This window comes from Prionailurus viverrinus, chromosome D3 (assembly GCF_022837055.1).
Source record: "Prionailurus viverrinus isolate Anna chromosome D3, UM_Priviv_1.0, whole genome shotgun sequence".
In the NCBI taxonomy this organism is placed as follows: Eukaryota; Metazoa; Chordata; class Mammalia; order Carnivora; family Felidae; genus Prionailurus; species Prionailurus viverrinus.
In genome coordinates this window covers 85,456,357-85,528,445 of record NC_062572.1, presented here as the reverse complement: position 1 = coordinate 85,528,445, position 72,089 = coordinate 85,456,357, and the positions used below count along the sequence as shown (strand labels likewise).

At 36.6% G+C, this 72,089-nt stretch overlaps 2 pseudogenes; both read right to left on the bottom strand.

Annotated features, from left to right (window-relative positions):
* Nucleotides 1-1,843: 1,843 nt before the first annotated feature.
* Nucleotides 1,844-3,645, bottom strand: LOC125148690 (eukaryotic initiation factor 4A-I-like; annotated as a pseudogene).
* Nucleotides 3,646-17,294: 13,649 nt separating this feature from the next.
* On the bottom strand, nucleotides 17,295-59,428 carry LOC125148689 (glyceraldehyde-3-phosphate dehydrogenase-like; annotated as a pseudogene).
* Between the last annotated feature and the right edge of the window lie 12,661 nt (nucleotides 59,429-72,089).

Sequence of the window (72,089 nt, the reverse complement as noted above, 5' to 3'; positions counted from 1 at the left end):
TACATTAAAAATGAAAAGAAAGGACAGTGTATGTATGAGATTTTAGAACATTCCAAATTTTTTACCTTATAGCTATTGAGCTGTATTCATAATTATTCTACCTTATTAAATTATACACAATTATCTACGCACATCAAACCATTTAGTCAATTGTCAATTTCAGCCCTGTTTTTAGCTCTCAGTTTTCTTGACTAGTAAAAACAAAACAAAACAAAACAAAAAAAAACGTTGCTTTAGGTACTAGCAAAGTACATTATTTATTAAAATAAAATTATTTGAGCCAGATATTTCTCTGACTCTTCTCAGGGTTTTGTGTCTCCTTTTTTAATGATCATCTTTACACACTTGAACATATCATGTCTACAGTCCTTCCTGAGGTGTCATTTTTAGTCTAGATTCTTAGGATATGATGATACTTGACTGCATTGTCTTATAATGAGCAACCAGAAATAGATTTCTACTCCGTATCGGTAGCCCTTGCCAACCAATCAGAATGAAAAGGCAGAGCCGTGTTAGAATTAGTGACCCTACACTTTGGGTGAGCCATTCCTACACACTTTTTATGAAATTATCATTATTCTTATTCTGTCCTCATGCATTCAGTGGGGTATCTCAATGTACAATGCAGAAAGTTCAGTGAGTTTAATTAATAATCAAAAGTGTCTCTTTTAATAGTATTAAAAAATATAAAAAGTTAATTCACTAACTTAATAAACAAATACACTCAACTATGCCATGGCATTTCATGCCATTCTGTCTGAAAAGTTTTCTTCCTAAGCAATTCTACATTTGTTATTACAGTTTGAAGAAAATATACTGGTAAAATAATGTTTCAACTGTAAACATAATATGTATTTTTAGAAATTCTATTGGTTTTGGCACTTCCCTGAAGATTCACAGAGATCTTTTAGAAATTCAATATAATGTAACTATGAGGTAAGGATTAAGAATAATGTGGTATTTTCAAAATGACACATATGAAGGTATCTTAGTAATTGATAGTTATTTTGAAAACAAAAGTACAAGGGAAAAGTCAATTTATCCCCCAAAATAAAACTATATCATCATCAGGATGATTTTCCACAAACTAAATGGAAAAAAAAAAAAATAATGGACTCTGGAGTTATATCACTAAAATTTGAGTCTTGGATTTGCAGTCTTGAGCATTGAACCACCATGATCTGTTTCTTCATGTTTAAAAATATGAAGTAACAGTTATTGTACCTATTTTATAGTGCTGTTGTGAGTTCTCAACAAGTCACAGTGGAAAAATGTTCTTAGAAAGCTATCTCCTGCATACTTATGACCTCTTGTTACTATTATCCAAACTCAGTAATATACACATTTTTCAGTTTCCAGGTCATTTTATTCAGAATCTTGTGTTTGTTTCCTGAATTAATCTAGACTATACAAAACAATGTAAAAATGGCTACCATTTTCTCTCCCTGATGCCCATCATGGGGACAATAACCTGGGCCATTTAACTCAGGGGGTTCCCCAGATTCGGTCCAGTAAATGAGGCCAAGTGACACTCTAGCCCCTTGAATCATTTTCAGGTGCATTTAGCTGTAGTGAGGAAAGCCTAATGGGGTGTGGAGGTTAACTAGGCTATGGAGATAATTTGGGGAAAAGAGATGGTACCTGGGGCAAGAGCCTACCCAAACAAAAGAGTGTCTAAGATGTTTATGATTCCTTCTTGTGCCTCAAAAAGTGACATTTACTCAAAGAAAAAAATGACAGAACGTCCATCCCTTGGTTCCCTTTCCTCTCCACTCCTACTCCTTTTCAGCACCCCATCCCCCCAGACTGAACCCTGGGTATGACTATGTAGCAGGACACTCTCTCAGGTGAGGTCAGCAACACTGAGGGACATCTCCTCGATGGAGGTGTTGTAGAATTTCTCAAAGAGCCCTTTGTCTTCTTCTGTGACCATGTCAACACCCACATCCTTAGGGCCAAATCATCTACCATCACCTATTCTCTGGATATAGTTTTCCCTGTTGGTGGGAATGTCATAGATGGTGACTAAAGAAACCTGCTCTACATCAATGCCTCTGGCCAGCAGGTCAGTGGTAATCAATACTCTGCTAGAAACAGTGCAGAACTCCCTCATGATAACATCTCATTATCCTTTTGGCCCCTATCTCTGTGCATTGCAGTCACGGTCAAGTCTGTGGCTTGCATCTTTTCAGTGAACCAATCAACCTTCATTCAGGTGTTGAAGAATATGACTGCCTGTGTGAGGTCAGCATTTCATACAAGTCACATAGTGTGTCCAGAGTCCAATCTTCCCATTCCACACCGATGGAGAACTGGCAGATACTCTCCAGGGTCAACTCTTGCTTCTTGACCAGAATCCAAATGGGGATTGAATTTCTTGATCACCTCAAGCATGTCAGAAAGCGTTGCAGCTGACGGAAAAACCACCTGGGTGCTGCTGTCAAGCTTTTGGAATATGTCATAGACCTGGTCTTTGATTCCGTGGCTTAGCATTTCATCAGTTTTCCTCCAGTACAAACATCTTGAGGTATTTGGGAGACAGGTATCTCCGGTTAAGCGTATCAAACACAAGACATGGGGTACCCACGACAATATGGGAAGCTTTCATCTTCTGTATGTCAGCTTCTGTATGTCAGCTGGTATCTTGGTCCTCCAAGTATGGCAGAAGGCACCAATAGAATTTCCTAGTGCCATGGATACCTTCTGTATCAGCTGAGCCAACTCTAGTAGGTGTGGGGCCAAGGCCTCTGTAGCCTTTAGATATTATTTTCTCCTTACCACATCAACTTCATGATGCATGGACCTCTAGTTTTTCATTTAATTGAACAATCACGCTCAACTGCCTCATGCTAGGAACACCTTAACCCTGGATCAATCCATCCAGTTAGCTTTCCCATAGCAACTGCAAGACTGATGAAACCTATTAGACAAATAAATAAATACATACATACATACATACATACTACTTCTCAGATTTGGTCCCTTTCTCAGTTTCTTAACTCAAATTTAACTGAGTCCTCATTCGTGCCTGGAAATAATAAATTCTTTCCTTAATAATTGCCATTTTCCAATTCTCTCCTTTTTATTCATTTCTTTTTTGTTACCAATGGCCCTGCTACTCATCCATAATCTTAACCAGGTGAGCCTCATCTCTCCTTCACCAACCAAAAATAGAAAAAATCAGAAAGATCCAATTCAATGTGTTGCAGAATCGATATAAAAAAAAGTGGCTGTTTTCCCAGTCCCAGATTGGGCTTGAGTGGTCTCATCGTAACCACTGATACAAAGAATGGCTCGCTCCTGGATGGCAAAAGGTTTCTCAAAACCATAGGCAGAGATGCCATGGAGAAGGGACTCAGAGAAGCTCATGTCATCAAAACTGTTGATGATCTCATTCCAGTTACTGTCACTGATGCCTTCAAGCTCCATCCCTTCCAGGCCACTGTCTCTGGATCGGGAATCCTGACTCAAAGACGTGATCCTTAGAAACTTCAAACTCAGTAATATATTTGGATAGAATTTCGCATTTAAGCTATTCCAGAGGCAATTTTCATTGGTCTGGTCAGAAGTTAATATGGAAATAATGTACCGGTCACTTATTGATTTTGTATACAATTCACATACTCTTGCTCCTCTGTAATACATATATAAAAAGTTATTTCAAGTACATTTTATTTTTTAAGATCTCCTGACAAGTGTTTTGCAAAATATACCATAGATTGGGAAGAAACTTTTTATGAGCCTACAAATCTCTTCCATGTTGACAACATCCTTGTTTCCTGTCAAATATTTCTAAAGAGGCCCAGACTTATTTTCTTCTCACACATACAACTGTGCTATAATTGTCATATATATATATGATATTTAATTATACATATAGTCACTGATTGCAAATGAATACCAAAACTGTCAAATAATCTTACTCTTTTTATGGAACTTTTAGTCTTCTCTCAGAAAATACTTTTATTTTCTTTATTCCTAAACTTCTCATGCTGCATACAGATTTTCACCTGATTACCTTTCCTTATGCTTCCCTTAGAAAATCAAGACAATTAGGAGGGACCTAATTCATCCTTTCACATCAATTATATGCATCTGCAAACACTTGGGCACAGACATTCTGCCTTTTCTGTAGTTACAATTAAAGGTCTTGTTCTGTGTTTTGTTTGTTTGTTTTAATGTCTTCCTTCCTCTGGTAGGAATATGGATCGCATACTCTCTCAACTTTTCAAAGACATGTCTCCAGAAATTATATTCTAACTCTTTGTATTATTAATTTGGCACTCACTTCTAATTCTTCAAGGAAATGAAATATTATTCAAAACATTCCCTGCTTCTATCACCCCTCTTTACAAATTCTCATTCTACAAGAGGATTATGTTCTTCTAATGCATGCACTCATAGATCAGGATTTGTCATGTGACTTCCTTTGACTAATGGTATCACAGTGAGACTGACACATACTAACTTAACAAGAACATTAGAAGTATTACATGGTTTTCCTATTCTTGCTTTCCTCTAATATGAGGAAAGTTGTCACAGACTATGAGTCTGGAGTTCACTCTTGTCTTACAAGAGAGCAGACACAGAATTGAACACGAGAGAGGCTAATGTCAGGGAAGAGAGGAGAGCCCCAAACAGGGGTTTTGTCTCCGTATTAATTGAGCTCACAAGATATCACTCACATGGGGAACATGAAGAAAACAAGATCTTACACACGTGAACATGGAGAAAACAATCATTAACTTGTGTGTATAAGATGCAAAGGGTCTGGGAGGGCAAGTGGTGTTTGTGATCAAGGTACATTGGCTCCAGATGGAAAGTAATTTCCTGCAGGTGATATTACAAGTTACTCGTGGTTCATTATAATATCTCACTTGCTAACCTCAGGCACTTTGACCCCATGGTAGCACTTTTTGTCCGCAAGCTTTTATCTAACTCATTTATGTAAGGAGAACCTATTTCCCCACAGGGAGTGATGATCCAGGGAGGGGATGTTATTTCATGTTCTCAAATGTTTATTTACTTATTTTTGAGAGAGAGAGAAGAGGGGCAGAGAGAGAGAGGGAGGGAGAGAAACCCAAGTAGGCTTGGTGTTGTCAGAGCATAGACCAATGTTGGGCTCAAACTCATGAACCGTGAGATCATGACCGGAGCCAAAATCAGTAGTTGGATGCTTAACCTGCTGAGCCATCCAGACGTCCCCTGGAGAGGATGCTATTTCAGCCAGAGCTACACATGACCCGAACTAAACAAGAACCAAATTACACAAGCTGGCACTAATGACAAAATTTTTAAAAATATACGGTTTTAAGCTCCTGACACATTTCAGTCCTGGACAGTTTTGGATCTGGAGTCTGTCTGTAACTTCTGTTGTAAAATATAGTCACCACTTTCCTAAGGGATAGACACTCAAAAGTCAGATCAGCTGAACATATTCAGAAGTGATATCTTGACTTCACTTCAAAAATGGCTTTTCAGATTGAAAACTAGTAATCAATCTGCTAGTTTTTTTTGTGATACTAATCAGACTCTCTCCTTCTTGATCTTCTACCACTGAAATCACACGAGACAGATGCACATATGCTTGTACTGTCTGTGATGTCTTTAGAGCTCAGTATTGAAAGATAACAATTCTACATTGTTGCTTAGAAATTTACCCTAAACATGGATAAAGGAATACAGCCTTCCAACTCTGATACATTCAGGAAATCTTTTGTTAAAAACACGAGTCCTTCCTTCCTCCCTTCCTCCCTCCCTCCCTTCTTTCCATCTTTCCATCTTTCCTTACATAAGTAAAGACAAGGGAGTGTAAAGCATCCTGAGATGCTCTGGGAGTCACAGGCATTTCCAACATTTCAAAGTGGCTAGTTTCCTGTGTGTGTAAGAAGTACTGAGTAGGGATTTTTTCACGAAACCTCGCGGCATAGATTTCTTTGCTTTGTAAGTGGCGAAAAGTGTACACGAAGCATGCCATTATAGTTGTGCGTATCTATGAGGAGTATATTAATTACACCATGAATCCATATAAAACATGTCACTGCCTTCAGGAGCAGCTTTCATGGCTACCTCTCAATGCCTAGAAGACACGTGTCTTAATGGTGTTCATACCGTAAACTTAAGTCTGCAGCATGAGAGCAATAATTTTAATTGCACCTAAAATGGATTTAAACTATTGTACGAGGATAGCAGAGACACAGGACATTTGTGAGGTTTCGGGAATAGAAGTGTAGCATAGGGATAAAGTAACTGCCAAGCAGCGTCAGGATGTGCTAGGATGGCCCCTTAACACCAAGTCAGACAAGAACTCCGTCCACCCTTGAGTAACTTTTTAATTAACTATTAGGCATATTAATTAGGGTGAAGAATAAAATAGACTGAAGCCGTTATTGTGAAAATAAACCAAAATGAGCTTTTAAAGTTATGCAAAATATTAAGATAGAATACATTTTGCCCAGAGAAAGATTTATTTGTTTTTGACAATGTAAATAGAAGGGTATAATTGGAAATTAAGTTTATTATCATTTTTATGTCAGCATTTTTTTTCTGAACTTCGCACTGGGAACATTGATGAATAAGGCATTACAAATGGGTGTTCTTCATTTCAGAAATACATCACGTGTTAATGCATTATAGAAAGCTATTCCATAAAGTAATATGAACATCTGGTTTTGAGAAATTTTTTCAGCTAATATCAATCTTATTCTGTGTGAGCTGTTTTTTCTTGTTTTTGTCCTAATTTCCTTTTAAAGAAATATTGTCAAAACCCTTCAACATGTGAAAAGCTATTTTTATAAGAAGAAAAGTTGACTTCATGCAGGTGTGTCCAGTCCAACAGCCTTTTTGTGTTTTTGTTGGTTTTTTCCTACAAAATTCAGCATTCGCCTCTAATTTTAATTTTTTGTACCCACTCATGCAGGATTTCAGTGGTGAATCAGTTCCATGTGGCTTCTGTCCTCGTACATGTTACCTCACTCATATCTTATTTACACTTCACAGGACCCACTGGAACTAAGTTTAATTATTCCTTCACCTATTTTTTAGATGAGGAAACAGCATCTATGATCACAATGGTATAAACCTGTCACATTTAAATAGCTGACAGTCTTTCTCTCCTAAATCCCTTTACACTCTCATCAATACCAGGGATTTCCAGGGCAGTCATTTTATGATTTTATTCATTTTTATTTTTTAAAATTCTTTAAGTTTTTCATTTTGCTTCCAGTATAGTTAGCATTCAGTGTTATTTTAGTTTGACACGTACGGCACAGTGATTCAACAGATCCATACATTACTCAGCGCTCATCACGGTAAGTGTAGTCTTTAATCTCCATTGCCGATTATGCCCATCTCCCCACCTACCTCATTTTAAACTTACCCTTCTTCTTTATTATCTGTAACCGTTTAGTGTTTAAGTGCATATCAGTGAGTTCTTATAAACAAGTTCTTTAAAAAAATTAATGCATTCTTATTCCCATGGTAATCAACGTGGTCCGCACTTTCAGGATTGGATGGTTATCATAAAAACAACCTCCTCCTTAAACTCCTTAAACTATTTTTTAGTTCAGGCACTCAATCCAAGGATTGAAATCAGCTTTTTAGACCCTGAGCTGCTTGGCAATAATAGGTAAGAAGAAAATCGTGGCTTCTTCCTACCCCCCCCCACCTTTTTTTTTTTTTAATGTTTACTTTTATTTTTGAGACAGAGAGACAGAGCACGAGTGTGGGAGGGCTCTGAAACACGCTCCTGGCTCTGAGCTGTCAGCACAGAGCCCAACGCGAGGCTCTGACTCATGAACCATGAGATCATGACCCAAGCTGAAGTCAGAGGCTTAACTGACCGAAACACCCAGGCACCCCTTCCTTTTTTCTCTTTTATGGTTAAATCTTAAAAGGGTTTCCTCTCCCTGTGTTGTATGTAATTTGTATATGAGTTACATATTTCCTTATCTTCTGAACTTATTCCTGTTGGGAGTAACATCTTCTTAATTGATCTTTTACAATATATTGCTCTTTATTTCATTTCTTGGTTAAAATCTGAATGTATGTCTATTTCTGACCACGTGGTTGAATTTTTTTTTTTTTTAATGTTTACTTAGTTTTGAGAGAGAGACAGGCAGAACATGAGCAGGGGGAAGGGTAGAAAGAGAAGGTGACACAGACTCTGAAGCAGGCTCCAGGCTCGGAGCTATCAGTGCCAAGCCCGATGTGGGGCTTAAACTCACAAACCGTGAGATCATGAGCTGAGCCGAAGTCAGATGCTTAACCGACTGGGCCACCCAGGCGTCCCTCTGGCCACATACTTTAAAATGACCCATTCTTTCATAGTTCACTCAGGGGTTGTTACAACGGATGTTTCTGAGCCTCAGACAGACCTCCTCTAGTGTCTTGAGTCCTTATTCTCTCCCTATCACATCAACTGCATACTGGGTGAATTTCTATTTTTTATTTAATTGGGCAATCACACTCAACTGCCTCATTCCAGGAACACCTTAACCCTGGCTCAATCCATCCAGTTAGCTTTCCCACAGCAACTCCAGGACTGATGACGCCTACTGGACAAAAACAAAAACAAAAACAAAAAAAAAGAAACAAAAATAGTACTTCTCAGATTTGGTCCCTTTATCACTTTCTTACCTCAAATTTAACCGAGTCCTCATTAGTACCTGGAAATTGTTTCCTTTCCACTTCTCTGTCCTTTTTTGTTTTGTTTAGTTTTGTGATCAATGGCCCTGTTACTCATCCGTAATTGTACGTAGGTGACCCTAAACTAATTCACCAACCAAAAATAGAAAACATCAGAAAGAATTTCCCTCAAAGTCATGCCCAGGCCCCTAAAAAGTGATGCTAATGGACACCTTTGCTGTCGGACTCCAATGGACAAGAATCCCCTCTAGAATAAAGGAAATTCTTAGTTCCCAGCTTTAGATCCACGCTCCTTCCCTAATCCTTTAAAAAATCAGCTTTTCTTTTTTACTGAGCCCCTCCTACGAATACTAAGCGCAGCTAAAATAGTGTATCTTATAAACATACAGACAAAGGCACACGATCCTCCTTTCTCCTGACCTCATGGCACTTCCTACTATTGCCCCGTTTATCTCTACCCTCTAGATTAAGTCTTCATGAACCGGGGACTTCACTATGCTTCAATCATTCACTTTCTGAGTACAGTAAAACCTTGGTTTGCGAGCATAATTCATTCTGGAAACTGGCTTGCCATCCAAAGCACTAGTATATCAAAGCGAATTTCAAGAACCATTGGCTCAGTTCTGATCCTGTGATATTTGGTGTCACATACTATTCCTATTGCAAGACTTTGCTTGTTTATCAAGTTAAAATTTATTAAAAATGTTTGCTTGTCTTGTGAACACTCCCAGAACAAGTTACTCACAATCCAAGGTTTTACTGTATTTCTTTAAATCACTGACACCTTTGTGGTGCCTGGGTGGCTCAGTCAGTTAAGTGCCCGACTTCGGCTCAGGTCATGATATCACAGCTCATGTGTTCAAATCCTGTGTCTGCCTCTGTGCTGACAGTTCAGAGCCTGGAGCCTGTTTCGGATTCTGTGTCTCCCTCTCTCTGCCCCTACCTCACTCGTGTTCTGTCTCTCTCTCTCTGCCTCTCTCTGTCTCTCAAAAATAAACATCAAAAAATAAAAAAAAATAAAAACTGACACCTTTGTTCCCAGCAGTACTTTGTCACTAATGTCATTACTGATAATAGTCACTAATGACCCAGAACTTACACACTCCACAAAAATTAATTTAAAATGGGCCATAGACCCATATGTAGAATGCGAAACTCTAAAACTCCTAGAAGATAGCATTGGATAAATTCTCAATGACCTTGGGTTTGGTGATGACCTTTTTTTACAACAAAGGCATGATCCATTAAAAATAACTGGTAAGTTGGACTTCATTAAAATAAAAATTTCTGGTTTGCAAAGGATACAAAAGAATGAGAAGATACCACAGACTGGGGAAAAGTATCTGCAAAAGATATTGTTAAAAGGTTACTATCAAAAATATACAAAGAACTCTGAAAACTCAATAATAAGAAAGTGAAAACCAGATTAAAAAATGAGCATAAGTTCTGAAGAACTTCACCAAAGAAGATAAACAGATTACAAAAAAAAAAAAAAAAAAAAAAAAAAAAAAAAAAAAGGAAAAAAAAGAATGTAGAAAGATGCCCAAAAAGCAAATGTCATTAGGGATTTTATAAATTAAAGCAACAATGAGAAGCCAATACATGTTTGTTAGATAGGCCAAAATTCAAAACAATGGATCACCAAATGCCAGATGGGATGTTGAGTGACAAGAAAGCTGATTCTTTGAAAATGGGAATATAAACCAGTTCAGCCACTTTGAAAGGCAGTTTGTTCAATTTCTTACAAATCTGAACACAAGCCTCACCATATTATCTAGCAATTATGCTCCTTGGTCTTTACCCAAATTTGTTGAAAATCTTTCCATACAAAAGCCTACACATGGATGTTTACAGCAGCTTTACTCATAAATTGCCAACATTTGGAAGCAGCCAAGATGTTCCTCAATAGGTGAGTGGATAAACTGTGGTCCAGACAATAAAATATTCTTCAGTGCTAAAAAAAAAAGTATGAGCCATCAAGCCATGATAAGACATGGAACTTTGCACGCATATTAATAAGTGGAGGAAGCCAACCTAAACAGCTACATACTGTACAATTCCAACTCTATGATATTCTGGAGAGGGTAAATTATAGAGACAGTAAAAAGATCAGTGGTTGCCAGAGTTTACAGGGAAAGGAGAGATGAATGGGTGGAGTACAAAGAATATTTATATTAGTGAAATTATTCCGCGTGATATTATAATGGTGGATACGTGTCATTACATTATACGTTTTTCCAAACCTATAGAATGTACATAGGAAAAATGAACTGTAATGTAAACGGTGGACTTTGGATGATGATGTGTTAATATAGGCTCATCGAAGGGTGCCTGGGTGGCTCAGTCGATTAAGCATCTGACTTCAGCTCAGGTCATGAGCTCCACACTGGGCTCTGTGAAGCCAGCTCTGAGCCTGGAGCCTGCTTAAGATTCTGTGTCTACTCCTCTCTCTGGCCCTCCCCTGCACACTCTGTCTCTCTCAAGAGTAAATAAACATTACAAAAATTAAAATATATATATATATATATATATATATATATATATATATAAGCTCATCAACCGTAACAAATTTATCATTTTGGTGCTATAATTTGATAGGCCAGAAGGCCATGCATTTATGCGGGCATTGGAATAGGGGCACTTTATACTTTCCACTCAATTTTGCTGTGAACCTAAAACTGCTCTTAGAAAACAAAGTCTATTTAAAAAATATAGTATCCAAATTAAAAGAAAAAATCTAAGGATAACTTTAACAACACTTGTGCAAGACAGTTCTATGCTATGCACTACAAAATTCTACTGAGAGAAATCAAACATTATTTAAATAAACAGAAAGTTATATAATGTTAATGGTCCAGAGACTCAATACTGTTAAAATATAGACTTTCTGAAAATTGAGCTACAGTTTAAGCCTATTTGAACTTATGGCAGACATTTTATTTACAAATGCACAAGCAGATTGTATAATTTATATGTTATACAAAATAAACTAGACTAGCCAAAATAGTTTTGAAAAAGTGGAACAGGATTAGAGAACTTAACCCATCAAATTTCTATATTTATCCAAGTTCTACAGTAATTATGAAAGTGTGGTATTGATAAGGTAAAGAACATGCATATTTTCTAAACAATATAGTCTAAGAGAAGCAAACATTTCTGTACAGCACAAGATAGTCAATATTTTTCCTTTTGTAGCCACATAGAATTTCTTTTGCGTATTCTTTTGTTATTCTTGTTTTTTTTTTTTAACACTACCTTTAAAAGGGAAAAAACAAACGAAAAAACAAAAAAACATTCTTAACCTGTGGCTCACAAAAAAACAGTTTGCCAGGCCAGATTCGACCATGTGTTTCTAAACCTAATATAGAGTCCAGAAATAGGTACAGGCATGCGCGATCATTTGATTTCAGAAAAGTGTTAATGTAATTAATTTAAAAAAGTAGTTTTTTCTACAAATACTTTTTCATTCTCTAACGTAGAGTAAGCTTACTTCTATATTAAACTTTGGAATAACTCCAACAGTATCAGCGTTTTTGTTTTTTACTTGTATCTTCAACGGACTGTGTGTTTTACTTCATTTAGCGCTTCACTGCATTTTTTTTAAATCACATAATTGCATTTATTGTTAAGATAGCATTTTTCTTTTTTTTTCTTTTTTTTTTTTTTTTAATTTTTTTTTCAATGTTTATTTATTTTTGGGACAGAGAGAGACAGAGCATGAACGGGGGAGGGGCAGAGAGAGAGGGAGACACAGAATCGGAAACAGGTTCCAGGCTCTGAGCCATCAGCCCAGAGCCTGACGCGGGGCTCGAACTCCCGGACCGCGAGATCGTGACCTGGCTGAAGTCGGACGCTTAACTGACTGCGCCACCCAGGCGCCCCAAGATAGCATTTTTCATAGTTGAATGGAATTTATTCCTTCTACCCATGTAAAGAATAAATAAAATAATATTTTTTCACTTTTTGCAAAATCTTTAATGTTTTGAAATAAGAGGAAAGAGTTGTATGATAGCAGTAATTTCTTACGATTATCGTGACCATATTGAATTTTTATCTCCTATAAAATAATCACAGGTTTGAGTTGCAGACATTGTTATTACCTATAGATCTTACAATTAAAGGTACTGAACATGTGTCACATAATATAAAATACTACATACGTTCTAAAGAAATGTTGCACATTTGAGTGAGGAGTAATAATAATAATAACTTCCACTCAAATATATACTTATTAAGAAAAATAAAGGAAACTGTCACAAATTTGTAGTTAAACTTACTTTAAATCACAAATATATTGTCTATCCATTAATTGTAAAAGGTAGATATAATTTCTTTAAAAGCCCACGTAAAATTGTTTTGTAAATATTTTTCAGGCGACTATTTTGGATTTGGGAAATTCACTAACTTTTGTAATATTGTGATTTCTGTTATATTAGTTATTTTAAGATAACATGCTATCTCATGATTATTATAAATTTCCTTTATTCTTATGTGTCAAAGAAAATTTGTAAAAGACATATCACTAGAGTATTTTAATAAATATCAAATACATGTAGCATGTAAAACAGATAGTACAATAATTCAATGAAAAAACAACTTAATGTCGTGCAATTTTAATAACATCTTTTTAGACAACCTCACTTAAACCCATATGACAACTTTGCCTTTCTTAAAATTTCTTTTAATAAAAAGTAAAATTCAAATGTATGTGAAAATGTTTGTCTCAATACTTGGGCCTTGCCAAAAAATTGAAAATAGAAATGACTGAAATATCATTAATTAGAATGAATCTCCAGTTTTCCCAAACCGTGCCTCTAACGATAATGAGAGGGAGATTGTATACCAGCAGGAAGGTGATAATGAGCCGATGGCTACTTAGGGGTACAAATGAGATCAGGGTTCATGAGACACAAGTAATAAGTGATGACTAATTCTCCCTGCAAGCAACCAAGGAATATTCCAAGTCAAGTAGTTATGCAAACAGGAAAAAAATAAAGATCTGTACAGATGTTACTTATAAGGGCTGATGTTTCCCAATGTGTTTTTTACGTACACTCACTTCTGTTTGCCTATTATTCCCCAAATTTGACTGAAACACCTCTACAGTGATAAGCTGCTACTTTCCTTTCCTTTCTTATAATGTCAGCATTTTAAGCGAAAAAAAAAAGGCCATAGAAACATAGCAAGCAAAACATTCTATAATTTCATGAAGCCCATTGATAGGAATCAAGACAAGGTGAGGGATAAGATAGCATCTCTGTGTAGGACTAAATCTACCCTCCCTATAACATTTCCTGTGTGTGAATTTGTGTAACAGATTTCTCCGTGTATTTTCTCATCTAGGAAGTCAGAGTGATAATTGTATACAACTCAGGTTTGTGTGAGAATTATGAGTGCAAATGCATGGAAAATTCTCGGTAGTGTCATGCTCAAGAAAATATCTCCTATTTTGATTGTTATATTTACCATAAATAATATGCTTATTGATTTTGTTACTACTGTTTTGCTTTTGAAGTTAAACTATCAAGTAAGGCCAACATGATAGATAAAATAAGATCCAATAATATCATCGGTTTATTATAGTAAACTTCTTTAATAAATTCTATGGTCACAAAGGTTATGGTTTCCACCCTAACTGAGCCATTCTGGTGTACTTATTACAAGCAACACTAATTGAAGTATTTAAAACAATCACAAGAAATTTGTAATGGATGCTTCAGATGGAAGGATTCTCAGGGATATTTGTTCCCAAGCTATATGTTAAATATTTAGGATTTCAACGTCAATACTTCATCGAAAGAAGTTTGGGAGAAAAGAATATATGAAAAACTTACTCTGGACACTTATATGTGGGATAATATCACCTGGAGATTCTCCTAGTGTAAATGATCTTTTCCCACACTCTTTTATTTTTTTTACTGCTTCTATGTTTCTGGGATAAATGGAAATTTATTGTTGACACCAACAATTAACATCATGATGATATTGCCAGGAAGAAACTAATGTAGAAGCTTCATAGGAAAAAAAAAAATGATGCTGGCAATATATGGGCTGACAAGGTACAGAACTGTATGTGAAGTAACAGTTATAAAGAATTTAAATAGTAATACATAATGCATGGGGAAAGATTATGTAAATCTTATCATATTTGCTATTTCCCTATAAAGGTATTCAATATTTTTTATTTTTATTTTTTTACGTTTATTTATTTTTGATAGAGAGAGACAGAACACAAGTTGGGGAGGGGCAGAGAGAGAAAGGGAGACACAGAATCCGAAACAGGCTCCAGGCTCAGAGCTGTCAACACAGAGCCCCACGCAGGGCTCAAACCCACAAACCGCGAGATCATGACCTGAGCCTAAGTTGGACGCTTAACTGACTGAGCCACCCAGGCGCCCCAAAAGTATTCAATATCTTATTTGATTATTCCAATTTATAAATTAGGCGTGGTTCAAATAAAAATGAGTTTAACTTTGGGAAGATAGTCACTTGCATGGTACAATGTAAGAAAATGTGGTTGCCAAAAGAAAAATGTCGAGCAGCCATATCAGTCAAGCGACAGTTAACATGGATTTATCTCTCACATTTTGATTCTGCATGTTTTCTATTGATGTATTTAGTATTCATGCAGAAACCTTGAAAAATGATTCATTTTTGCTGATGGATGTAGGGGGTGGAACTGCATCATTGCACAGAAAATGCATTAACTGATATGATAACACAGTCGTAAATGTAATAGGATTCATTACTACCAAGGAGTAGCACTGTGATGCCTATAAACTTTTCCCCTGATTTTATAATGTGTACCAAATAGAAATTCCACCAAGATTTTAAGCCTATAGGGATTTACGTTATAGTCAGTAAATAAACTGAAATTAATCATCTTAAATGCAGAGAATTAGTTTTGTTCTACTGAATATATTTTTTGTATGATTAAGATGGGAAACAAAGAAAAGTGTATGTATATATAAACACATACATCTATTAACTGCCTATAGCCAAACACCCATATGATATTTTGTTTGGCTCACAATTGTTAATGTTCCGTTGGCAAACTCTGCCCTACATTAAGAACCTATGATCAGCTACATTTCAAAGGATTCTCCAGAGAAAAAGATTATATATATATATATCTTTATATTATATTAATTATATTATATTAATTATATTATATTATATTATATTATATTATATTATATTATATTATATTATATTATATTATATATGTATATATTATATATATGTCATATATACATATATCATATGTATATCATATATATCAATAAACACATATCAGTATGTATCAATGCATTTCATCATATACCAATTTCTATGTCTATCCATCATCTATCTGTCAATTGTCTATCTATCTATCATCTATCTATACTGAGAGAGAGAGAGAGGGAGGGAGTGAGAGAAAGACTTATTATGAGAAATCATCTCATGTGATTACTGAAGCTGAGAACTCCCACCATCTTCAAGTCTACAAGCTAAAGACCCCGGAAAGCCAATGATAATTATTAAAAATAATTCAGCCCGAGCATGAAAGCCTGAGAACCAGGAGAGCCAATGGCATAAATCCCATTCTAAGGACTGGAGAAGATGAGAGACAATATTCCAGATCAATCAGTGAGGCAGGAAAAGAGAGATGGATTTCTCCTTCCTTGTTATTTTTTGTAGTTAGGCCTTCAACAGATTAGTTGAGGTCCCTTCCACGTACTGGGGATGGCATGCTACTTTACTAAATTCACTGATCCAAATCCTAATCTCATCCAGAAAAAAAGTCATAGACACACCCAGAAATAATGGTATTCTGGGCACCCCAAGGCCAGTCTTTTCGGACATAAAACCAACTGCCATACCAGCTATACTAATCTCTAGAAGATTAAAGAATTCGTAGACTCCCCCACATTTTGATCTCACATCTTGGCTTATACATGACTTCTTCCATAAAGATTTTCTTGTTTCCTTGAAATTTTACTATTTATTCATCAATCCTACATTATTCCATAGGCTTTATGAGATACTATCTTGATTTTACTCTATTTTGTTTTCCTGCTTGCTTATCTGTATTATCTGAGAGCATGCAAGCCCATTGGTGGAAACAGTGAGTACGAAAATGATGATAGCTAACATTTGCTGACAGGTTACTATGTGCATATCATCACTCAATAATCTTACACTAAAACATGTTACAAAAGGATAACTTGGATGTCTATTCAGATCTAATATTTACTCTAACACCTTTAACGGATTCCAATTTTCACATAGTGTTAGGGTTTGTCAATTCTACTTGATAGAATCTTTACATCCTTCTATTGTGTTGTAATGTTACCAGACTCCAAAAGAAAGTATTTCAAACCAGCAATTTAGGAATTTTCACCAATTCTTGAATAGGTCAAAAGATCTTTTTATTTATTTATTTTTGATTTTTATTCTTTTTGGCTGGTACAGTATACTTTATTGATGGTACAAGACAAGGTAGGGCCCCCCAAGCCCCTCCACTTCTGCAAGGGGTCTGATATGGAAACTGTTTTAGAGATCACAAGACTCACAGTGTTGGGGGATGAGTTAGGGAAGGACACCTCAGCAGCTAAGGGCCTCTCTCTTCACCTTGCTCTCGCTGAGGCTGGTGGTCTAGGGGGCTCTTACTCCTTGGAAGTCACGTGGACCATATGGTCTACCACCTGGTTGCTGTAGCCAAATTCATTGTCATACCAGGAAATGAGACTGACACAGTGGTCACTGAGAGCAATGCCAGCACCAGGATCAAAGGTGGAAGAGTGGATGTTGCTGTTAAAGTCACAAGAGACAACCTGGTCCTCAGCAGAGCCCAGCATGCCCTTGAGGGGGACTTCTGATGCCTGCTTCACCACCTTCTTGATGTCATTGTATTGGCAGCTTTCTCCAGGTGGTAGGTCAGATCCATGACTGACATGCTAGGGTGGGGACATGGAAGGCCATGTCATTGAGTTTCCCATTCAGCTCAGGGATGACCTTGCCTGTAGGCTTGGAGACACCAGTAGAAGTTGGGATGATGTTCTGGGTAGCCCCTCAGCCATCAATCCACAGCTTCTTAGAGGGACCATCTGAGGGTCTTCTGGATGGCAGTGATGGCATGGACTGTGGTCATGAGTCCCTCTACCATGCCAAAATTGTCATGGATGACCTTAGCCAGAAGGACCAAGCAGTCGGTGGTGCAGGAGGCATACTGACCATTCTTGACAGTGTTCTGATACTTCTCATGGTTCACACCCATCACAAACATGGGGGCATCAGCAAAAGGGGCAGAGATGATGACCCATTGGGCCCCACCCTTCAAGCGAGCCCCAGGCTTCTCCCTGGTGGTGAAGACCCCAGTAGACTCCACAGGATGTTCAGCGCCAACGTCACCCCATATGGTGTTGGTGGAATGTCGCTCCTGGCAGACAAAGATGGGTTTCATTGATGATAGATTTCCTATTTTCAGCCTTGACTGTGCCTTTGAATTTGCTGTGGGTGGAATCATACCTATGTACCATGTAGGTGAGGTCAATGAAGGGGTCATTGATGATGACAATATCCCCTTTGCCAGAGTTAAAAGCAGCCCTGGTGACTAGGGACCCAATATGGCTGAATCCATTTACTCCAGCTTTCACTATTGTGTCTCAGGGACACGGCTGGCACTGCACCAGGAGATGCAGCTATCTGTCCAACTGGGAGGGGTGCAGAGCCAAAAGATCTTTTTAAATAGCCCTTCAGGACTCCTGGGTGGCTCAGTCATTAAGTATATGACTTTGGCTGAGGTCATGATCTCACAGTTTGTGAGTTCGAGTCCCACATCGGGTGAACATGAGCCCCGCTTTGGGAAAAACATGAGTCCAGGGTGGGCCCCACCTCTCTTTCTCTCTCTCTCTCTGTCCTCACTCATTTGCACCCTCTCTCTCAAAAAAAAAAAAATTAGCCCTTCAAATGCAAGTCTCTAATCTGCTGGATAGCACTATTTTTATTTAATTAAAAAATTATATTATAAGTCTCTTTAAAATTGTAGTCTCAATTACTTGCTTTAGAATCATCTCCCTATTTATTGTGCAGAATTTCCTTCTACAATTATTTCCCCAATTTTCCTGAATTGTACTTCTTACTGCAGTAGCACAGGCATATTGAGGTTAAACAAAGTTTTTGTTTGTGTGTATTTTCACCTAGAAAGATAGTTTTTCTGGGTATGCAATTCAGAGAAGATATTTAATTCATCACAGCACATAAAGATATTATATTACCATCTTCTGGCTTTTTGCTTGCTTCTTGTTGAGAAAACTGTCTTTCTAAATGTCTTGGCTTTGTAACTGTTCTCTTTTTCCTCTGGTGGCTTTTTAGGCCTTAAAATTTTGTCTTCAATGTTTGCCCTGTTAATAAAATGTGTCTAGTTGTACATTTTGTTTATTTTAATTCAAAAATTTCATGACTTCTGGATCAGGTCTTCTTCAGTTTTGAAAATTGTTATCCATTTCTTTCTCCCATACTGTGTCTCTCCAATTTTTTCTATTCACTCTCTCCTTAAATCCATTTTTTTTTAATTTTGCACATTAGACTTTCATTTCCTGACCTACTTTTGATTCTGGGAGTTTCCTCTATGGGAGTTGTATTTGTAAGAAGTATCTCAGGATCAGTTCTCCAACTCTGCAGACCTCAGGGCTGGTTTAGTTTTTTGCCCCATAAAAATTCTCCAAACCAATTGCTTTCTTTTAACAATAGCCATGGGTTTTTCTTTCATCTACTGTTTGTTTATACTACTCTTGTGTGTGTGTGTGTGCGTGTGTGTGTGTGTGTGCGCGCACACGCTCATAGGAAGCAGTTCCTTTGCAGATTTCTCTTTCTTTTCTTTGAATTTCAAAATCATAGAAAATAATATTTGGTATAATTTATCTGCCAGTAGATGGAGGGGGCAGGTGAATATTTCAGATTTTCAAATTTTCCATTCTGTCACAATCAGTGTGCAGCTACAAAATTCGGCATTTGTTGTGGTGCTGACTGTGCTTTATCAGTGGTTTGAACCCCAGTAAGAGACACAGCTCTCAATGCATGTGAGAGTTTAGCACGTTAGTTGAGATGAATAAATAAATGAATGAATGAGCAAGGGAGCACAACTCTTTCTAGTAATATTTTCATATACATAATTTGTGGAGGTTTTTGTTTACATAGAAAAATAATTTATTAATTTTACATAAAATTTTAAATATACAGACCACAACATCTGGTAATTTCACAGGTTCATTGGTGATAATTAGTATTTTCCATTCTGTACCCATTTTACAATCCACCGGAAATATTCGAATTATTGGCATGATAAATAGATAATATGGATGAAGTTGCTTATCAAAAACTCCCTTATAAATCTACACTTAGCTCAAATGAAACAAGACTGAAAGCTGAGAGAATACTGAGGTGAGTTTTCATAAATCCCTGAAACTTATTTCTTACAATGTCTATTGATTTCTGCCATAGACTGTCTTAAAATATCTCTTTATGAGAAATATCTGGGACTTTTTCCATTGCTGTCCACAGTAAATATTTTTTTTTTAATATTTCAGGTTGTTGGGCATTGTTGGACTCCATTTCAATGCAACTCTTTGTTCCAAAATTTTATAATCATTTTTTATTAAAATGAGATCTGGCATTTATCTTTCACTAGGGGATAGCAATGTTATTGTCAGCGTGTCTCCATGCATTTCAGACACAGCTTCTTATTAAGGAGCGATATTCCTCTTTTGATATATGCACTGAGATATCCGAACATAAATGGACACCTAGTGTGACACAGTACATTTGTTTAAGTCAAACTAGAGAAAACTCTTTCACTTGAGAAAAGCAAAACTATTTCCCTCATACTCCTTTAAAACAACAATAAAAAAGGAGATGAATTATATTTGTAAAGTTCTCTGGGAGGTTTGTTTCCCATTACTCATCCCTACTTATAAATTGAGCGTATTTTTATTCGCTTTCTTGTTTAATTTAACGGAAAAACATATAAACACTTCACCATAATGAAATTTGCAATTATTCTTCTAGCAGATATTTTCCACATACTGCTTAAACAATGCTTTTCAGTGAGTTCTGCTTGGTCTGAATCAGATGGTGAATGCACGTCGGTGAATGATCCATTATGTACAATCACAAAACTTCAGTTTGGAAATGGATTAGTAGTTATCTCATTTAATCTTCCATTAGTTGAAATATCTGCTCCTTTAAGATTCTTTTTAAGTAATCATTCAACCAGCACTTGAAGTTAAGTGGAAATTATTATTGTATTTGACAATATGATAAATATGACCCAACAAATGCTCTGCTTCATACTTGCTGTTTGTTCTTCATCAAATTGAGCGATGAAATGGCATATTTTGTCAGTAAATGATTTTAGGCGGAGTATATACATTTCCTTCATCTTTATGTAATAGACATAAAATCAGAAAGCTACACATTACTATCCAGAAAAAATATTGTTATACATTTATTATGAAAGAACACACTATCTTCATATTAGTCCTTTTCTAAATATTTTGAAAAATATAGATGTGCATCATCTGATTTAATATTAAAATACCCATTGCATTTACAGCAAAACTGATCATCTAGGCATATGAAGCCATCCAAATTATACGACTTTATTATTTATTTATTTATTTATTTATTTATTTATTTATTTAATTTTATTTTGGTGATCCACCTTGCCCAACTTGAAAAAATGCATGCGTATTTATGCTTCGCCCAAATCTATTCTACAACATAAAAAGGACAAAAACCATGTATTCCTCTACCAATTTATATCACTAATATACGTCTTTATTGTGTCTCTCATAGATACTCCATTTTCATTGTTTTGGCCTATGTGTAAACTATACGCAGCTATCAATAATGAGCACATACTGAAGGTACATTAGAGTTGATGAATTCTCTAGTTTTTGATAAGAGAAATTAGGTATCCTCAACGATAATCCCATCACTGCTTACCCAGGAGCATTCCATCTCCACTCTAAAATCTGGGACGTTCAAGTAGACACGATTTGAGTGAATTGAGGAGGAATGTATCAGAGTTCTCAGTACGGTAGATGGCAATTAAGTGTTTTCCAACTCTGGGAAGAGTAATACATTTAATAACCTACATTAATATTGCTTTTCTTTACAAATATTTCTAGGTAGGCAACCTGGCTGTCTCAGTCCGTGGAGGAAGAGGCTCTTGATCTCAGGATTATGAGTTCAAGCCCCACCGTTGGGTATGGAGCTTCCTTAAAAAAATAAAAATGAAGGGGCGCCTGGGTGGTTCAGTCTGTTAAGCGTCCAACTTGGGCCCAGATCATGATCTCATGGTTCATGGGCTCAAGCCCCACGTCGGGCTCTGTGCTGACAGCTCAGAGCCTGGAGCCTGCTTCTGATTCTGTGTCTTCCCCTCTCTGTGCCCCTCCCCTCTTGTGCTCTCTCTCTCTTTCTATTTATCTCTCTCTCTCTCTCTCAAAAATAAACATTAAAAACAACTTATTAAAAAATTAAAATTAAAAAATTGAAAATATTTCCACGCAATCCCTCTAGTAATAGTAAAAGAAAACATTCACAACTGTTCAAATTTACTTTTCTGTTCAGATGTATTACTTGAGCCCCGATGCAGTATTTCAAACTTGAAGCACTTCTTTGAAACTTCACGATAGAAAATTATCTACCACGACATATTTATTTCCTAAAATATATTTGTTGATGCTAAATGGGAAGAGGGCATTGTTGAAATATCAGATATTTCTGAACTCTAATATCCACTCATGGAATTCATTAGAGAAAAAAAAATATTTCTGTACAATTAATCCCTTTTTTATTATTTAAACTCTGCATTAATGGCAGGAGTAGAATAAGCCATGTTTCCCTCTACCCCTTCAAAAAGAAAGAAATGCAGTACCTAACAGAAGAAAAGTAGAAACACAACAACAAGTGAACGTACACACTGATATTGAAAGATCATGACCAGAATCATCGGTAGACATGATGAATATGTGGAATATTTAAAGCAGGAGAGGTCAGGCTGACAGCATGATTAAACTGAGCTGAAGAATATTCCATTCCGGAAAAGCAAAGAAAAGTATCACCAATGCGATGAATTTTCAAATAAAGAAATAACCTAAAATAATCTGTACATTGAGGACAAGAGCGCCAAAGGAGAATGCTAAGAGGTATCTAGCTGGGGGATTTATTTAAGACAGCAAAGCAGCAGGATGATGGCTCCACATTGTTACCTAATTCAGAGTTTTGGGCTTCTGCAGTTTCCCTCAAGAGAATGTCGGAAATACCACTCCCCGATGTAGAAAATGTTAAAAGTGACACTTCATTGTCAACACTAGACCTGAAGTAATGGAGTTTTCCCCACGTAACCCAGCTTTCCGGGGAAATGTAGGAATTGCTCTAGGATGGAAAAAATCACTGGCAATTGTTGAAGGGAAACCCATCCAACAAATCCTTGTTCCCCACCACATTTCCAGGATCAGGGCTTAATCATCAGAATTCTGCACTTACTGATGACTCAGGGGTAGAAATAATGTTTTCTTTCTACATGAAATTACTGAATGTTATTAATCTAGTTATTTATTCTCAAATTTGACTGGTAAATTAAAAATTTTACCAAATATTAGAGAACAATAAGAGATAAATTCAGGAAATAAATCTACATAACCTAATCACACATATGTAAAAAAAATGACACAGAAAGCAGAAAGAATATTTTATTTATTTTTAAGTGTATTTATTTATTTTGAGAACAACAGAGATAGCATGAGTGGAGAGAGGTAGAGAGAGGGGGAGATAGAGAATCTCAAGCAGGGTCCATGCTGCCAGCACAGAGCCCGATGCGGGGCTCGAACCCATGAAGGTGTCAGATCATGACCTGAGCCAAAATCTAGTCAGACGCTTAACCGACTGAGCCACCCAGTCGTCCCAGAAAGAATATTTTAAATATAAATAGTCACATGAGACATTTGAGGATGTGTGTAATTTGAGAAGACTGCTATGAAAAAAAATATTTATGTTGTTGGAATTTAAAAATAAATGTAATAAAAATGGAAAACAATCATTGTAAGGTCTGGAGGAAACTTTTTTTTTTTTTTTTGGTCTGGGGGCTATTTCAGCTTCTAATTTAGAATCATCTTCATTATTTTTCCAGTGAAATTTGTATGCCTTGCAGTTGCTAGGCTAGGAGTATAGAGCCACAGGCTTGGGAAGTGCCTATTTTGCAAGATGGTAATTGGGTATAATTACTTGAAGTGCAACAGGTCAGCTTAGTTGTAGCGGCCACGTTGGTTGACTTTGGGGGCAATAACAACATAATGGAACAGCTGTTTCAGATCATGCATAGCAGCCCGTAAGTCCGTGCACACACAGACTGTAACTGAGCTTTTCATAGTTGATTTCTCCTTCGAGAAAGTGGCTGGGTTTTATAGTGCGGCATTCAGAAGAAGGCGGGGGGTGGGGGGACATACAGCTACTGCCTAATAATTTGCGAAGTACGTTCTGTAAGTTTTCACGTACAGCCAACCATGAGGGTGGAGAAGGCCACATATGAGCCCATAAGCAGTGGAACTGAGGCACCCCTGGCAGTGAACTCATATCTACATGTATAATAAACAACTACCCTGGTAATGACGAAAATACATACTGAATTTACTCGACTCGTAATAGGTAATTGTAGGGCCTTTTATTGCTGGATGCCCAACAAGGGAAACCTTTTTGTTCCATTTTGTTTGGTTCCAGGAATATTCTGTAGCAGTGCTGTCCAAGAGAACTTTGTTTGATGGCAGTCTGATGGCTACCCACAAGGTAGCCAGGAGTCACATATGGCTTGTGAGCACTTGACACAAGAGAGTCAAACTTAAAAATTCTCAAAATAAGAAAAAAAAAATGTGTCACGGGTGTGATGACAATTGGTCAGTAGACTTATTGTGGTGATCATGTCACAGTATATACAAATATTAAAGTATTATGTTTTACACTGGAAACTAATATAATGTTACATGCTAATTATGCCTCAGTGAAAACAGAATGAGGCCATTGCAATGGAGGGACTGACTTTATAATAGTGGTTCATTTTAAGCTAATTAAAATTAAGTAGCCACAGGTAGCTCCAAGATACTTCTGGGCTACCAGAAGCTGGGAGAGGCAAGGAAGGATTCTTCCCCAGAATCCTTTGAGGGAAATGTAGCACTCCAGCACCTTGATCTTGGGTTTCTGCTTTCTAGAACTGTGAGGGAGTGAATAGCTGTTGTTTTAGCCATCCACCTTGTAGTAATTTGTTGCGACAGCCCTGGGAAACTAATACAGATGGTTTCACTGAGGAGTTTGAAACCGGAGCAAGAGGCAAAAAGGCCAGAAACAAGGAAGCGTTCGTTCATGAGACAGGTCCAGGGCACCGGCTACCATCCAGGTCTGAGTCGTGACGACACCATTCCTCCCACCAGGCTGGCCCTGCAGTACAATTTCACTGCATCTGGGCCCTCATCTTCAGGGTCACTGTCCTTACCCTGAGCCTCCTTAACCTTCCCTTTAACTGTGTGTTCCCATGTCCTCTATTATGTGGGTCAGGTTGACTGGAATTTATATCTCTCATCCACCACCAAAAACGGAGAATCTCAATGGTTTTGATCAATTTTCCCAAGGAATACTCATGGAGTAAAATCCTTTTTTACTTTTATATAAAATATAATATATATTTATACATATTTAACGTCAATCATTATTATATATACCATAGATATTCACTTTTCTATCTCTCAAAACTTGAGGCCATGCAAATAAAGTGTGCCTCAAAATTATGATCCTCTTCTCAAAATAAAACACATAATGAGTTTTCCTGTTGCTGAGGAAAAACAGAAGTGAGTGCATTTCTTCACAGAATTATGTTTGCCATCAGAAAGCCATGGGTGAGTGGAAAAAGCAGCCACAGTAGAAATGTAAATTGAGCTGAAATATTTCATTTGGCAACAGCTCAATTTTAAAGTTATAAACACAGTAATCTGCAGAAATGTCATATTTATTAAGATTCTTATTTAACAATGGCTATGATTTTAAAAGATCATTGCATTAGAGAGAAAAGTCATGCTTCACACGAAAAGTGTAGCATTTTAGTAATCTGTAAGAAGTGTTATTTCACATTATTATGAATAATTCATATATTTTCAGTGTATTTTTGTCTTAGCTAGAATTCAGAAACTGACAGCGCTAGGTGCACATTTTCATTATTTTCCTATTCTAATATTTTAAAAGCCATTTTAATTTAAATGATTTGATGAACTATGTTACCCCCAAAATAGCCAAGAGACTTATGTACATGACCCAGTTTATAGAATACAAATAAATATAGGGAGTATGTTTTTATTTATTGTACTACTTCTACTTTAATTTTTTAGTATAGAATTTTCTTTACTCTCCATATAATTATGGCTCTGGTCATATATTAAAAGGTTTCTATAATGCTACCTTTTCTGTCTCCAAATTAAGAAATGAGACTAGGATTCCCTCTATCCTTTCTGTTTTTTTCATGGTACATACTTTATGTTCTCTACACTTCTACAATTATCTACATCTATCTTCACCTGTGCAGTGGTCTATAATTACACTTGATCTGAGATGATGGGGGATGTTAAGGTTGGTATTTGATAGCTATAGAATACGGATCTCCTTTTCTTTTCCTTTTTTTTTATTTTTCCCTATGCGTATGATTCTGTCATGGTCTTGTTTTTATCTCAATCTAGTGTGGTCGCAGAATGATTTTCCGACAGTGTTTTGTGAAATTACCTGTTTTCCATAGGAAACACCTCGATCCAGCTGAATGTCAGGCAGTCACAAGCTGGGAACTCCCAGGGTCACTTTTCTTTTCTTTCTCTTTCCTTATCTTCCATTAGCTACATCCTTTGCAAGGTGGAGGATCCTCTATGTGAAGGTTGCCATGGAAATGCCCACTTGTTATTTTTTAACTCATTATTATTAAGGTAATATCTCCCACGAAATGTATGTGGTCAACTGCTAAGGTCATGCCATTCGCCATTTCTGGGTTGAGATAGTCACGCTCCAACATACAACACTAATCAATGTGAACATAAGGTGATATATGTCTTAGGAATATGTTCTAATTATCAAGGAAGGATGGTGGGTGAAGAAGTGCTCTTTGGAATACAGGACATTTCATATATGTATCCATACATTTCATTTATATACTTAAAAAATTTTAATATTTATTTATTTTTGAGAGAGAGAGAGAGTGCGAGCAGGGGAGGGGCCGAGAGAGACGGAGACACAAGATCTGAAGCGGGCTCTAGATTCTGAGCTGTCAGCACAGAGCCTGATGTGGGGCTCGAACTCATGAATGGTGAGATCGTGAACTGAGCCGAGTCGGACACTTAACGGACTGGGTCACCCAGGTGCCCCAATAACTTACTTACTTGCTTATTCACACATTCTTCTTTATATGTAACGTACCAGTTGTGAATTGTGTTACTGTGGATAATTGCTGGTAGTATCAGTAGTTTCTGTCAGGCCATTTGAGTCATGGCACCACTGGATATGACACCCTCACTTCAATTAGGGTGCTCCTCTAGAGTAAAGACAATTTTAAGAGAAGGAAACTGCTATCCCAGACCTGCCAATGACTTGAGAAAAGAGATCCACATCACCTCTGTCTTTTGACTTCTGTCCCCCACTGGATTAAAAAATACCACGGGACAGCCTTCAGGGAGAGTGGCAATAAGCATGGCAGTGCTATCCTTCCAGTGACGTTAAGGAAGTTGTAGCTAGACTCACCTCCCATCTGCTTGAGAAGGGATGTGTCTTGTTAATACATTAAAACAACACCAAAATAAAGGCAGATAGGATATTCAATATAAAGAAAGAAAGTGAGGGGTGCCTGGGTGGCTCGGTAGTTCGAGTGCCCAACTTCAGCTCAGGTCATGATCTCGCAGTTGGGGGGGTCCAGCCCTGCATCCGGCTCTGTGCTGACTGCTGGGAGCCTGGAGCCCACTTCTGATTCTTTGTCTCCCTCCCTCTCTCTCTCCCCTCCTCTGCTTGCATTCTGTCTCTCTCTCTCTCTCTCTCTCTCTCTCTCTCTCTCTCTCTCAAAAGTAAATAAACACCAAAAAAAATTAAAAAGAAAGAAAATGAGATCCACCAGTCCAATTATGCATTCATGTAACTTAATCCATTCATAATTATTTAAGAAGGATAAGTCTTCTAACTGCATCTTTAGACTTGTGTAAACAGTTGATCACTGAGTTGTATTTAAGACCTAAACTTGAGATTTTTTTCCCTAAAAACTGGACAGATAATTTATAAATAATCTGAGAGAACAAAGTCACTTCAATTGAGAACAGAAAGAATCTAAAATGGTTGACTCTTTTTTTGCTTGTTTTTGTTTTTGTTTTGTTTATGTTTTTTTTTTTGTATTGACTTCTGATACAACAAAATAAACTGCATGGATGTTGAAGTTTACAGAATCAGAGGTGTTGGAATGGGAGCTGAGAATGAAAAACATTAAGCTAAATAATTTAAAAAAAAGGAAAATCATGGTGATGACTCTATATTTAACAGACATGGTTATTGTTGCACTTTGGAGGGAGCTAAATATAATCATTGTGCTTCTGTCTAACTTTAAGAGGATTTAAAATGTTTAAGAGAATCTAATATTTGCAACATATAACAAGCTGGAGTTGCAAAAAGTTTAATTTATTAAGTGTGCAATCAGTTTTAAATGCTTTGCAAAATCGAATTGGTCATAGGCATACATTTTGTATTATCAGTTTATGTAAGTATTATTTGAATATTAAGAGGTTACATCTGAATAGTAATAACTTTAACATTAGGCAAATAGTTTTTTTAAAAAAGAAATATTTCTGTCTGTTCACAAAACTTTTTCAGAAGAAATATTTTCCCATTAAAGCTTCTGAGTCTTGACTCTGATTGAGGCTCCAATGATTATAGTATTCCTGTTACTCTATATTGTGGTACAAGAATGTTCTTACAGACACAGTGGTAAGATTTCAGGTCATCCAAAACTCCTCCTTCCTGTCTCCATTATTCTTTGATACTCTATTACCATACACTCCACTCCCTCCTGTGGACTATTCCTTTACCATATTTAGGACTCTCTCAAAAGGAAGAAAAGGAAATTGTCTGAAAACAATTTTTTAAGGTAGTTATTTATTTTGAGAGAGAGAGCACGTGTGCGCATCCACGAGCAGGGGAGGGGCAGAGAGAAAGAGAGAGAGAATCCCAAGCAGAATGAACACTGTCGGCACAGAACCCAACACAGGGCTTAGTCTCACAAACCGTGAGATTATGACCTGAGCTGAAGTCAAGAGTCGGACACTTAACCAACTGAGCCATCCAGGTGGCCCTGAAAACAATTTTTAAAATCAATCTTTGAAAGAATAATATTTTTGAAACTCAAATTTTTTTTTCTTCAGTAAAGAGAAGAAATTGATTGGGTAATTACCAAAAAGAAGAATTTGAAAGTTTCTGAGTGCTAGAAAGGGGAAATTCATGATACTAAGCTAATTAGGCACTGAAAAAATACTTGGGTTAAGACAGAATTACTCCTGTGAGTCCACAGTTGGTTAAAATTAGTCCCTTTGTTCACTGGATACGAAAGTGTCTTAATTAAGTGCAGTGGCACTTTGTCATCCCGAGGTAACCTGAAATCCATGCTCTTTATCAGGTTCAGTTTATTAGAACCTGTTGCGAAGAAACATGATGCCAGTTTTGATGTCTCTGGGGCAAGAGCTGTTGTCATTGGAAACGTTTATTTTATGATCGGCAGCCTTTGAAACACAGTAAAAGAAAAACAAAGCTATGTTTCATCAGTTAGTTGGATCCTTTATGTATTAATTTCACAAAGGAAAAAAATAACTGAGCACTGATTTGGAGTCAGAAAAAGTCTATGTACTTCGAGTGAGGAAAAATGAACTGATCGGAAGCATATGGATACTCATGATGATGATGATGATGGTTATGGTGATGATGATGGTGATGATGATGGCGATGGTGATGTTTCTCGGCACATGCTAAGTGATAAGCGCTGTGCTGAGATCTCTGCATATGACTCATACTTTGTCCTTGGAACAACCTTGTAAATTGAGTGCTGTTATTTTCTCCATTTTGTGGATCATTAAACAAAACATAGCAATGTTGGGTGGCTCCCCTGGGTGTGTACAGCTGGTGAATGGCAAAGACTATTCATTAAATCTAATTATATCAAAATAAGAGGACAGAACCTGTATCGAGGGCTTGCAGCTTCCTACGAAAAAGAAAAATCACCCACGTTCTCATAATACAAATGATCAGTAGTTATGTGTACGTAACATGAGTAGTGAGAACACATTTTAAACCGTATTCAAGTGTGATACGTATGTGACTCCTATGCTATCACTTTTAATTGAGTGTATTTTCCTTAAACCATGTCTGGTAAGTACTTGTTTCCTAGGCAAATCGTGCTAGGAAAGTTATTTTTGTATGATAAATGAAGTTAAAATATTTTTTTAAAAAATAGAGGCCTAGAAATGTTTCTCTATGTAAGGTGATATCAAGCAGAAAATCAGTAGTATTAAATAGGAATCTGAAACTAAAGAAAGTAATTGTTTAAGAAAAAAAAATCCCCATTTTTAAAAATCTGGACTATGTCAGGCAGGTCACTGTGAATTAAATGTGTATGAGAAATTCATACTGAAATGTCCTTTTTCAGAATGATCTTGTGTCCTTAATATAATAATTTAAAATTTGCCTGTGGTAATTACGACAAATGGATTGACTTTTCCAGTTCATTTGCGGTTATTGTTAAAGTAAAAATGATCTTCCTAAATGAAAAGAGCAAATCCTGCCTCTCTCTCCAAGCCCCCAACACTGCAGGACTTACAGGAAAATTGTTAATGTTAGTTTTGTATCCTGTTTGTAACCCTGTGTCCTGTGGCTTCTAAACTGAGATCAGGCGCAGGTGTAGAGGGCAATATACCGCCCCTTCTGTCTTGGTAAAATAAGTTTTTAGTGTCAATTATAATTAATAACATGAGTCATCAGAAAAATAATATTAAAAAATGTATGCAGAAGGTATAAGGAATCTGGACGAGATGCAGAAGACAGGGGGATCCCAACAGAGGCAGAGGAAAAAGTGAGGGACCGAATCCCACAAGGTGGTGCATATCTACTGTTTCTGCTCATTCGTAGCCCTGACTCAGCCACGCCACAAAGGGAATCAGAAATGAAAGAATATCTGACAAAAATCTGGTGAACGCCCTTCTGAACTAGGCAATTAAAGAAAGAGAGAGAGCTTCAGAAAGGGTCTACAGGGAAAGGTCTTACATGGAGCAGCCCATCATGTTATGGGGCAATTAAGCTCCGCCTCACAATTTTAAGGACCAGACCAAGGTGCTTTTGCCTTTTCACTAGGGAAGCATAGCAGCACTCCCTGGAATTAAAAATGATAATGCCTCTCTAGAAATCACATGATTTCTAGGGAGACATTATCTCAATCTCCAGTGAGATCATGCACATTAGGTGAATGGTGCTTTCTTACCTAAAAACAGTTGCAAATTCCACACTTAACATAAAAAAAAAAATGAGATTACCATGTCCAAAGAAATTGTTAACCTAAAATTACCAGAAAATGCTAGGATAAAATCCCATCCAGTTAAAAATAAATGGCCCCTTTCCAGACATTTTTTTTTTAATTTGAATTTTATAAAACTAGGTCCCATATTTAAAGATCATATTGGATCAACAGAATAACTCAACAAAATGATTCAGTGTTCCTTTTTTGACTTAATTGTGTGTCTCTTAAAGCGTGCCTTAAATCACGTGACTTAAATCATGACAAAATGGGGTTTGGGAGATCATGATGAGTTGATTGATGCAAAAATTCCGATTTCCAGTAAATGTTCTGTTCCAATGTTGCTGAATTCTCTATTTATTTGATGTAAAAGTTAAAATGTCTGTGCAGGGGCTAAATAGCTGAAAATCATTTATGAAGACATTGAAAGATATGTAAAAACAATTTAAATGGATACTGCAACAAAATGTGTTGGTTAAAATACCTTTTAGGAGTTGGTCTTTTTGAATGGAGAAAATGGTCTAAAACTATTGACCTCTAATAACCTCCCTACTGAACTCTTAGGTATTTTTCTAGTTCACTAATAGGTTTCATTCAACATCCAAGGTCAATGAGCATTGCTATTGTAGGGAACCTTTTTTTCAAGTTATGCAGAGGCTTTATCAAGATAATTTAATGGAAATTAATGGGACGGTTTTGAATGGCTTATTTCTCTGTTACAGATTATGTGTTTCCATTGTCATTGTCTGAAGAAAACATTTCACTGTTTAGGTAGTAAAAACAAATTGTAAAATGTGTTTCATGAGAGACAATTCCTTTAATGCTTTCCTTATCCTTACCATGCTAAAGCCGTTAAGCAAAGACATAGGATTTTAAAGAACAAATTGACTAGATTTTGTGTATTAGTGTTCTCCACAGAAACAGAGCAAATGGGCTGGTATATAGGAAGAAATTTATTGTAAGGAATTTGCCCACATAATTATGGAGGTTAAGTGCTAGGACTTGCCATCTGCAAGTTAGAGACCCAGGAAAGCCAAGTGTGTCACTGAATTCAAGTCTGAAGTTCTGTGAATAAGGAGCACCAAGGACAGTAGAAAATCAATGTACCACCTCAAGTGATAGGCAAGAATTAAAAGGGGTAAGTCTCTTTCTTCTGTCTTTTGTTCTATTCATGCTCTCAACTGATTGGATGAGGCCCACATTGGGGAAGGCAATCTGTTACTGAGTTCACCAATTCAAATGCTAATATCATCCAAAACACTCTCAGAGGCATGCCCAGAAATAATGTTTAATTTGAGCATCTGATGGCCAGTCAACTTAACACATAAAATTCACCATCACTTTGTGATAATACAAATTCGAGTTGGGCAGGCCTCACCTTTCATCCCAAGGGTTGGCAGGTGGGGCACACCACTGAGGCAGCTCTGGGTGGAATCCTAATGAGTCCCTCATCCAGCCCTCCAGCTTTTCTATTGCCCTGCTTGAGCATGAACTTCTGTTCACCTCCAAACACTTTCCAGATGGCACCTGGCTTCTTTGTGCCTTCATTGTAGCCAAATGAAGTTTGGAGGACAACTTCCTTCTGTCTGAAAGGTGCTTTATTATTAACTCCCAGGTTAAATACCAGACATTTCACAATTCAGCAAAAGCTTCCTGACCTTGGGGAAGCTCTTGCTGAATCGTTGAGGTGAAGTTAGATGTCCAGTCTTCCATGGTTCTGTAACACTTATAAGTGTAGGTAATAAACCATTGATGGCATCTTTTGTAACTTTGTATTTCATTTTTATCCATGTCTCCTCCCCAATGAATCTCTCAAAGATTGGTATATCTTTTTCAGCTTTGGATATTCAGTGCCTGAGATAGAATTAATTAATATTTAGTGAGTGTATGTAGATGAATAATTGGAGAAAGGACATTAATCACTAAGTTGACACAAATGAAAATAAAATCAATGCAACCAGTAAAAAAAAATCAAGATAAACTAGAAGAAATTAGAATGACTTTACAAATAAAACCAAACCAAAACACCTTGGAAATCAACCATTAGAGGGAAAAAAGGAGTAAAATGAAGTATTGAGAAAAATGGAAATGGGGGGATAATCAGAAACAGAGATCACAGAACACGTATGGACCAGTACAAATGATACCAAAAGAAGAACAAAGTGGGCATCTGAGAAGATGCTAGTATTTGCTATGGATAATGGTGGCTGTTCTTGAGCCCATGTGATTCGTGGAATGGATGCTAATATGGAAGTTGGATGGGGAAGGTTTTGAAACAAGAACACAGCTGCTTATTAACTGCTAATCAAAACTCAGAAGTTTAGTTTGAGATAAACTTTATTTTAGTAGGAAGGCTTTAAAGGCCAGGCAAATTGGAAAGGGTTGCTCTCTGCTACACTAGATCAATGAAAGAGAGGACTGGTGATGGCAAACCAGACCCATAAATCTTCTCCATCCTTTTAATAATGTTTCCCAGGAGCGTCTAGAGCTGCATTAAGCTGAGGAAAATGTTTTGGGCAGAGAAACAGGTGAGAGGCCAAAGGGAATTCTTAAGGTTAAAAATAACTAATAATAGAACACTTTCAATACCTGAAAGAAAAACATTTTCTTGCATTTGAGGAAAATTGTTTATCTACTCTCGTAGATAAGGGCTCTGTAAAGAATGTAAGTAACAAGTTCCTTTGCAAGAACATGTAGCCTCCTTACTAATGTATCAGATCCATCACATACACACACACACACACACACACACACTCTCACACATGCACACGCAACATAGGTATATAGAGTTATGTACACCTAGACTGAATTCTGATACTAAACCCTGTGGACACTACATACTATTCTTAATTTTGTTAACACATTTTTAAAAATGGAACATTCTTGCATGTGAATGTTATATGGAAAATGCTTACTAAGCACCATAAAACAACGTAAGTAAAATTTATGTAAGAGCCTACCAAATTGAAGTATGCGAAATTAACTTGTCTTTTCCTACCATTTTTGTTGACCTGTGAGAGAGGCTAATTTGTCTCACTTTTTAGTGTCTGTTTGTACTTAGAAACCTACATCCTCAAAAAGGAAAAAATATATATAAAAATTCATAGCAATAGATTTTTAAACTTAAATTCAGTTTATGACAAAGAAATGCTTACAAATGCACATAATAAATATATATTAAAAGCTGTCATAAGCAACATGTAAATTGCTTCCTATGAGTCTACAAACTTCCAACTATCAATTAATTCATGGACACTTTTGTGACAAGTAGAACATAAAGAAAGAATTTATGGGAATTAAAAAAAACATTTGTAATATTAGTACAATAAAAGACTCTTTTGATCAGTAAATTTACTTAGTTTCAGAGGAAATTATAGGTAAAAGAAATTTTTTAAAAAATGTAAAATATGGTTAAACTTCTAAACTTTTCAACATTAGGCTATTATTTTGTTAAGCTAATATATGACTGGGGAGATTTCTATAAAATATACATAGACTTCAACATTCTGATAAATTTGAAATTATTCTTATTGTGTTATTTCCATTTGTCAGATTTGCGGCAAATGTAGGAACCAATTGCTGAAAGTTTTGTGGCTCATGACAGAACTTTGTATTTCAAATGAAAAAACAAACAAGTAAGAATGACAGTGCCTTATTAAGATAATATATAAGTTTTCATTAGCTAAATTTAATTGGACAGTCCATTATAAGCCAATGTCCTAAAAGATCAGGAGAGCGTTTGGCATGAGGTATTTGACTTGGTTTCTTTGATATCTGTGCCATTTTTCTGTCATTAACTTTGTTTTCATGTCAAAAATCAATAATCCTATGCTTAATTTAGCTTTATTATTTCCATTGAGCATTCTCACAGCTATTTGAAAATATTTTCTATAGATATGTAAATGAAATAGATTTAAATTTATGCCATACAATTTAGAATTTTCTAGCAGCACCATCAAATTATTTGTACTGAACACATAAAATAATTTTCACAAGAAAAATGTGACAACCATATTTTAATGAAATATTAAAAATCTGAAACCGGATGCAGCAGTAAGGGAAAACTACCATTTTTTTTTCTTCAAACCATACATGTGGTATTTTAAAACTTCTGAAATTAGAACACATCTTTAAAATAAATCTCTAGGTCTGTTGGAGGTAATGGCCCCTCAAAAGCTATTGTATAATTGCCATACAATTTATAACCAGAAATGCAATTAGTATACAAACCAAGGTGCTATCTTAGTAGGGTTTGTGCTTGTGACATTCCTAGGTGGACACCGGCATTCTGGAATCACCCTTCCCAAAAATATCCTGAGATGCTGGCTGGAACTATTACTTGTATGCTGGGGAGATTTCTGAAAACCAGGGTTTGGGGGGAAACATATGGGAACTAAATTTAGGATTATATTTTCTCATAATCAGCAGGGCTCTAAGTATTCCTTCTGTTTCCCTGCCTTCAGTGCTGGTTTGGGTGTTTGGTCCTCATATTCTCCCATCAGCTACTTTTTGCACACTCTTGCCATCCCTTTTCTAACTCCCCCAAGACTTAATTTTATAGGATATCTTTATTGAAATGTATCGGTATAATTGGAATATTATCTCATTTCACCAAAGAAGCACTTTCAAATTTAATGTAACCTTTACAATTTAGTTGACATTTTTTGATATATAGTATCTCTCTCTCTCTCTCTCTCTCTCTCTCTCTCTCTCTCTCTCCCCTCAACCTTCCCTATGTTCCTCAATATGTTGTAGGTGCTGGCATCTTTCTTCTTCCTTTTTTTTACTGGGTTCTTCATACTCTTTCTCTTATGCTTTCCTCAAAATTCAGGATTTCTCTTACATTAATTCATTCCCTAATCGTCTCCCTACATAGAATCCATACAGGATTAAGAAGCACATTCCCACCATATGCTGTTTACCTTAGAAACACTTTACGTTCAAAGACACAAATAGTCTGGAGGTAAATAAATGGAACAAAATATACCACACACACAGGAATCTTAGAGTTGGAAGGGCTAAATTAATGTCAGGCAAAATAGGTGATGGGACAAGAAATATGACTAGAAACAAAGATATATTTCATAGTGACGAAAGAGCCTAGGTGCCGGACAAATACATAAATTATAAGTGTATATGCATCTTAGAACATCAAAATACATGAAGCTAAAAGTGACAAAATTGAAAGGAGACTCATACAATTCCACGATTGTACTCAGATATTTCAGTATGCCAACATCACTAATTAAAAAAAAAAGGTAGAAAATCAGTAATTTTACACAAGACTTGAATAACACTATCGGCCAACTCGAACTGTCACTATGTATATGCAAATAAAAATCCAACCACAGGAGAATACACATTCGTTTCAAGTATGCATAGAACAGTCTACGAGAGAAAGCATATACTGGGCCATAAAACAAATGCCAATGACATTAAAAGGATTGACATCATACAAAATATGTTACCTAATCACAGAGGAATTTAATTAGGACTCAAAAATAGAATAGCATGTAGAAAACGTGCAAGTATTTGGAAAGTAAATATTAAATACATATCCAAATAACCTGTGGATTAAAAAATAAAGAAAATCAGAAAATATCATATTGGGGTGTCTGGGTGGCTGAGTCAGTTAAGTGTACAACTTCAGCTCAGGTCATGATCTCACAGTTCATGGGGTTGAGCCCTGCATCCGGCTCTGTGCTGACAGCTTGAAGCTTGGAGCCTGCTTCAGATTCTCTGTCTCTGTCTGTGTCTCTGTCCCTCCCTCACTCATGTTCTGTCTCTCTCTCAAAAATCAATAAACATTACAAAAAAGAAAATATCATTATTAAATTAAATATATTTGAACTTCTATGATGCAGTTAAAGCAGTGGACAAAAATTCTTAGTTTTAAGTACTAATAATAGAAAGGAAGTAAAATTTCAAATTAACAGTTTAAACCCATATACTATTTAATACTATCCTATTAAAGCTACAAAGTGTCAAGAATAAGGTAAGATCCTCAAAGCCTCCAGTATTTTACATCAACTCACTCTTTCAAGTATCAAATCTTCAGGAAAAAACAGGATTTGATATGTAAATACTTACGGAATTCTGCATCTATCAGCAAGTATCACCCACCCAAATCATGACTAGTGGGAGATTGAACAAAAGAATGCCTGTGACTCCTTCTAGACGTGTAGATGCTCACATACGACTAAAAAATAAGTGAGAATAAGGATGTATGGCAAATATACGAATGCTATATGTCAAAATATAGTACAAAGGATGGTTCTAAAAATGAGAGAAAAAATAGGTAAAGCACAAAGTAGCAAACAATTTATTGGTGTATGGGTAATACACAGGTTAAACGGGACTACACATTTATAAGCCGTATATCAAAATGTTCAATAAGTAAACAGGGAACTAAAAGCAGTAAAAAGCTCTAAGTACAAAGATAACTGCAGAATACAAATACAAACTACCTAAATTGGAAACAAATAAGTAAAAGGGAATGCACATCTTATAGAGAAAGAAAATATCACAAATGAATCATGGGAATTATCACACAACACACATACTTATAAAATCCTATAATTGCCATGTAGGATTTTATGTATCCAAAAAATATACATAAGAATGTTACATAACATATTAATTATTATAGTCATGTACTAATATGACATGGTTGGAAACAAGGATAAATCTTAAGAAAGGACCGAAGATGGCGGAACAGCATGGAAGTTTTTTGTGTGTTTTGCATCCATGAAATACAGCCAGACCAACACTAAACCAAGCTGCAGAGGGCAGGGAGCCACTTTTGCATGCAGAGAGATGGTGGGGGGAGAGTATGGGAAAAGCACCCCCCAAAGCAGCTGGAGAGAAAATGGAAAAGTAGAAACAGCTGAGGGACTGAACTAAAAAGGGAGAAAAGAAAAGGAGAGGGTTTAAATTCCATTAAGACTATAAACAGGGGGAACACAGAGGCTGAACATCCGCAGCCGATACCTGGCAGTGCTCTGGTGGGGAGAATCCCCTGGAGCAAAGTGGGGTCCAGGGTCTTCAGGCCACACGGAGAGAGGCAGTTCCCCTGGTGCGGGGACACCTGGTAGAGGCTGTGTGGGTCCCCCAAAGGCAAGGCCCCAGTGGAATCCAGGAGAACAACCACATTTGCTGGTGCTGGAACAAGGTCATTAAGGGTGAAGCCTGGTGCCAGATGTGTGTTGTGATTTGCCATAGTCCCTGAAATGCTGCTGCTACACTATCTCGAGAACTTTTTCTGGAGCGGGCTGTCACTGGGCCACAATCTCTGGGCATTGGCAGCAGCATGGTCCCACGAACTTCCCTGGGTGTGACCAGCACCCAGCCATTGCTTGGTAAGACCCTCCCGCAGAGGGGAGAATGGGTCAAAGCCACAGTCCCTCAGAAGTAAGGGGTCAGGAAAACAGCCACATCTGAGACAAAACTTAGAAGGGAAGTGCTGCCTGGGCTTGGTCATGGACTATGTAAAAGAAGGAAATGGACAGAAGCAGAAGATGAAGGACAGGTGAGGGATTGCTGATCAGGGAGAACACAGTTCCAATACTATAGACTGCATAGCTGGGTGACACCATTTTCTCCGCATCCGTGCTTGTTCATACACACCTACAAGTGCCACAACAATCCACCCCAGTAAGCTAAGCAGTGCCATATAGTGGAGAATGGAGCCGTTACTAATCCCCGTCCAAGTGGGCCAACCTCGCTCTTTAGGAACACAAGTCTCTCGGCGTGCTTAATTTATGGACTATACAGTGCTTCATAGTTTCACTTCTAGGGGAAAACGAAGTAATTTCAATAGTATTTCAGTCTGTTTGCTGGTCCATCTATCCAATTTCTTTCTTTTATCTTTTTTATTTTGTTTCTTTTCTTTTCTTGAATACAGAGAGAGAAAAAATTCATTTTTATTTTCAATTTTTATTAAAAATAGTTTTATTTAAATTTTTCTACTGTATTTTGTATTTTGTGTAATTTTATTTTCAAATTCTATGTTACTTCCATCATTTCATTTAGTCTACTTCAGTGTATTCATTTTTTTCAAATTTTCAAATGATTTCCTTTTTTTTCTTTCCCCTTTTTTCTTTAATCCATCAAGCCCCTTTCAACACCCAAACCAAAACACACCAAAGATCTAGCATCGTTTATTTGATTCTTTTGTGTGTGTGTGTTTGTTTTTAATTTTTTTAATTTTAACATCTTTTAGTTTTAGTTTTTTTTTAAGTTGTAATTTTTTTTTACCTCATTGATTCCTTTTCTCCCTTAAAAATGGTGAAACAGAGGAATTCACCCCAAAAGAAAGAGCAGGAAGAAATGGCAGCCAAGGACTTAACTAACACAGATACTAGCAAGATGTTTGAACCAGAATTTACAAACACAATGATAAGAATACTAGCTGGAGTTGAAAATAGACTAGAATCCCTTTCTGTGGAGATTTTTAAAAAAAGTAAAAGCTAGTCAGGATAAAATAAAAAATGCTATAACTGAGCTGCAATCTCAAATGGAGGCCACGGCAGCAAGGATGGATGAGGCAGAAGAGAGAATCAACTATATAGAAGACAAAGTTATGGAGAATAATGAAGCAGAAAAAAGGAGGGCAATTAAGGCAAAAGAGCACAATTTAAGAATTCGAGAAATTGGTAACTCATTAAAAAGGAACAACATCAGAATCATAGGGGTCCCAGAAGAGGAAGAGAGAGAAATAGGAGTACTAGGGTCATGTGAGCAAATCATAGTGGAAAACTTTCTGAACCTGGGGACAGACACAGACAACAAAATTCAGGAAGCCTTGAGGACTCCCATTAGATTCAACAAAAAACGGCCATCCACAAGGCATATCATAGTCTAATTCACAAAATACTCAGGCAAGGAGAGAATCATGAAAGCAGCAAGGGAAAAAAGTCCTTAACCTACAAGGGAAGACAGATCAGGTTGGAAACAAATCTATCCACAGAAACTTGGCATGCCAGAAAAGAGTGGCAGGATATATTCAATGTGCTGAATCAGAAAAATATGCAGCCAAGAATTCTTTCCCAGCAAGGCTGTCATTCAAAAATAGAAGGAGAAATAAAACATTTCCCAGACAAATAAAAATTAAAGGAGTTTGTGACCACTAAGCTGGCCCTGCAAGAAATTTTGAGGGGAACTCTCTGAGGGGAGAAAAGATGAAATAAATAAGTAAGTAATTTAAATAAATAAATAAATAAATAAATAAATAAATAAATAAATAATACCAAAAGCAGCAAAGCATAGAAAGGACCAGAGAACACCCCCAGAAATTCCAACTCTTCAAGCAACATAATGGCAATAAATTCATATCTTTCAGTACTCACTCTAAACATCAATGGACTCAATGCTCAAATCAAAACACATAGGGTAGCAGAATGGATAAGAAAACAAGATCTATCTATATGCTGTTTACAAGAGACCCACTTTAGACCCTAAAGGCACCTTCAGATTGAAAATAAGGGGATGGAGAACCATTTATCATGCTTATGGTCAACAAAAGAAAGCCAGAGTAGCCATACTTATATCAGACAATTTAGACTTTAAAATAAATACTGTATCAAGAGATGCAGAAAGGCATTATATCATAATTAATGGGTCTATCCAACAAGACCTAACAATTCTATGTATTTATGCGCCAAATGTGAAAGCACCCAAATATAAAAATCAATTAATCACAAACATAAAGAAACTCATTGATAGTAATACCTAATAGTAGGAGACTTCAACACCCCACTCACAGCAATGGACAGATCATCTAATCAAAATTTCAATAAGGAAACAATAGCTTTGAGTGACCCACTGGATGAGATGGACTTAACAGATATATTCAGAACATTTCATCCTAAAGTAATGAAATATACATTCTTCTCCACTGCACATGGAATATTCTCTGGAATAGACCACATAGTGGGACACAAATCAGCCCTCAACAAGTACAAAAATATCGAGATCATACTGAGCATATTTTCAGACCAATAATGCTATGAAACTTGAAATCAACCACAAGGAAAAATTTGAAAAGGTAACAAATACTTGGAGACTAAAGAACAACCTACTAAAGAATGAATGGGCTAACCAAGAAGTTAAAGAGGACATTGAAAATTTCATGAAAGGGGTGCCTGGGTGGCACAGTCGGTTAAGCGTCTGACTTCAGCCAGGTCACGATCTTGCGGTCCGTGAGTTCGAGCCCCGCATCGGGCTCTGGGCTGATGGCTCAGAGCCTGGAGCCTGTTTCCGATTCTGTGTCTCCCTCTCTCTCTGCCCTTCCCCCGTTCATGCTCTGTCTCTCTCTGTCCCAAAAATAAATAAACGTTGAAAAAAAAAATTAAAAAAAAAAAGAAAATTTCATGAAAGCCTGTGAAAACGAGAGCACCACAGCCCAAAACCTCTGGGATGCAGGAAGGGCGGTCATAAGAGGAAAGTATATAGCAATCCAGGCCTTCCTAAAGAAGGAAGAAAGATATCAGATATACAACCTAACCTTATGCCTTAAAGAGCTGGAAAAAGAACAGCAAATAAAACCCCAAACCAGCAGAATATAGGAAATAATAAAGATTAGAGCAAAAATTAATGCTCTAAAAACAAAAAAACAAACAAAAAACGAGTAGAACAGATCAATGAAACCAGAAGCTGGTTCTTTGAAAGAATTAACAAAATTGATAAACTACTAGTCAGTTTGATCAAAAAGAAAAAGGATACAACCCAAATAAATAAAATCAAGAATGAAAGAGGAGAGATCACAACCAACACAACAGAAATAAAAACAATAATAATAGACTATTATGAGCAATTATATGCCAATAAATGGGTAATCTGGAAGAAATGGGCAAATTCCTAGAAACATATACACTACCAACACTGAAATAGGAAGAAACAGAAAATTTGAACAGACCATTACTAGTAAAGAAATTGAATTAGTAACAAAAATCTCCCAAAAAATAAGAGTCCAGGGCCAGATGGCTTTCCAGGGGAATTCTTCCAAACATTTAAGGAAGAGTTAACACCTATTCTCTTGAAGATGATCCAAAAAACATAAATGGAAGGAATACACCCAAACTCTATGAAGCCAGCATTACTTTGATTCCAAAACCAGAGACCCCACTAAAAAAGGAGAACTATAGACCAATTTCCCTGATGAACATGGACGTAAAACCCCTCAACAAGATATTAGCCAATTGGATCCAACAATACATTAAAAAAAATTATTCACCATGACCAAGTGGGATTTATACCTGGGAATGCAGGGCTGATTCTATATCCACAAAACAATCATTGTGTTTCATCACATCAATAAAAGAAAGGACAAGAACCAAATGATCCTCTCAGTAGAGGCAGATAAAGCATTTGACAAAATACAGCATCATTTCTTGATAAAAACCCTCAAGAAAGTAGGGAAAGAAGGATCATACCTCGAGATCATAAAAGCCATATATGAAAGACCCAAGGCTAGTATCATCCTCAATGGGGAAAAACTGAGAGCTTTCCCCCTAAGGTCACAAACAAGACAGGGATGTCCACTCTTGCCACTGTTATTCAACATGGTATTGGAAGTCTTAGCCTTTGCAATCAGACAACACAAAGAAATAAAAGGCATCCAAATCAGGAGGAATTCAAACTTTCACTCTTCACAGATGACATGATACTCTATGTGAAAACCCAAAAGAATCCACTAAAAAACTTCTAGAACTGATTCATGAATTTAGCAAAGTTTCAGGATATAAAATCAGTGCACAGATATTGGTTGCATTCCTATACACCAACAATGAAGCAACAGAAAGAGAAATCAAGGAATCATCCCATTTACAGTTGCACCAAAACCCATAAAATACCTAGGAATAAATCTAACCAAAGAGGTAAAAAATCTATACACTGAAAACTATAGAAAGCTTATGAAAGAAATTGAAGAAGACACAAAAAAATGGAAAAAGATTCCATGCTCCTGAATAGGAAGAAAAAATATTGTTAAAATGTCAATACCACCCAAAGAAATCTACAGATTCAATGCAATCCCTATCAGAATAAAACCAGCATTCTTCACAGAGCTAGAACAAATAACCCTAAAATTTGTATGGAACCAGAAAAGACCCTGAAGAGTCAAAACGATCTTGAAACAGAAAACCAAAGCAGGAGTCATCACCATCCTGGACTTCAAGCTATACTACAAAGCTGTAATCATCAAGACAGTATGGTAATGGCATAAAAACAGACACTCAGATCAATGGAACAGAATAGAGAACCCAGAAATGGACCCACAAATGTATGCCAACTAATCTTTGACAAAGCAGGGAAGAATATCCAATGGAATAAAGACAGTCTCTTCAGCAAGTGGTGCTGAGAAAATTGGACAGCAACATGCAGAAGAATGAACCTGGACCACTTTCTTACACCATACACAAAAATAAACTCAAAATGGATGAAAGACCTCAATGTAAGACAGGAAGCCATCAAAATCCTCAAGGAGAAAGCAGGCAAAAACCTGTTTGATCTTGCCCGCAGCAGCTTCTTACTCAACATGTCTCTGGAGGCAAGGGAAACAAAAGCAAAAATGAACTAATGGGACCTCATCAAAATAAAAAGCTTCTGCACAGTGAAGGAAACAATCAGCAAAACTGAAAGGCACCGACAGAATAGGAGAAGATATTTGCAAACGACATATCAGATACAGGATAAGTTCTATAAAGAACTTATCAAACTCAACACCCAAAACACAAATAATCCAGTGAAGAACTGGACAAAAGACATGAATGGACACTTCTCCAAAGAAGACATCCAGATGGCCAACCGACATATGAAAAAATGCTCCCAATCACTCATCATCAGGGAAATACAAATCAAAACCATCATGAGATATCACCTTACACCTGTCAGAATGGCTAAAATTAACAACTCAGGCAACAAAAGATGTGAGGGATGATGCAGATAAAGAGGATCTGTTTTGCATTGTTGGTGGGAATGCAAGCTGGTGCAGCCACTCTGGAAAACAGTATGGAGGTTCCTCAAAAAACAAAAAATAGAACTACCTTACGACCCAGCAATTGCACTACTAGGTATTTTTCCAAGGGATACAGGTGTGCTGATTCGAAGGGACACATGCACCCCAATATTTATAGCAGCACGATCAACAATAGGCAAAGTATGGAAAAGCCCAAATGTCCATCGATGGATGAATGGATAAAGAAGATGTGGTATATACATATACAATGGAGTATTACTCGGAAATCAAAAAGAATGAAATCTTGCATTTGCAACTACGTGGATGGAACTAGAAGGTATTGACTAAGTGGAATTAGTCAGAGAAAGACAAATATCATATGACTTCACTCATGCGGACTTTAAGACACAGGACAGATGAACATAAGGGAAGGGAAGCAAAAATAATATAAAAACAGGGAAGGGAACAAAACAGAAGAGACTCTTAAATATGGAGAACAAACAGAGGGTTATAGGAGGGGTTGTGGGAGGTGGGGATGGGCCAAATAGGTAAGGGGCATTAAGAAATCTACTCCTGAAATCATTGTTGCACTGTATGGTAACTAATTTGGATGTAAGTTTAAAAAAAACAAAATTAAAAAAAGAAAATGTTAAAGGACGTGACTCATTTATTAAAAGACAAAAAGCTTCCCATGTGGCTGAAAAACAAAATCTACAACAAATTGATTCAGATGACTAAGGAGTGAAAAGATAAACAAATTGAACTATGTATATGGAAATAAAAATGGAACAGAGATTCTGATATCAGTAAAAGTGAAATTCAAGCCTCAAACCATTAAACATGACAAAAGAATTTTATGGTGGAAATCCAGAATCCACAATGAAAAAATAATACTTACCAATGTGCATATACCAATTAATAATAAAACCACCTTTAGGAATAAAAAAAACTACAGAAAGTGCAAGAAGACCTATGTAGAAACTGGTGAGTAACAAGATTTTTTAAAAAGGTTTATTTTTGGGAGAGACAGAGTGTGAGTGGAGGAGGGGCAGAGAGAGAGGGAGACACAGAATCCGAAGCAGGCTCCAGGCTCCGAGCTGTCAGCACAGAGGCTAACGCAGGGCTCGAACCCATGAGCCATGAGATCATGACCTGAGCTGAAGTCAGTTGCCGAACTAACTGAGCCACCTGAGCATCCCAAAAAGATGTTTTAATACAGCATTCTCAGCACCAGACAGTTCAAGTAGGCAAATTATAAATAGACAGAAGATCTAAAAACACAATCAATAAGACTGATCTTATGATTGATTGTATATGAAACTCTATACCTTATAATGGAGAATACACATTCTTATCAGAGGCCTATAAAATATTCAGAGAAAGAGATATATGCCCCACATGAGATCCAACATCTAGAAACCTGCCAAGTCAAGCCCAAGTACAGCCAACATATGACCCCAATCATTCCAATTAAATAAGCTTTTGCTTTTCCTGCAATATCCACCCCCCACTCTACTCCTGCCAGCAGCAGATGGTTGGAGAATGAAGAAGGAGAAAGAGGAGAATCTTTGTCTTTCACTCCTCCGTGGCAATTCTTTCACATTATAGGTTGAGCCTCAGCTGGAGAAGGTTGAGAGAGTTATTAAAATAGTCAACCAGATATGACTGAGCTATTATTTTTAGTGCTTACAAGTTATTGCAATTTTATAGAATTTGCATAAAGTAGACCTTATACATGAGACATAGAGGAGAGAAAAGTGTAGTGGCTTGTTTGAAGACAGTTACTGGAGGGGAAAAAAAAAAGATATATGTAACTCACAGGTTTAGAGTGTTTCCTACCTTGGTTACACATCAAGCATTTGAAGTAAGTTAGTAGGAAGATAATTTTAAGCTTGGAGAGGAAATTCCTAGTTGCTGCTTCACAGAAAGTGGTCAAGTAAGAGCTGAGATTTAAAACAAATTCAAAATCTGCAACTCTAGTACATGTATACCAGAGACGACGGGGTTGTAAGGCAAATAATCAAATGAACGTGGTATGAAAAGAAGGGGAAATCTTCTTAAAAAGCAAAGTTGATTAAAAATTGTAAACATATTCATAACACGGGAAAAAAAGTTTACAGTCCCTCTGATTTAGGTGGCTTGGTGCATGGCTGGACAGCCAGCTTTGTAGGTGTTAATTAAAGATAACTGGGTTTCATTTAGGAGGGACCATCATGGACTTGAATACATGTGTCTGGATGATGAGGAAGGCGGGGGCTGAAGATAAAGGTGACAGGCTCCTGATTTCTTAGATCACAATTAAAATTTAAGGGTTTAATTAGTCCATACAAGAAGAGTTTGTGGAAGTAGAAGAAAGGAGGATGAGGGAAGAACCCAAACCATACTCTATAAGTGTTCATTGCTGAAAAGCAAGGTATTTAATTTTGAGGAAGATAAACAAATGATTCTTTCTCCTAAGTTTTCCTCCATAATGTATCAGCATCCAGTTCCACACAGTGATAATTGATTTGTTTATCCTTTTGATATTAATTTTGTCAGTATCTTTTCCGGTCTCCATAGCTATTTTAAATAGTTTTGCACATTTCAAATAAAATGCATTTTCCAAATAACGTTTTTTGCTTTATTTTTATTTTGAACTAGCTCATGTTTTACTTTTTGATGCTGTGATTGAATTTTTCTTTTTTTTTCCCCCTTCTGTTTATGTTGAGACCTCCTAAAATACACACTGAAGTATATTTTGATGACAGGATTGGGCTTTTTAAATTGTGATTCTTAGAATTTTACATTATGATTCTCACTAAAATCTTATAATATCTACTTAGGGTCTGACACTAGGCTGGATGCTGGTACCTATACCTCAACTTGGAAGTCAGCAGAAAATAAGTCAAGAAAGTTCTAAACTATTTTAGACATACTGTTACACACAGTTTCCAAGCAAGTCAACAGATTATATTGAAATGGTGTAAACAATAACAATATGGGCTCTGGGGATGAAATAATGGTGAAACTCCTATCATCAAGGTACTCACAGTTTTGAAAGAAAGGACACAATGTAATAACTACACTACTTTCCACTAAAGAATTTACTAGGGCCATGAAAACCCAAATTTAAGAGTGTCTAGATATCTAGTTGAGTCTTTTGTCTTAGGTTACATAGAGAAGCCCATTATCAAATATTATACATTATCAAGAGGACACAAAGTTTAGAAACCAATTTGACAATAAATTTCATATTAAAATTTTTTTTAAAAATGAATAAACTATGTTGACTTAAAAAAAAGAAGACACAAAGTTTTAAATGCTCAGTTTTTTTCCTTGACATGGAGAACTAAAGAGGTGATGGCATGGGGGTAGTTAGGGGTAGTGTACAAAAATTAGGAAAGATTTCCCAATTGAGATAAAATCTGTGCTAGTTTTTGGTAGATGTTGAGTATGTCTGGGATTTATACAGTAAAAATATTCTAGATAGAAACAACCCTTGATTTCTGCTTGCAGGATTTACCACGATCCAGAGGTGGAGGTCTCCGGGACATTCGACTGGGAAATCTTAGGTTAACTACCGATCAGCTTTTGACTATGAAATGGTAGTGAGACACCGTAGGGAACGAAGTAGAGTCATATCTGAAGAGCTGTGTTTGACCAGCATAAAGCTCGTACTCAATCCTACAAGCCACCGAAGAGTTCGAAGTAGATTTGCATCTTAATTTCATTTTGTGGGACGTAAGTAGGATATATTAGGAATGGGGATAAAAAAAAAAAAAGATTAAACTAGTACTTTGTGCAAATTAATCTCTTAAGACCAGGCAACTCAAATATGAGAAAATCACAATCTTGTATGATCAAGAGAAACTTGCTTCATTTTTATAAACCAGAACAAACTAACATTAATGTATAATTTGAAGTAAAGAAAATTCCAGCTTTTGCATTCTAACTTTCACATCACAAGTAAATATTTAAACCTAGCAAGGCTTGTCATCATTTAAGCTTTTAACTGAGAGCAAAGTTATTTTTCTTTTTTTAAAATTTTTAATGTTTATTTATTTATTTTTAAAAAATTTTAAAAAATCAGCCCAGAGCCCGACATGGGGCTCGAACTCACGGACCGCGAGATCTTGACCTGAGCTGAAGTCTGACGCTTAACCGACTGAGCCACCCAGGCGCCCCTAATGTTTATTTATTTTTGGGAGAGAGAGGCAGAGTGTGAGCGGGGGAGGGACAGTGAGAGAGAGCGAGACACAGAATCCGAAGCAGGCTCCAGGCACTGAGCTGTCAGCACAGAGCCGGATGTGCGGCTCAAACCTACAAACTGCGAGATCATGACCCCAGCCGAATTCAGATGCGCAACCTACTGAGCCACCCAGGTGCCCGCAAGGTTATTCTTAATCAAAATACATTTAAACCAGCCTCAGAAATCCAGTGCTTTACCTCATTTGGGCAAACTTTGGGTAAGTGCCTTAAATTGTTCTGGATTTCTAGGAAGGAAAAACAGCATACCTCACAATGTATTATCATTAAATAGAAGGATTTACGTGATATACAAAAAACCTAATGCCAAGGGGCCTGGGGAGCTCACTATGGGCCCCGGTGCCATCTTCTTGAAGCTGTTTTCCCTTCAAATGGGCAGTGGAATCACACTGTTTCTGACACTCCTGGAATATTCTGTCAGTTCTCAGCTCCTAACCATCCCATCACTTTTATTCAGATCAATGAGAAATCTCACTTTGAAAGAAACTGAGTTCTGCTTAAAAATTTGATCCAAAAAGAGCTTTCTATGCAGTGGATTTAGGATTAGATGATTTACAGTTTTTAATTTTTAGCTACATTATCTACAAAAGATATAATTTCAATTGAAAAATTTTAAATGATGCCGGAAAATGACTGTGTATACTTTCATTACTGAATCTGCATAATTTTGATTCTCCCAAAATATTCTTCAAAGAGTTACCAAGTTGACGCTATCCTGATCATTTGTGAATTTTACTCTTTTGTGGGCAGTGGGGGGAAGTATTTTTCTACCACTGATTTATCCCTGTAATGGAAACTTATTTGTAGGTTAGTGGGAAGAATTATGTATTTTTTTTGAGAGGTCACAAGTGAGTTAGGAGCAGAGAGACAGGGAGAGAGAGAGGGGGAGAGAGAGAGAGAGGAGTAGGGCCCACTCGAATGGGGACTCATCTCCCACAAAGCAGGACTTGGGCTCACCCTGTGGGGGGTTGGAACTCACAAATCATGAGATCATGACATGTGTGGAAGTCAGATACTTAAGTGAATGAGCCACCCAGGTGCCCCAAGAAGAATTATGTCTTATTAAAAACGTAGAACTGTTTCCATATTTGATTGATTTAGGAAAAAGTAGTCCCTGGCTCTCCTTTTGATACAGAGGAAACATTAGACTTAGGAGTACTTATAACACTGATTTGACAATCTAGCACCATCTACCATTTTGTAAATTTACCTATTGCCAATATTTCACCACCTGAACATCAGCAATAATGACATTGTGCCTCAGTCTAACGTAATGCAATGCTCACATAACCAGACTTGCTCTTTTCTTTCTTCCCCCAAACAGCAGGCAGAATCGTATAATTGTATAATTATGTGGGCCTAATTTCTTATTTATAAGTTCAATAACAATTTCCCTGTGACATCCTGAGATTAAATACTAAATTATATAAAGTTATTTCATACAATTTAGGCTTTAGTTATATTGATATTTATATAATTATAACAATTTATATATAATATAATCCATAACCACTTTTAACACACCTTGCCTTTGGTAGAATGGCATAGAAAAAGGAAAATATGGTAATATATATTACCATATACATCTGAACATGGCAAATACACGAAGCTTCTCATTTCTCATTTCTGAGGCCAGTCACATGGTGGTATTTGGTATTTATAGCTTGTTTCTTCACAAACCATGCCAGGTCTCCCTTTGTTCTCACCCAGCCCTTCAACTTGTTTTGGTTATTTACCTGGACATACAGTCATTATTTTATTTATGAAAGATCTGTGCAATTAGTGTGCTCCATCCCTCTTGAGTTGTTATAGATTAATATTAACTTTTGCAATTGGACATGGGAATATTCAGAGGCACTCAAGATGATGATCTGATTTTAATATTTTTTAATGTTTATAAATTTCTGAAAGAGAGACAGAGGTGAGTGGGAGAGAGGCAGACAGAGGGAGACACAGTATCCAAAGTAGGCTCCAGGTTCTGAGCTGTCAGCACAGAGCCTGACAAGGGGCTTGAACTCACAAACCATGAGATCATGACCTGAGCCACAATCGGAGGCCCAACCGACTGAGCCACCCAGGTGCCCCGATTATCTGATTTTAGATATACTCTCCCTTGCCTTCACTGTATATTAGTACTCTGTTTTCTCTAGATAAACTGGATTATTCAACCCATTCAGTAAGACTCTCTCTGCCTAGACGTTCATTGGCACAAGGAGACCAGAGTTGAATGAGGACTATGTCAACTTCCAACTCAGTGTAAGGTCATGGTATCTCTCGATGCTTCCTTGGGTTACTGAGACATCTAAGCCAGCAAAGCCAAAGTTGCTGACATGAAAAGCCAAAACTGTGTAAGTACACAAGGAGAAATAGCAAGAAAAACCACTCACTTGGAGTGTTTAGTTCCCAGACATGTATTCTATCCGTATAGTGATCATCTGTTCAGAGTATATATTGCAACACACAGGGAATCACCTTGGTCCCACAAGGTGTTGTTACATAGCCGGGGCATTAATTGGATTTCAAATAAGGCCTTCCAACTTCTATCAGAGCAGACACTTCAGGGTGATGGAATACATAATAAGATCAGTGAATCCCGTAGGTCCAAGATCATTCATTCCTCACGGTTTTTGCTGTGAAAATAGTTCCTACTTGGAAGCAATGTGGTGTGGAATATCATAAAAGTGACTAATATATTTTACATGTTCACAGGTGGTGCTGGCAGAAGCAAATTAATATAAAGAGGAAGCGCTTGTTCCAGTGAAGAAGAAAATCACTGCTGCTGCCTGAAGAGATCCATTATAGTTAACATGTCACCAGGTGCTTGGCTATTCCTCCGGGAATAGCGCCACTTGCAAAGCACAACATCTGTTACCACTGTTGTCAAGAGGGGAGCTCAGCAGGTGGCAGGGCCAGATCTGTCGTGGTTAAACCCCTTTGCTTGAGCCCGTGCATGACTACCAACCCACAGCCGGAGGAACTTCTTTCTTAGTTAGTCCGTGGAACTTCACCAGGTACTGGGCAAAGCTGACTGGTGTTCATAAACCAAATTGATCTGCTTATTTAGATTGTTCTTTAGAGTAGTGGTCCTTTGTGGGCATTCTTAGGGCACTCAAAGGTATGCACACCCTGTGCTCCCTGTCCTGAGGTAGAGTGCAGGACTTTATTACCCTTGCTTCATAATTCCTGAATCCCTTTCCAGACTAGCTCTTTTCATTAGAATGGGTTTAGTCTTCAGGGGCCTCTCATTCTTGCATATAAAATTTTAAATGATTTTATTAATTTCCTCGTGCAAATACAGGATTTTTAACCCTTTATTAAGAACTGGAATAGCAGGGGCGCTGAGTGCATCAGCTGGGTAAGCATCTGACTTCAGCTCAGGTCATGATCTCATCTGTGGGTTCGAGTCCCAAGTTCTGCTATGGGCTGACATCTCAGAGCCTGGAGCCTGCTTCGGATTCTGTGTCTCCCTTTCTCTCTCTGCCTCCCCTGGCCCACTCATGCTCTGTCTCTCTCTCTCTCTCTTTCTAAAATAAATAAACATTAAAAATTGTTTTTAAAAAAGGACTGTAATAGCAAACTTTTAGTGTTAGCCATTTATATTTAGCCTCAGATATTGATATGCTTACTACAATTGTAGTAAAGTAACCAGGTTTCTTAGCTCAGAGTTCCTACCCGATCTCTTATTTCCTCACAGCCAATTCACCTTTGGAGTCACTGCTTTTTAAGTAAGTCCTTTTCAAATTTTACAACTTTGTATGTGTGATTTATTTCCTATTGGGTCCATGACAAACACATGAAATTAACATATACAGTTTTTCCCTTTGGTGAGGTTAAAAATTCATTTTATTTATTTATTTATTTATTTATTTATTTATTTATTTAATAAAATATAAAATTAATACTATATATATATTTATATATAATTATGTATACATTTATTTATAAAATCTATTTATTTAGTTTAATTATTTACCCTTGTATCCTTGGCATAAATATAATTTTTATGTATCACCTCTTCCATACACTAATAGATTTGATTGCTAATATTTTGTTTAGGATTTAGTATCTATACTTTTGTATCTATTATATGACTATAATAGCCCTGAAATTATCCTTTTAACAGTACAATCCCCTGATATTACTGTTATGATTAGGCTGAGCCCATAGAATGAAATATTTCTTCTTTATCTACTGTCAAAAGAGTAGAAAATAGAATGACTACTTTCTTCAACTTTTATAGAACTTGCCTGTAAAATTTGGGGGGCTTCTAAAATTGGAAAAATAAGATATTTAATCACCATTTTTATTTATTTGATAGTTATAATACTGTTGAATTTTAATTTTTTTTGAAGTCAGTTCTCATATGTGTGTATATGTATATATGTCTATATATGTTGTATATATTTTTAACAACTTGTTTATCTATTCATACTACTGTTTTAATATTATATTCTCTATTTTACCTCAATTTGTGTTTTCATTTTCATTCATACAGTGCTTATTTGCATATTCTCTCTTAAGTCTTTCTAAGTCTCTCCAAATATTATCTCTATTGTTAGTATCTTCCAATAGTTAATGTTTGGTTTTCCTGATATCCTCCATTGATACATATTTTTTTTTTAATTTCACTAATGTGTGCTTTCAAGTTATCTTTTCCTAGTTTATATGGGATTTCCCTGTTTTATCTTTTCTAATCTGAAAAGAGGAGCACTTTTTACTTGTGAGCATCTATTTTTTAATATACTAATTTGAGGCTAGAAATTGCTCTTGAAATAATGATTTTACTATATCCCACACATTTTATATGCAATATTTTCATTGTAATTCAGTTCTTTTTAGAATACAGTTTAAATTTTATTTTATATAAATGGGTTTTTAAAATTTATACTTTAGGGGCGCCTGGGTGGCGCAGTCGGTTAAGCGTCCGACTTCAGCCAGGTCACGATCTCACGGTCCGTGAGTTCGAGCCCCGCGTCGGGCTCTGGGCTGATGGCTCGGAGCCTGGAGCCTGTTTCCGATTCTGTGTCTCCCTCTCTCTCTGCCCCACCCCCGTTCATGCTCTGTCTCTCTCTGTCCCAAAAATAAATAAATGTTGAAAAAAAAAAAATTTAAAATTTATACTTTATTTTTCAACATTCCATGTTTATTTAAAAGTATGCATTCTCAATTTGATGAGTGGAGATTTCTAGACAATTTCTGTGAGTTAATCATTTTAACTCTTTCGTACAGCATTTATTCCTCTTGTTTCCTATATTTTTGATCATCAATAATCAAGACACTGTGTGAAATATGCATAAGTTATAAATTTTACCACGTAGGTCTATCAATAAAATTATTTAAATTTGCTATAATTTCTAATAATTATCCATACATTTTATCATCTTTCATACCTTAAAATCTGTCTTTTATTTCTTAACTATTTACCTACTCCATAAATAGCACTTTTGCTCTAGTGGAACATTTATTTTTTAGTCAGAATCAAGGGTAAGGAGCTGATCATATAAACTAAATCAAGAATAGCACCCGATAGGGGAGTTAAGATGGCAGAGCAGCATGGACACCCTGAGCTTGCCTCCACCCTGAAATGCAGCTAGATCAGCACTAAACTGTTTTGAACACCTAGGGAATTTATCTGAGGATTAACACAACAATATGTGTAACTTTAGCCACAAAATTTGGCACATATGTGGTGAGGAGAGGTGAACTAGGGGAGAGAAAAGCCAGGGAGTGTAGGGAGCCATTTTTGCGAAGAAACAACAGAGAGAGTTAGAGAAAGAGGGAGAGTGTGGCACATTGAGATCATGCAAGAAAGCACTCCTCCCAAAAGTAGCTGGAGAGAAAGAGAAAGAGTGAAAACACTCACAGGGGACTGGACAAGAAGTCTGTTCCCCAAAACCATTGACAGGGAGAAAGGAGAGGGTTTTGGTACCACTAGGACTCTATAAACAGGGGAGCACAGTCTGAAGTTTTGGTGCCCAGTGCCTTGGGGTGCTCTGGTGAGGAAGCAGGGAGAATCCCCAGGAGCAGGTAGTGGGGTCTAGGGGTCTGTGTGCCACATGGGGAGAAGTGGTTCCCCTGTTTGGTGTGCATTCGCAGTAGACCTATCCACAGAAACTTGGCAGGCCAGAAAGGAATGGCGGGGTATATTCAATGTGCTTAATCAGAAAAACATGCAGCCATAAAATCTTTATCCAGCAAGGGTCTTATTCAAAATAGGAGAGAGAATTATGTTCCCAGACAAACAAGAGCAAAAGGAGTCTGTGACTACTAAACCAGACCTGCAAGGAATTTTTTTTTAAATATTTTTTTTTTCAACGTTTTTATTTTATTTTTGGGACAGAGAGAGACAGAGCATGAACGGGGGAGGGGCAGAGAGAGAGGGAGACACAGAATCAGAAACAGGCTCCAGGCTCCGAGCCATCAGCCCAGAGCCTGACGCGGGGCTCGAACTCACGGACTGCGAGATCGTGACCTGGCTGAAGTCGGACGTTTAACCGACTGCGCCACCCAGGTGCCCCAGACCTGCAAGGAATTTTAAAGGGGGCTCTTTGAGTGGAGAATAGACAAAACAAAACCAAGAAGACCAAAGGCAAAAAAGACTAAAAAAAGAACAGAGAACATCAGCAGAAACACCAACTCTACAGGCAATGCAATGGCACAAATTCTTATCTTTCTGTACTCACTCTAAGTGAAATGGATTGACCGCTCCAATCAAAAGATGTAGAGTATCAGAATGGATAAGAAAAGAAGACTCACCTATATGCTGCTTACAATAGCCTCATTTTAGGCACAAAGACACCTGCAGATTGAAAGTAAGGGGATAGGGAACCATTTATCATGTGAATGGTCATCAAAAGAAAGCTGGAGTAGGGGCGCCTGGGTGGCGCAGTCGGTTAAGCGTCCGACTTCAGCCAGGTCACGATCTCGCGGTCCGGGAGTTCGAGCCCCGCGTCAGGCTCTGGGCTGACGGCTCAGAGCCTGGAGCCTGTTTCCGATTCTGTGTCTCCCTCTCTCTCTGCCCTTTGCCCATTCATGCTCTGTCTCTCTCTGTCCCAAAAATAAATAAATGTTGAAAAAAAAAAAAAAGAAAGCTGGAGTAGGCATACTTGTATCAGATAAAATAGATTTTAAAATAAAGACTGTAATAAGACATATAAAGAAAGGAATCATATCATAATTAAGGGGTCTATCCACCAAGATGATCTAACAATTATAAATATTTATGCTCCCAATGTCAAAGAACCAAAATCTATATATCAATTAATCACAAACATAAGGAAACTCATTGATAATAATACCATAAAAATAGGGGACTTCAACACCCCACTTAAGCAACAGACAGGTCATCTAAACAGAAAATCAACAAAGAAACAATGCCTTGGAATGACACACTGGACCGGATGGACTTAACAGATATATACCTAGAAATAAACTTAACAAAGAGATGAAAGATCTATACACTGAAAACTATAAAAAGCTTGTGAAATAAATTGAAGAAGACACAAAGAAATGGAAAAACATTCCATTCTCATAGATTGGAAGAACAAATATCATCAAAATGTCTATATTACCCAAAGCAATCTACATATTCAATGCAATCCCTATCAAAAAACAAAACAAAACAAAAAAAAAACCACCAGCATTCTTCACAGAGCTAGAACAAAAAATTCTAACATTTGTATGGAACCAGAAAAGACCCAAAATAGACAAAGTAATGTTGAAAAAGAAAACCAAAGCTGGAGGCATCACAATTCTGGACTTCAAGTTGTATTATAAAGCTGTAATCATCAAGACAGTATGGTACTGGCCCAAAAAACAGACACATAGATCAATGGAATAGAAGAGAACACAGAAATGGACCCACAAATATACGGCCAATTTATCTTTGACAAAGCAGGAAAGGATATTCAATGGAAAGAAGATAGTCTTTTCAGCAAATGGTGTTGGGAAAACTGGACAGCAACATGCAGAAGAAAGAACCTGGACCACTTTCTTACACCATACACAAAAATAAACTCAAAATGGATGCAAGAACTAAATGTAAGGCAGGAATCCATCAAAATCCTAGAGGAGAAAACAGGCAACTACCTCTTTCTTACTTGACATGTCTCTGGAAGCAAGGAAAACAAAGGCAAAAATGAACTATTGGGACCTCATCAAGATAAAAAGCTTCTGCACAGCAAAGAAAACAATCAGCCAAACTAAAAGGCACCCAACAGAATGGGAGAAGATACTTGCAAATGACATATCAACTAAAGGGTTAGTATCCAAAATCTATAAAGAACTTATCAAACTCAACACCCAAAAAACAAATAATTCAGTGAAGAAATGGGAAAAAAGATATTAATACGCACTTTTCCAAAGAAGACATCCAGATGGCCAACTGACACATAAAAAAATGCTCCACATCACTCATCATCAGGGAAATACAAATCAAAGCCACAATGAGATACCACCTCACACTTGTCAGAATGGCTAAAACTAACAACTCAGGCAACAACAGATGTTGATGAAGATGCAGAGAAAGAGGATCTGTTTTGCACTGTTGGTGGGAATGCAACCTCTCTGGAAAACAGCATGGAGTTGCCTCAAAAAATTAAAAATAGAATACCCAAAATCCAACAATTGCACTAATAGGTATTTATCAAAAAGATACAAAAGTGCTAATTTGAAGGGGCACATGCACCTCAATGTCTATGTCAATGCTATCAACAGCCAAAGTATGGAAAAAGCCCAAATATCCATCAACTGATGAATCCATAAAGATGTGGTATATCTATCTATGTATCTATCTATGTATCTATCTATCATCTATCGTCTATATATGCACACACACACACACACACACACACACACACACACTCGAATATTACTCAGCCATCAAAAAGAATGAAATCTTGCCATTTGGAGCAAAATGGATGGAACTAGAGTGTATTATGCTAAGTGAAATTAGTCAGAGAAAGACAAATATCAGATGATTTCACTAATATGTGGAAATTGAGAAACAAAACAGATGAATATAGGGGAAGGGAAGCAAATATAAGATAAAAACAGAGAAGGAGACAAACCATGAGACTCTTAAATACAGAGAACAAACTGAGGGTTTTTGGTGGTGTTGGGTGGAGTGATGGCCTAAATGGACGATGGGCATTAAGGAGGGCACTTGTTGGGATGAATACTGGGTGATATATGTAAGTGATGGATCATTAAATTTCATTCCTGAAATCATTATTACACTATATGTTAACTAACTTGGATTTAAATTAAAAAAAATACCATGTGGTAATCTCAATAAATGCAGAAAATGCACTTGACAAATAAACACCTTTTCATATAAAAACCCGCAACAATTAAGTATAGAAAAAATGTAGCTTAACATAACAGAGTATATGTGACATGTTCACAGCGAACATTGTAACGAATGATGAAAGCTGTAAAAGTTCTTCCTCTAAAATCAGGAACAAGACAAGGGTGCCTATTCTCAGCACTCCTATTCAACATAGTACTGGAAGTCCTACTCAGAGCAATTAGGCAAGAAAAGGAAATAAAATTCATCCAAAGTGAAAAGGAATAATTGTTTCTTTTTGTCAATGATGTCTAATCTTATATACAGAAAACCCTAACGACCCCACTAAAATACTGTTAGAACTAATAAGTAGAACTAATAAGCAGTAAAGCTGCAGGATACAAGATCAATATACAAAATTCAACTGTATTTCTATACACTAACAATTAAATATCTGAAAAGAAATTCAGAAAACAATCCATTTAGGAAGCCTCAAAAAGAATACAATACTTAGAATTAAATTAAACCAAAGGAGGTAAAAAAAATTTTTACAATAAAACTATGAGACACTGAAGAAATAAATTGAAGACAAATAAATGGAAAGATATTCCATGTTCATAGAAAAGATAAATTAATATTGCAAAAGTGTCCATATTACTCAAATGGATCTATAGATTCAAAGCATTTCCTCAAAAATTTCAATGGCAGTTTTCAGAGAAATAGAAAAAAAGCACTTCTAAAATTTGAATAGAACCACAAAAAATTTTGAAGAGTCAAAACAATCTTAACAAAGAAGAATAAAGCTGAAGGCACCACTCTTCTGGAATTGTAATCTATATGTAAAAGCTATAATAATCTAAACAGTACAGTACTGACATAAAAGCTGACATAGTGATAAACATATAGATAAAAGAATATAATAGACAGCCCAGAAATAAACCCACACTCATATGGTCAACTAATCTTTGGCAAGGGCACCAAGAATGCATAATGAAAAAAAGAATAGTCCCTTCATTAAATGGTGCTGGGAAAATTGAATATCTATACACCAAAGAATGAAACTCAGCCCCTATTTTATGCCATTCACAAAAATGAACTCAAAATGCATTAAAGACTTAAATGTAGGCTCTGAGACTGTGAAACCCCTAGAAAAGAAAACATAGGAAAAATTATCCTTGACGTAGATCTTGCCATTAAATTTTTGAATATGGCACCAAAAGCAGGTTAGAGCCATCCTAAAGTTTTTGTGATTTCATTAATCATAAATACTGCCTCAAAATTCTCAATAAAGACTTATTTCCAACTCTCAAAAACAAACAAATGAACAACCACAGCCACAAGAACAACAAAGAGTAGCACTGATCAAGCCTGGATTGTACCTTTAGTTTTCGTTCAACTGTGTTTTTTCATGTCTCAAGGCATCACTGGTTCTACCAATTAGTAGAATAGTGGACAAGGGGATTAAAAAAAAAGTTTCTATATTTCTAAGAAAATGCTCATTTTTCTGCAGCCATGGTAACAGTTGACCACTAGTTTGAAATCATCTAATTGATTAATGGCAGCATCTCAACCCTACAGTTTCCTACCAGTACACAGTTCGGTTATTACAGCCTCCCATCCAGTGACAGACACGTACTTCTGAAAGTCAGCGGATGGGCAAAGCCTCACGTCCCTGTCCAAGCTTCTGAAATTCGGCCATTCTGCAACACAGTCACAATCTGGTCACCTTTCCACAGCCAAGAGGCAACGAACCCATAAAATATACCATCCTCAAAAAACCTCAAATCCCCAAACTCCTGCTTCCCCACATCCCTGCTTTGCTGTGTCTAATGTTCATAACACATACTTGCTTACGTACAACATAAATTAGGCTTTTGTTCCATGTGGCTCTTGCTACAGCACTTGTTGCCATCTCTTCTCCATTATTTCTAAGCACTATGAGAATACAAAGATCTCCTGCAGGCCAGTCACCAATCCTCCATGCTGCCATGCACCGCAAAGACCTTCGTGGGGGTTTAGTGGACAGGAATATCTCTGCAGATGAGACTTTCTCAGAAGCACAGAAGAGTAACCAGTACAGCTATGAAAAGCTCCCTGTTTTCTTGTTACTTCACTCACAGAAGCCTGTATCTGTCCTCCTATGTATGGACTTGGCTGTCTGGCTATGGGGAAAGAAGCAAACCATAGTCTCTGCTTCCTAAAAGGGACTCTTGTTTGTATGACGTTTAATTCTCTTACATTTCTTTGCATGCTTAGACACAAAATGGCTTATCCATTCTGTCTAGTAACAACTGTAGGAACAGTGGTCTGGGTCCTAACTGTAAGAGGTATGTTTTAACTGGTGAGGTTAGGACACTTAATTTTTCAAAAATTATTGCTAGTTTGGACCGCGTTGTCACAACTGAATCTATTATTTCATTTTTACCTACTTTCTATTATATTTTCAAACAGCATATTTACTTCCTAATGAAATAATTTTAGCATGTCCTCGGTTGTCTTGTCTCCTTCACCACCATTCTAACACTATCTAGACTTCACATGCGTACTAAATGGACTTTCTGTTTGACTCATTGTGTCTGTATTCCTCCTGTTTTAATTTCCTCTTGGGCTTCTTTCAAAATTCACAAGCCATTTACCAAAGTCTTGTCGTCTTTGTATGATATACCCCTTACACCACATTCTGACATTGGTGGCCATGTTTCTGAAGTGTGTCATCCACAACAGTTTCCAATGTGATTATGTTTGTGGCAGATTTCTAGAGACTTCGATGTTAGAGAGTATTTTTAACATGCTCTTGTATTTGAATGACGGTTTAGTTAAACATTCAATTCTGGAGCCTAAAAGTTATGTTTGCTTCCTTAAAGCTTTCTGACGGATTTTCTAATCGTCTCTAATATGGAATTTGCTCCTTCCTCAGTACTGAGACCACAGTGCCTTTACATGTAGAAAGAGCTGGACCAGAATGCTTTGGAGGAATTCTATAACAATGGAAAAATAAATTGGCAGTCTATACATTTTAGTTGTGTTTTTTTTTAAATAATTTTTTTTATGATTAGTATGAAGTAGCTAAACTGTTAAGCTTTTAGTGCAGGAACGCATTCTCTAGAATGCAGATTTTGCATGAAATGCACACATTTGTGATTCAGAAACGCCCTCATGAAAGCCCAATTCTGTACTTATTTGTGTTGAATTTGGTGGCACTTGATCCAATGAACTACCTCCAACATTACTTCTCTTTATTTTTATTAGCCCTAAGATATCAATTCTTATTAGTCAAAGCATATTTTCAAATAAGTAACAGAGATTAAAAGGGGATAGAAAAACAAAACAAAACAAAAACAAACAAAAATAAAACCCTCTATCATTCTAATAAAACAGAGGAAAGGAAAATTGAAACGTCAAAAAGCAAGATATAAAAAGATCACACAAATATGGCAGAGATAAGATAAAATTAAATATATTTATATTTTATATATATATTATATATATATATTATTTTTATTTTTTAATTTGAGAGAGAGAGAGAGAGAAAGCAATTGTAATCAGGGGACAGGGGCAGAGGGAGAGAGAGAGAGAGAGGGAGAGGGAGAGAGAGACAGAGAGAGAATCTTAAGCAGGCTCCATGCTCAGCACAGAAGCCAACACCGGGTTCAATCCTCTGACCCTGGGATCATGACTTGAAATCAAGAGTTGCACACTCAACTCACTAAGCCACTCAGGTGTCCCCTTATATATATTCTTGAACATACAAAACTCTCAATAAAAATTAGCAATTATTATCTATTGATCATATTCATCAACGTCGAAACAGGGAATCAAAACCAAGGTGTACGTTGGACAGAGATAGTTTAGCAGGGGAGAAAGGATACCTGTGTCAGGAGACCATGATGGCAGCTGTGGGAGTGAGGAAGAGCCCCCAAAGAAGGAACATACTTGGAAACAGGCTCCTTGCCAGAGTTCGGACTCAGCCATCCCTGGAAAACCAGTGGTGGCTCTCTGAATGTAACCTCCTGAGTTTCCCAGCCCAGAGTTGGTCCAGAACCAGCGGGCAGTTCCCTGGTGCAGGCTAGCCAACGCTAGTGAGTGGGCATGCAGAGAGAGTCTGAGAGCCCGCAGCTCTGTCTAGCCAGTAGCCCGGGGCCTGGATGCACAGTATCTGCATGGGAAAGTGCTGGAGTGCAGGCTGGGTGAGGCTGGCAGGTGGTGTGAAGAGGGACTTTGGGTATTGGGAGCCTGAGGGTTGCATGGTGTCTGTGTCAGAGGTTTGCAGCCAGGGGGAATCCAGAGAAACAAAGCTTTATTTCCCCATGGTGCGAATTATGTAAGGCGTCTATGATCCTACTTCCCTGGTCATAATCCTTCTTGGAATCTTTCCATAGCGGGACTACAACACTTCCTCACACCTCTTTTTCTATGGAAAGCTACTGTTTACAACACAACACTCTGTATTGTTAGAGATCACGGACTTTGCTGACACCTTTCATAGTACAGCTTAGTGGCGGAAACTCACTTTTCAATTCTGTTGTCAAAAGCAACCTGACTGTTATAAATGTGCCACAAAAATCTATCACATTTCCTCCTGAATGAGAAAGCTTTTGACATAAGATGTTCTGTGCTAACACTGCCCTCTTCCCTGAGAGCACCTTGAGAATGTGAGGGGTTACAGGTGTTATTACAGTTACACGAACAAGTGGATGAAATGTGCTCCTCCTGTCTTCTTCAAACACGAGAAGCGATGCTACACTCCAGAAGGGAGGGAGGAAATACCTAAAGCACCTCCATATTGTGGTTATGACTTCTGCATTCTTGAAATCATTAGTAGTAATAGTACCAGAAGATTTTTCCAAAATCAGCTAGGTAAGACAGATTTTGAGCAAGTGAAACACTATGACTCTTAAAAGATGAACCAAAAACTTCCGCATATACATTAGTCAGAACTTGAAAGGAAAATCTTAAAGAGGAGATGCAGAGGATTTAGAACTCTGAGTTAATTTTGCTTCGAATGTATGACATTGGATGAGTCACTGTACTACGCTGAGCACTCATTTTCTCGTCCCTGAGTTTGATGATTTCTACAGCCTGCAAAATATAAATTTCAATAACCCTAAGAAACATTTTATGTAAATAATAGCAGGAAGGAGAAGTCAATTAGGAAATGTAAGAAATAAAGATTCACTACCATCAGTATATGAGTTCAATACCTTTTGTGTTCATGGACACATTTATCAAGATTCAGGGATAAATACATAGACTCTTTTAACCATGCTAAACCAATTAATTAAACAGAAACTAAGTTAAGCTGAGTTGCTGACAGTGAAGTTAAGAAAAGAAGAGAGAAAAACTTAACATTGAAGTCATTCAGTGACTTCAAGGTCAACTGCCTGTCACTTTTTGGCCATGACGTAAATGGTGACTGTCATCTCTGAGAGTCATTCTGAACTTTGCTGAAGAATATGTTGAACTGCTGAATGCATTTGAATTTTAGTAATAACATTTTTTAACAACTACAGTGTTTGAGTTTATGAAGTATATTTAAAATTTAGTTTTGTGTTTTGTTTACTATCTGCACATTCTGGTCTTTATGGCTTCTTTTTCCTTTTTACAAAACCGGTTAGTGAATATTATGCTTATTTAACAAGAAGAGATAAAATGAGGTTAGGAACTCAGGCCTTGAGGTGAGATCGCCAGGGTGTGAATTCAGACTGCAATAAAATTTAAGGTAAGAAGCGAGTTACTTAATTTTAAGTCCCAGAATGTTCATCTGAAAAATGGGTGTAATAATAGAATCTATGTCATAAATCTACCTAGGGATTTAGAGATTGGATCGGAATGCTGTTTGAAATAGTGATAAATATTTGTTCACATTACTTTATTTTTTTATTTTATTTTTTATTTTTTTAATTTACATCCAAATTAGTTAGCATATAGTGCAACAGTGATTTCAGGAGTAGATTCCTTAGTGCCTCTTACCCATTTAGCCCATCCTGCCTCCCACATAACCCTCAGGTTGTTCTCCATATTTATGAGTCTCTTCTGTTTTGTCCCCCTCCCTGTTTTTATAATATTTTTGCTTCCCTTCCCTTATGTTCATCTGTTTTTTCTCTTAAAGTCCTCATAAGTACCTCTGTATTTATCTGTTTAACAAAAGTTTCCCAGGCACCCCACCATGCTATAAGAACACTGTCTGCTTTGTAGTGGAAAAGTAGCCCACTGGAAATCCAAATGAGAAGAACTAGGGTAGAAGCTTATCTGATGCTCTTGAAGGCATTCTTCTCCAGCTGGATGAATCCACAGTAGAGTAAGGAACAAAGATTGCTTAGTGGGTATGATTAGCTATGTGATTTGGACAATGACTTGAGACTCAGATTTTTATAATTTAATGGACTAATAGTACTTGAATCCATTAGCATTACAGAGATTAAAGGAAATCGTGCATTTGCTAGCTTTTTGAAAATGTGCAGAGCTACAAGGTGTGTTGGTGATGACCTTACAGTTATAGAGAAAAGAAAATAAATATTGGAGTGACCTCATAGATTTTCTCTTAGATATTTATTAACTGTTGTTTTTACACAACTGAGCTTGTAATTCAGTGATACTATATACCCAAATCATTCAAGCATTAGGAAGAGGGTGATAGAGCAGTCTCATTGGCTGAAGTACATGTCAGGTGGATTTATTTATTACCAATACTTAAATCAATCTTCAAGTGATTTAGATTAGAAATCAATGATTTGTCTTATTACTCTGTTAATTTCCTTTTTTTAAATCTTTGTAGCAGCACTTTCAACAATAGCCAAATTATGGAAAGAGCCTAAATGTCCATCAACTGATGAATGGATAAAGAAGTTGTGGTTTATATATATAATGGAATACTACTTGGCAATGAGAAAGAATGAAATGTGGCCTTTTGTAGCAACGTGGATGGAACTGGAGCGTATTATGCTAAGTGAAATAAGTCATACGAGAAAGACAGATACCATGTGTTTTCAGTCTTATGTGGATCATGAGAAACTTAAGACCATGGGGGAGGGGAAGGAAAAAAAGAGAGGGAGGGAGCCAAACCATAAGAGACTCTTAAAAACTGAGAATAAACTGAGAATTGATGGGGGGTGGGAGAGAGGGAAGTGTGGGTGATGGGTATTGAGGAGGGCACCTGTTGGGATGAGCATGGTTTTGTATGGAAACCAATTTGATAATAAATTTCATATTAAAAAAATATCTTAGTAAATAACTAAATCTTTATCTGAATCTATAACAACCTGGTTTCTTAACATGTTTATTTGTTATCATGAAATTAAAGTCTTATATGGCCAGAGAAACTGTTTAGTTTTTGATTTTGTTTTTCTCTCCTTTTGGTTTGGTTCACGTATGTATCTCTACAGCCTATTTTAGGTGTTAAATGTTATAGGCATCCAGTAGCTATTTCTGGAAAGAAAGAAAGAAAGAAAGAAAGAAAGAAAGAAAGAAAGAAAGAAAGAAAAAGACAGAGATAGACATTTTAAAATAATGTAATATCTCTGGAGATGGAGGGAGGGAAACAGATGATAATGACAAGACAAAAAAAGTGGTAATAGTGTAATGCTAGATGTAGAAATAAAACACAAATGCATAAACCTCTAAACACAAACCTGTAAAACAAATATATAGTGGTTCTATTCTGATGAACATGTAAGTGCTTATATGCTTACGTATGTACATAGGGATAGAACAAATTGGAGTTTAATACAACAAACATCAGGATTAGTTTTGTAATTTATTTTTCAGGAGTGATTAAATTATATATAGATATTTATTATTAATGTATATTAAATTGCATATATCTTTACTTTTGTAGCTATTCTAAATTTTCTACAATTAGGAAATCTTATGTTTATAAATAAAAATTGGAAGCAATGTAAATTTGTATTAGTATAAAGAAAGTTCTACTTTAAAGTTCATCTGTGTACTCTGATTTCATCTGATGGAGGTGATGATCATCACAGTTTCTACTGTTCATATTAATACACAGAATATGAACATATTTTTAAATATTAGAAGTAATATCATTGGTGATCAGGAGCTGTTCGTTTTTGTTTGCATATTTGTTTTTATTTTATTTCATCTTAGTGAGGCAGCATAGCACAAGTTTTAACGGCACGAATTCCAGAGCCAGATTTCTTGGATTTGTAAACCAGTTCTGTCATTTCCTAGTAATGCTCCTGGGCACTTAGTTAACCTCTCCAGGTTTACATTTCCTTTACCGCCCTCCAGGGGCCGTTTGGACCGCGTGTGAGTTAGTAGATGTAAAGTACGGAGACGTGCACCTGTCCCATAAAGAGTACTAAGCCAGGGATGCCAGACTGACAAAATAATTTTTTTTGCACACGACTGAATATGCCCAACTCTCCAAAAAGTGTATCTCTGTTTCCCCATTTCTATTTCCAATTTAAATATGTCTCAAATCAAAAGGGTAGGGTCAACTGCCCACTGTGTATAATCAGACTGCAAGCTTCTCTGAGAAATACGACATGTCCGACTAGAACTTGCTCTATGTCAAAGTTATTGTAGTTCTCTGGGTTCAGCTAACAAATGCCAAACTTCTACAGCATATTTAAATCTTATAAAATTCTGGATAAAGATATTTGTTGTAATTTTTTTGAATAGATGTTTTCTTACATAGTCTTCAAACTGAAGTCCACACGCCACTGATAGTTACATGTGTTGTATGTTTCTGGTGTTACTTTCAGAAATACCCACTGCCCCCAGCGGGGGGTGAGGGGGAGGGGGGTGTCCTTTCATATGAATTTGACATTTTGTTGGTGTTTCATTTTTCTTCAGTCGGACGAATATATTTTTCATCTCTGTCCTATTGCACGTTGTCCACAATAGCATGATAATTTGTAGTTTTCATTTTACCAGGTATCACAGTTACTTGTTTATAAGGTTTTCTCCTCCACTAGTTTCTCTGCTACTATACAGCCTGCCTCATTTTCATTTTCTTCTAGCACAGAAATGAGAACTTTGTTCTACACATGGTGTCGGTGTTCCATTTGTGTTGTTGGATAGCTGACTGACTAAATAAACATGAAATCATAAATACTGACTCTCAATCTAAGAATTATAGTTGATTGTACTGATGTTTCAAAATATATCAATTGCTCAACTTCCTAGAGCATCTGCATTTATGACCCTTAGCATTTCTGGCAGTACCGAGTAAACAAGACAATGCAAACCGAGATAATGGGACAGCTTAGAGGGAAGATAAAGAAATGGAATCTTCAGCAACTGTAAGGAAAGTATTTGTGACATTCACGTTACTAAAGTAAACTGTCCTGTGTGTATGAATGTGGACTGTGGCAAACACCATCCGGTAATTACACCCAGTTGCTAATTTAAAACTGGCACTACAAAAGTAATTTATTATAAATAATTAAAAGACTTTCCCCATCATAGCTCTTTCCATCATAATGAGCCAATTATTCTTTGCTATCTAAATTTACTGAACCTCAAGGACAAGCAGAGAGGCCAGTTAAAATTATAGTCACAATGAAGCTAGCATGCTGTTTTCCCTCTGTAATTTTTCACAGTATATTTTGTAAATTAAAGATTTTATACAGCTGTAATAATATTAATGGCTGACAATTACATTTTATATGGTTAATAAAAAGCCATGTATAAAACATATAGTGAGACATTAGCTTGTAGCAGTTAAGATGTGGCCTCTAAAGTAATTCCGTATAGTTTTAGAACTTAGTTGTGCAACTTTAAGCTCGGTAACTTGAAAAGTAACACATAAGTTTTGTGCTCTAGTTTTCTCATCTACAAAATGGGAAAATAGCTTTTGCTCCCTGATGGGACTTGTGAGAGGACTAAAAGCTATAATATTCAGAGTTTTTCCTATAATATCTGACATTAAAAAGCATTGACTATATAGCAATAATAATAATGATTATTATTATATAAACTCATCTACTCAAGAGAAAATAAAACACAGGGATATTCAAGTTCAAGATGATAATATGGAAGAATACATGTATTTCTCCATTTCCAAAAGATCATAATATAAAACAAAGAAAAATATAAATAACAAAGAAAGATATTTGCAAGAAACCAGAAACTCAGAAATGTTCAAAAGAATCAAAAACAAAGAAATCAGATTATAGATAAAAGCCGTAATTGTTGATCATCTGACAAAGAAAAAAAATACATCTTAGAATTAAGGACCATTTTAAGAAACCAAAAGAAAATCCCCTGAACCCAGAGTTTAAGGAGCTGGTAGCATGGGTCATCTGGTATTATCCAAGTTATCTTCATACTTTCATCAGTAGTCAAGTGCAACAATGTTTCTTTAAAGGGATAGATAGATTTGAATTATCTTTTGAAGAACAAAAGAAACATATTGGATTCATAAATTTCTATGCATGGATTTTTAATTGAGAATATTATTAACAAAATTATAGATTCAGCTGCAGGTTGAAGAAACTATGCAGAGAAATCCCATGTATACTTTATCCAGTTTTTTTCCAATGGTAACATGCTCAAACTATCACAACCAGGTTATTGGCATTGGTACAGTCTTCTGACCTTATTCAGGTCTCCCAGTTTAGTTGTGCAAATGTGTGTGTTTTGTGTGTATTTTTAATTCTATAAAATTTTGTCATGTGTAGGTTTGTGTATCCACCATCACAGAGGAAACACAAAATAATACCATCCTCACAAAGTGCATGGAGTTTCCCTTTTATAACTCACCTCCTTCCTGCACTCCAACCCCTTGTCCCCAACACCTCATAACTACTAATTGCTCTCCATATCTAAAATTTTGTCATTTACAAAATGGTATATAAATAGAACCATAACGTGAGAACTATAGAAACTGATTTTGTTTTCTTTCACTCAGCATAATTCCGTGGAGATTCATCCAACATGTTATGGATATCAATAGTTAATTCCATTTTATTTCTGGGTAGTATCCCAAGGATGTCTATATCACAGTTTATTTAACCATTCACCCACTGAAGTTCGCTTGTTCCCGATTTGGAGCTATTACAAATGTGACTGGATGAATAATCTCCACCCCCACCCATGTACAACTCTGAATTCCCTCAACTTCTAATATGTGATTGAATAAGGCATTTTGAGATAGAAAGATCCTCCTGGGTCATCTGGTTGGCCAATATATGCAATCACAAGTAAGCTTACAAGAGAGAGAGAAGGGAGATTACAAGGAGGAAAAGGGTGACCACAATGTTACCAGAGAGGGAGGCAGAGGTTCAGGGATCTGGATGCCAGACCAGCAATGTTGGCCACCTCGCAGAAGCTGGAAGAGGCAAACAGCAGATTCTTTCCCCTAGAAGCCCTGGAGGGAGTGTGGCCCTGCTGATACCGTGATTTTGGCCAAAGGATGCCAATAGAGGATTTCTGGCTTCTGGAACTGGGATAGAATAAATATCTACTGTTTAGAGCTACCAGGTCTGTGATCATTTATTACAGCAGCAACAAGAAACTAAAAAATGAATTAATCTGCTATAAACATTCCTGTAAAGGATTTTTTGTGAAAATAAATTTTAATTTCCCTGGGACAAATGTCTAAGAGCGCAACTGTTAGGTTATGTGGAAATTGTGTCTTTAGTTTTATAAGAAACTGACCAAATTTTCCAAATGGCTGTACCATTAGACAATCTCATCAGCCATGTAGGTGTGATTCACATCCTTGTTAGAATATGAGGCTGTCGCTATTTTTAAATGGTATCCTTTGTGGTAAGTGTGTAGTAATATCTCATTGCAGATTTAATTTGCATTTTCCTAATTGGTAGTGATACTGAACATGTTTTCAAGTGCTTATTCACCATCTGCACATTGTCTCCACTGAAATGTTTATGTCATTTGCCCATTTTCTGATTAGACCATTTATTTACTGCTAGGTTTTAAGAGTTTTTAGACATTCTAGATACTGGTCCTTTTTCAGATACGTGGTCTATGAATGTTTTCTCCTAGTCTGTAGCTTGCCTTTTCATTTTTTTAATGGTGACTTTCACAGAACATCGTTTTCATTTCGACAAAGTCCAATTTATCAATTTGTCCTTTTATTGATACAGTTTTATTGTCAGGTTTAAGAATTTTGTTCTCATCTTTCCTCCATGGAATTGCTTTTTCACTTTGTTAAAAATATGTTGGGCATATACATGCAGCTCTACTTCTGGATTATCTGTTCTTTTCCATTAACCCATGTGTCTGAATCTGTACCAATACTACACTGCCTTGATTATTTTAGATATATAATCATTAATATTGTGTTCAATGATTCATCCTGCTTCATCCTTCTGTTTCAAGATTTTTCTTTTTTTTCTTTTTAAAATTTTTTTTTCAACGTTTATTTATTTTGGGGACAGAGAGAGACAGAGCATGAACGGGGGAGGGGCAGAGAGAGAGGGAGACACAGATCGGAAACAGGCTCCAGGCTCCGAGCCATCAGCCCAGAGCCCGACGCGGGGCTCGAACTCACGGACCGCGAGATCGTGACCTGGCTGAAGTCGGACGCTTAACCGACTGCGCCACCCAGGCGCCCCAGTTTCAAGATTTTTCTAGGTAATCTACAGCTTATCCTTTTCCCTATAAATTTTAGAATAAGATAACATTGACAGATCCCAAATTTTAGAATATAATAAACTTAATCTATAAAGGCAAAAATCATTTCCGGGCTTTTGATAGCAATTACGCTGAACCTATAGATAACTTTTATTATGTCACATCCTTCCATTCCATGAACACAGTACATCTCATTTTTTAGGATTTGTTTTACTCCTTCCATCAACATACTATAATTTTCAATTCAAAGAACCTACACATGGTTAGCTAAGTTTCCACCTAAGTGTTGGTTTGTCAATTACAACAAATATACTCCAATATTTGCAAGAGCTTAATAATAGAGGAAACTCTGGGCTGATGGAGGAAGGTGGGAAAAATATGTGGGGCTCTGTGAACTTGTTTATAAATTTTTTTAATGCTTATTTATTTTTGAAAGAGAGACAGAGTGCAAGAGGGCGAGGAGCAGAGAGAAAGGGGGACAGAGAATCTGAATCAGGCTCCAGGCTTGGAGCTGTCAGCACAGAGCCCGACCCCGGGCTCGAACTCACAAACTGAAGTCAGATGCTTAACCGAGTGAGCCACCCAGGCGCCCCTCTGTATACTTTTTAAATTTTTTTCTGTAAACCTAAAATTGCTATAAAATAAAATATATTAATTAAAATATGAAGAATGGAATATTCATGATTATAATTATGCACTCCAAACCACACAATGGCACAAGGGAACAAATAGTTAATTATATATTTAATAATACTTAATTCAAAATTTTACCATTATCATCATCATCTTGGTATTTAATTTCTGCAGAGAATGAAATACAACCAGAGAATCAATGATATCAAAACAGCAGTGGAAGCTGTATATTAGATGTCATAACTTAGTTTTATAAGAGACTGCCATGTGCAGGCAAATATCATATATGTGCTTGGGCAAAATGAATAGATTCTCAAACACAGAAGAAATCTTATTCACATCCACTATGTAAAGAAACAGTAACATAAAATAATAAAATTGGTCATATGTGTTTAGAGAAACAGAGCAAGAAATTTTCAATTTAATATTTCACATGAAATGATTTAGGTAAAATCCCATCATTGAATCTTAAACTTTTGTCTAAATATTTACCGACTACCAGTTGTGAAGTTTAGTCAAATTTCCAACTTTTTTTCAAAGTAGAAAATATAGGCAATAAATATAAACAGTAATAAAATTTGGTTAAGCTCTAGAATATTTAAAAAATGAAAAAAAAAACTTGAATGCTGTGTTAAGAAATGAACATACTATGTAATGTGCTATTCTTTATCAGGAGGATTATGAAAGAGATAATTTAATAGTTTTATTTTCACATTTTCTATACATGTAAGATAAACTACTACTAGAAAGCAAATGAGATATAGGTTTGTAAACCAATACATAAAAAACAGACTCAACAAAAGATGATGTGGTTCCCAAGACTTCCTAGGGAATGAGGGCTGATCTTCCTTCCATCTCTGGACCATAATTCTGACAACATAGCCCATTCAGTTTCCTCGCCTTTGTTAAAATCAGCTACTACACCTGTATTTGCTTTCTGTTACCTCCTCTAGTTCATTTGCCCTTGTTGGATCATGGATTTTTAAAGCTATTTGTCTAATTGTATTATTTACTCTCATTTTATATATGACAATTACAACTCAAGGTAATTAAAAAAGTCGGACATTAATAAGCCAGGATTAGTAGTGTGCTTACATATTATCATTGGAAAAATACGTAAAGTATGAAAACTTCACCAGAGCACTTCGTGCGGCTGTAATTAA